At 40.1% G+C, this 72,089-nt stretch overlaps 2 protein-coding genes across 2 annotated transcripts; one reads left to right on the forward strand and one right to left on the reverse strand.

Annotated features, from left to right (window-relative positions):
• The first annotated feature begins 18,850 nt into the window (after positions 1 to 18,850).
• Positions 18,851 to 37,527, forward strand: CCDC39 (coiled-coil domain containing 39). Its single transcript, XM_036388409.2, has 20 exons — positions 18,851 to 19,034; positions 19,464 to 19,583; positions 20,629 to 20,775; positions 21,785 to 21,943; positions 22,897 to 22,989; positions 23,076 to 23,204; positions 23,711 to 23,902; positions 25,529 to 25,632; positions 25,945 to 26,077; positions 29,004 to 29,198; positions 29,861 to 30,025; positions 30,593 to 30,730; positions 31,582 to 31,790; positions 32,978 to 33,101; positions 33,846 to 34,005; positions 34,302 to 34,408; positions 35,697 to 35,837; positions 35,987 to 36,166; positions 36,382 to 36,464; positions 37,089 to 37,527. Exons 1-20 carry the CDS (start codon positions 18,933 to 18,935, stop codon positions 37,240 to 37,242), a joined length of 2,835 nt encoding a protein of 944 aa, XP_036244302.1. The 5' UTR covers positions 18,851 to 18,932; the 3' UTR covers positions 37,243 to 37,527.
• A 154-nt stretch (positions 37,528 to 37,681) lies between these two features.
• On the reverse strand, positions 37,682 to 46,688 carry TTC14 (tetratricopeptide repeat domain 14). Its single transcript, XM_054515866.1, has 12 exons — positions 46,531 to 46,688; positions 46,331 to 46,452; positions 45,914 to 46,113; positions 45,442 to 45,526; positions 45,223 to 45,352; positions 44,473 to 44,625; positions 43,747 to 43,818; positions 42,598 to 42,717; positions 42,396 to 42,518; positions 41,588 to 41,705; positions 39,558 to 39,667; positions 37,682 to 39,111 (listed from the first exon to the last, which is right to left on the reverse strand). Exons 1-12 carry the CDS (start codon positions 46,686 to 46,688, stop codon positions 38,157 to 38,159), a joined length of 2,346 nt encoding a protein of 781 aa, XP_054371841.1. The 3' UTR covers positions 37,682 to 38,156.
• Positions 46,689 to 72,089: the final 25,401 nt, after the last annotated feature.

Genomic DNA, 72,089 nt, shown 5'->3' on the forward strand with positions numbered 1-72,089 from the left:
TGATATGTGGAGAGATTCCAAACACATTTCTGCTGTGAAATAGCATAGTGAAATAGAACAGTGAAAACACAGCAAGTACAGAAATATGTGGTTTGCTTCTCTCTCCTTATTTAGATTATAATAACACTGCAATACATTTATTTAGTTTTAGTATTGTTTTCTTGACAAAAATCTAGTCCCTCTCAAGGTGATACAGGTGATAAGGCAGACACATACAATAGATTTGGTATCAGGGTTTGAAATAATATGAGCAGTAATTCAGGCAGAAGCTTTTTTCTCAGTCATAGGGAAGGATGAGGGAAACCTAAAACTAAAACATATTCTCATCAGGAGAAAAAAAAATAATTTAAAAGCTTGTCATAAATGAAAACAATTTACTTGTGCCAGTGTCCTTAAGTGCCACAAACTCTTCTGCTTCTGCTGCTACATTCTCTAATGATATTACTGCATATAGCACATCTCATCTAATCTGTTAGTAAAATCCTAAAGTCACTTATGTCAGTCTCTAATGCAAGCCAAATGAGTCTTCCCAGTAATAAGAAGCTTCGCAGAATTAGTTTTCGTTTTGCAGAAAATTGCCATTGGGGCTGGCACTTTTATCTAAAAATTTCACTCGTGCATAAGCAAAAAACTCATATATTATTTGGTTACATTCCATCAGTATGAGAAATAACATTGTGAGAATTCTATGCATGCTAATGATATATAGAAATCCACCTGCTTTCAGATAAAATGAGTTTAATTTTCTGTTGCCCACTGCCTGGTTGGCCTTTCATAAATTACTTATGCACAGCTATTATTAAAATAGAGGGAAAGCAAATTAGAAAGTCCTCATATCTCTCCACTGGATTTAACCAAGGCAGGGCTGTGACAGCTAGAGTCAGCGTTTTTGAAAAAATTCTGCTCTCTTGAAAAATTTTGCATCTCTATACAATTCTATGCCACTGTTGTAAACGTTCTGACCTGCCTTCTTACCAAATTAACCTAAATCCTTTCTATTTTTCGACATTAATGGAATCCTCTAGAGTCCTGCTGATATATATTAAAATATATTTATTGGTTAATTTGAATTCCAGCATTTTGTACCTCATTTCCCAGTACTTCTGTTATATCTGAACAGCTTGGAGCTTTAGCATTAAAAACTTACAAATTAAGATAAATACATCCGACAATTATCAGATCAAAACAACTTAACTTTCATTGGAATATATGATTGCAAATTTCCCTTCCTGATGAAAGAGAAAATGAGGACTGTCTGCTTGAAACAGTTAATTGGATTTGAAAGTACTGTACGTTTCAGCAATCGGTGCAGCTTTTGGTTGGTCAATGACTACTTGACCTCCTGGTTTTCCAACAGACAATTGGTTTTCATTTCTTGAGGGTCTTTTAAGTCCATAGTTCATGGTGACTTTAAGTTTAATTTTCTGTTAATGATATTATTTTGCTCTTTTAAGATAAAACTTTCTTGTGATGTGCTGAGCAACAGTGGCAATCCCATTACTGTGTGAGGAAGGACACCTTCTCAAATTGCATTCTTTTAACATTGTCTGTTCTGTTATGCTATTTCTAAATGTCATTTTAATACTTTGGGTTTGTATTTTGTGTGAATTTAAATGGATGGCTGCTCTGCTCCTTGAAAAAAATACAAATATAAAAAAAAAAAAGAAAAAAATGAAAAATCCATTGTGATCATCTGCCCAGCCAAAACTCCTTTTTAAGTAACAGGTCCTGATTCTAATCAGCCTCTGGTTTAATACCTTCCACTTCTCTGACTAGACTGACTCTGCTTAGAAGTGGTGTGGGTTAGTTTGGGCCAAGGACATGCCCCACAGGTTTCAGGCTCAATTTCTCTATTTTCAAGCCCATTAAATTTGCATCCACACCGTATAATAGTGCATTAAGCCCATCCACACAGCAGGCAATTTCCCAATGCTAACAACAACTCAGCCCAGAGCTGACATCCCCAGTGCTTGGCTAAACCCAGCCAGGCAATGCTGGTCCTGCTAAGATGAAGCCTCTGTAGTCCTTACATTAAGCAGCTTTCCTAATGACTCAAAGCAAATATTTTGGAGGAGTTTTCCCCTAAATTTACATTTATTTGTTTTCTGCCATTGGCATTATTTTATTTCACACTGCATTCTCAGAGGGGACTAGAGACACACAGTGCTGGCCAGCTCTCAGGCTGTTGTTTCACACTACAGCACTGAAAACCCAGCAGCTCCCTGCCACCATGGGGAGCCCTCCTGCTCTTCCTCTACCTCCATATTTCAGTTCACAAAAACAAACCAGGAGAAAACCATCCTTTTTTTTGGTAAGGTTAGTTTTCTGAGAATTGAGGCTTATCTTACTGAGAAGATGGCTGAATAAATGCCAGAGTGGGATAATAAAAACAGAGATATCATGTGGCTTTCAGTTAAGAACAAATGGTTTCACAATGAGGTATTTTAAATGTCCATTCATTTAAAAAAAAAGGCTATGGATAGACTATGGATAGCAGAATGAAAAACCATCAGTGGGGGTAAAAATAGTCATAGATTGCAAACAAACTGCAGAGCTCTGAAACTCTGCTGGGTTCATTACAGAGCTGAGGAAATAAGAAAAGAAATCAAATTAATAGTTTGTTTAGTTTGTTTTAAATTTGAATTCTGGTTCTAAATTTGACATGAACACAGCGCAGCAGGAGGAGGTGCTCAGCACTGGGTTCTCCCTCAGGCAGGTGGCACAGGGATCACACTGAGATCCCTCTTGGGTTTCTGGACCTGGCAATTCCAGTCTGATGATGGGAGCCCCTGGGCCAGCACTCAAGAATTTCAGCTGAGTTTTAAGCCACTTCTGTGCACAGCCAGCAGAAGTCCTGCCTGTGGAGAAGAGAACAGTCCTGCCTTCATGTGTCTATTTAAGCTTCATTCACATCAGTAACATTTGCCTCATTCAGGCCCCTTTGCTTGGGACTGGGGTCTCAGGGAACAACTTCTGATCACAGCCACTCATGTGCTTATCACCCCTATGGTAATCCAGAAGTTTTTAATTCTTAGGACTGTTTCCTCTCAGCAGTGGTTTCCAATGCAGACTAAAGCAGTGGTTCTATTCAGTGACTCACATTCTTCTTATGTAGGTCTGTAAAAGAGAACTAAGTTGAACAGACCTCGTGCATTTGGATAGAACATGCAATGCAAATACACACAGTTTTCACTAGATTTCCAGCAAAAAGTACTTTTTTAGCTGCCTAAAATGCTTCTAGAAATGGTTCATGCAAAAGCAAACATATGAATCCAAACATTATTGTATACTATACAAATTTAGAAATCTCAGAATTAGTCAAGAAAAGTTGAAATCATTTCTATTATGGAACTTCCTCAAACTCCTCTCCCTATTAATTTTTGAACATACACATTTTTTTACTTGTTTCTTTTGGTTTCATTATCTAATCAAGAGAACAGGTGGCTAACTGATTAAAGACCAGTTTTATCAATATCAAAAATATTTGAAAACTCATTACTCAGCTTCTCCATAATCATTCATTGTTTTATCTATAATTATTGCAAATAGCTACAAATACCTCAATTCTGTCTCTGATACTGAGATTTTTAGAGTGTATCTCCTTCATTTTTAGACTGTACCTCTTCCAGGGTTAGAGATTTACATTTATTTCTCTCCAGTTTTCAATGACATTTTCAATTATCATGGATCCCTGTGAACCCAGGAACATTCTTTGTCAGAAAGTACACATTGCAAAATTCGCGGTAAAATTGTAAAAATTAGCTAGCAGGGTATAATACTGTTTTTCACACACAGAAATGCTCATTGTAGGGTTGTATGCCTGGACAAATTGAAATGTGGTGTAGGAAGCATTACAGAACACTGCTGCTCACAGTATGTGACAGTTTCCTCTCCCTCCTGGCAATTCCATACCTGTGAATGACTTTGATAGAACTCACCCTGCACAGCCAAGGCCTGAGCTGCCCATGGAGAGGCCTCAATGGGGCACACAATGCAAAGATTTGAGACACACTGGTACAAAGCATGTGGGATGAATGACTGGAGTTTATGGCTTATATTAGGGGTACACATAGGAATCCTGGTCAGGACCCCACTATGGTAGATGGCACAGACAGAGAAAGAAAAGGTTGTTCTTCCTGTCAGAAATCTGCAACCCAAATAATTTAAGTTGTAGATGTATTCATGAGCATAATGCACTCTGCTACACAAATAGCTGGTGAGAAACCTATTCTCCTAAAACAATGACAGATGGCTTTGAACAATAATGACCAATAGCATTAAAAACATTTTAAAATTCTGCTTCCAAACTGCTCTTGAACACAATAAAGTACTCACTCTGTGTAACTTAGCCAGATGCAGCAGACAGCAATGAGTAAAAGCTCATCAAGAATTAAAAAATGTTTTGAACATAAAGTACACCAAAAACTATGACTTCTTTTTATACCCTCTCAAGTACAGAATGTCCTGTGAGCTAGTAGAGGACATCCTATACTATAAGTCTGTTGAAATGCTATAATTAAAGGTCTGTCAGAGTTTCCATTAAATCCCTGATTTTCAGGGTTTAATTAATAATAACAGTGAAAATTAATGTGAGTAGAATTAAAGCCACTGTCATAGCTCTGCTGCATATTAATTCCTGATTTTAAGTCTCTACAACATGTGGGACTGATCCGGCTTCCTCTCCTCAGTCAAAACTCCTATCACAATGTAAAATTCCTCACTGGAGACAGTGGGTATTTGTCTGAGCATAGAAAGTGTGCTCAGGCTCTGAAATACCTATGGCATTTATACAGTAAATTAAATGAACATTTCAGAAAGTCAAGAATTTCAAAATTGCATAAAGTTTTGGAATAAATGCCTTAAGTTCAGTTTAAGCTCATATACCTGAAAACCAATAAATATTCAAAATTTCTCAGAGAATTCCTTCCCAGCAATTGACTCAATGTAAGTTTATGCATCTATCTTTAGAATATTAATAACCATAATTACTTTTATTTTTTTCTAAGTAAGAATTAAGGCGTTAACTCCTTAATGGAAGATGGAGTAAATATTGGGGAATGGAACTGGAAATGGAACTTCCCTGGAACTGCAAGAGCAGATCAGATGTTCTACTACTGAAACAAAGGCTCCTGGCATTTTGGATTTGGGTGCAAATAATTTAGAACACAGAACATTCCATGAGATAATTCCCTGAAAATAAGCACTGGTATCTCACCATACAACGCAAGGAAATTTAATCTTTCACATAAAAGGATCAAATAAAACTACCTCAGTGTGGAAGTCTAGAGAGGGACCTGGCAGAATACTAGAGGATATTCAGTTCTCTTCAAAGTAAATACTATTACAGCTAAAAAATGTGAAAGCATGAAATTTTCTCAACACTGCTGTGAGAAACAGACCCAGAAATCCCAGACGTATGTAAAACACTGTAGTGAAGGGTGGAGACAGTACATTCAGAAATTGCTAAAAAGTTAAGAACACTTTGTTTCACATAAAAGAACCTATTATAAAATACATTTTTTTCCCAGATTCCAAAATAATAGGTGGCATTATTCTTACATTAAAACCTATGTTGTAAGTCAATATCACATATTTCAGAGGTTAAAAATAAAGAGGATCAATGTTATTCACTGTTAGGACTGCCAAGTAGGTCAAGGAAGTTCACAAGTAAGAAACTTTCATGTAATAAAGAAAAGTGGGAATTTATATAGTTAATGAAATCCATGCTGTTGCACAAATGAAAAATAAAGCTGACTTAATTAAAAATTCACATTATATCGTATATAATGGTAAATATTAGGCTGGAAGCAAATGACAGAGAATGTAATCTGTTTTCAGTGAAGCTGATATATTTGAAGCACAACACAAAAAGGGGAGGTAGAAGGTCAACAATCAAAAAGGCTCTGTGATGGTTTTGTACCTGCAATGTCTTGATATCTAAATGTGGGGATCCACTGTGGTTGTCACAGTGCAAGTCACTAAAAGACAGTCTTTGATCTGCAGAACTTAAAATCTAAAAAGAGAATTTGGTTAAAATGTTGGAAAAGGAAGAATTATCTTTCAAAATGTTAGGAAAGAAAGAATTATTATACCTTTTCAATCTAGAATTGAGGCTGTAGTTCCAGAGCAAGCTAAACCAGAAGTGTAACTGCCAGGCCCTGCCTCTCAGCAAGGCTCAGCCTGGCTCCTCAGGCCATTGCTGAGCTGTCCTGGTTCACTATTCCAGCATAACAACATCCCTTCAAAACCAGGCACAGTAAGGTACTGTGATCAGTAAAGGAATTGGCAAATACCTGAGGCAGCAAGAGAAAAAAATGTGTGGCCAGGTGGGAGAGGATGAAGGGGAAAAAATTCCTGCTTTGGGATAAGTAAGTCATACATAGAAATTCAGTCATTTATCCAAATTCACTTAGAAAAAATTCTGTGGCATGCATCATGTAATTTTTCAATTATGAGAATAAGTGGCTATAAACAGACCCTGGATACGTTTAAAATGGATATTTCAAGACACTTTTTAATCTCTGAAGCACCCAAAATTTGCATCAGCCATACTCTGAGGTCAATAAGAGCAAAAATTGTAAAAAATATTTTAGATGGAGCTTTGCACTGTATGAGATCGTTGGCAAAGGTCATAAAGGGTTACAACTTGAAAACTCTTACTTGTTCTTTCAATTCTGTGCATTTTTAAATGCCTCAACTAACTCTTAACTAAGACAAGCTGAAAAATGTCCCTCAAGTACATTGTATTGGAGGCAGTTAAATCAAGTGACTGTTAGTGCCAAAACTAGGAAAAAGATCCAAATCTAAATGGGAAACCCTTAGAGGTGAAGAATAATGCCCTTTATGATTTGCTAACATGACTAACCAGTCTTCATAGAGACAAATTACCAACCAAACCAGAGTAAACTGTACCATTAATCTGGAGTGTATCTTGCTCTGCTTCCACAGTCTTTCAGAACTTAAAGAATTGAAAAACCAAAGCAGAGCTTGGCATGAGAACATAGTTTGCTGTAATCAATATTAAAAGCAGGGAATTTCTCAAAAGATGGAAAAGGCCAATAACTGTTTGTGTATACCTATTGCTGAGCTATGAGCCCTTGTGCTGGATTTAAGCTGAGTACCACAGCATCACATTCTCCTCTCTCGTGTTCCCAAAGTCACATGGCAAACATCTGGTGATCAAAGTGAAATCACGAACTGGATAATTTCTATTTGGATGTTACTTTTTGGCTCCTCTTATCCCTGCAGCTGGAGCATTTCCTTCCAGCAGCTCTATGCTGTTTTGTGAGCAACGCTGGAAAAATGCCACAAATTTATGAAAAACTTTGAAGGGGCTTAGCGTTAACGACTTCTGCTTTCCAATCAGGACAGCTTGAATCAATGGCACTGCTGCTCAATGTAAACAGGCATAATGGGAATTTTACAAAGCAAGACTATTTGTATGTAACATCAAAAACCAGCACAAAGTCCTTCATAAGAGTGCAAATCGCATTTAGAGTAAGACCAGAGAGAAAAGCAAGATTACTTTGTGATGATTTGCTGCAAAGTTCAGTACACTCTTTGCTTGATAATGAAGTTCACTCATATTGTCATGTATTTCAGGTTTTATCAACAGAGTGCTCGACTGCCAAAATCCATGATTTTAGCATATCAGAACAAAGGTGAAAAAATGAAAAAGACTACACATTATTATTTGATTTTCTGCAAGTAATCATAAAAATATTATTATTTTACTGCAAGTACTGCCTAACCACAAATTCCAAAAAAAAGAAAAGGAAGGGAGAAAAGATGGAGGATGCTGGTGGGAGGATGAACATGGATTCAGGTATGTGAAATATTGTATTATTATTTGGTAAGATTTTGCTTCCATCAGAAATAATGAATGGGAAGTGATTGCTAAATGCATTTCCACTGCAAAGGGAAAAAAGCAGTTTCTAGTATGTTGCACTAACAACAATCTCAATTCAATCTCAATTTTTTTTGAGATTGCCATTATTTACAGTATCTGATGCACTTTAGGGATAAATACAAGACAAGCAGCATCTTTTGTTGCCTCTCAAGTCAAACTTCCTGGCTGCTCTATGTGTGCTTTCTAAGAGCTGTACACACTGACAGCAGCTGGTGAGTGGGTCCAAGCAGCCTTCTCCTGCTCTTGGACATGAATAAAAGCATGGCCCAGTTGTAAATAATTGAAGGATTTACTGGTCAGGCCAGGCTCCAGAAGCTGTAGCACACACCAGGGAACAGCCAGGCTTGGTGCCTCAAGTTCCCATGTGATACAACAATTACAGAGGTACACAGACCTTGGTCCATTTCCCCCTGCTTACATTTAGCCTCTGGCTGCTTCTGCTCTTACAGCTGCTCCTCTCAAGCCCATGGATATGCTTTTGAGTTAGCAGGAGTCACTGGACAGGGAGGCAAATAGCAGTTGCTTTTGTCAGAGCTTTTGTAAAGAACTTGCTGGGAGTCCTTCAAGAAATCAGTTCTCTGAATTGAAACTTTTCACTGGAGTTTATCCATTTCAGCAAAACTTTCAGAGAGGAAAGTATCTGAAGTCAGTATTTGTGACAAAGCAAAGAGATGCATGGCCAGCATACCGGGATAGAGGTACCAGCCTGGAATGTGAAAGACAAAGCATTCAAGTGAACCTGAGGCAGCATTTGTACGATTGTAAATCCAACACTGTGCTCACAGAACACCTGCATTTTCTATATTGTTGTCAGTACAGAAGTTGTTTGGGTGCATGAGACTCCTGGCTGCTGACTCAGGTTATGTCCTGTACACCACTGAGCAATCCATCAGGAGCCATCTTTCCTGAGATGTGCGGTGCTGGGTGAGTGCCCAGCCTGCCCAGAACCCTCAGCCCCAGGGAAGATGTAAATAGGAGCCTGTAGTGTGTGTGTATTGAGGAGCAATGACTGGAAAGCTGCCTAAGGACTGTGAAAGTGCTCTCCCAACATCCATTTGATAATGAAGTTACTCCAATGGCTTTAGTGAAATTATCCTTACTTTACATAGGAGTCAGAGGAAAATGAAGCTGCCTCAAACTGTAAAACCTACCTTGTACATCTAATCATGCAAATTAAATTAAAACCCCCCATGGAAATAGTCCAAAGAACTTTCTCTGCATGTGGCTGTAAGTCACTTAAGCCATTCAGTGAGACAGGATAATGGCCATCACTTTTCACTTGGCCAGTTCATATTGTGGCATTGGGAGGAAGAGAGTCTGTCAAGTTTTTGTCTGCAGTGTCTGATTTTTCACCACACTGCTCCTGCCCTCCCTCCACTGTGTCAGGAGTGCATTAGTTGTTGGAAGGGCAACAAGAGGCTCAACCAGTGGGTGGGGAGGATGGAGAAGGGGAATTGAATTGTAGGCAGCCTGCAGAGTCTGTTGGAAAGGCTGTGCTGGCTCCCTTTGTGGCTGATATGTATCTGTGTCCCTGTGCCACATTACATGGAAGGGCTTAGAAATAGGATTTCTGATATTTCAGCTGACATGACAGGAGTGATAATTTCATGCAACTATGTTGCAAGCTAAATTCAAATATTCCACCTTTTAAAGGGATTGTATATATTTTCATCTGTGCTCTTAGGCTCAGAACCTTTTCCTGAAATGACTGATACAGCAATAAAATGCACTTCAAAGAGGCTAATACATAGATAATGTCCTGTCTCTCTAAGTGTACCTTACTCACACCCTAATGACTTAAATGACTACATGAAATGGCAATAAGTGTTAAAATAACCTCCAAAATCTCTGTGGATCACAGTTTGTAGAAGTTTGGGAGATCTTTTGAAAATCAAAAATCTAACAAAAATCTAAATGTTTTTGTTTAATTTTTGGGAGTGCTTTTCTTTTTTAACGAAGGCCAAGAAAATAAAGAAACAAAGTCATAAAAATATCTCAACTCTAAGTAGAAGGTATCAAGGTCACTGTCTATAAATATAAATAATGCTGCTTCATAAATCTTAAACAGCTTACTGCAACTACTAATATAACTTTAAAGTATTTACAAGATTAATCTTTTTAAAGTAAATTACAGGATCATAATATCAAACAAGATTATGCTATGTCCTATATAGCATTTTACTATGCACATAGCAGTAACATGACAGCAAATATGCACTTCAGAGGTATCAAGTAGCTACTGCATGAAGGGGGTGACACTGCATGCCAAATACCAAGCACAGCAACAAGTCTTGGGGCCATCTGATCTCCCCATACAAAATACTCTGTGAAACCCTTGATAGCTTCATTGAATGTTTAATGGGCAATGCATAATTTTTCATGTCTCCAAAGAAATATGCATTGAGTATCCCAACATAATGTACAGGTGTAAGATTTTCTAACTGCTGGCTGAAGTAATTGAAGTAATACCAGGAATACTACAATGCAGACAGTATCTCTGGATCCTGTCCTTGGGACAGAATGAAGGAACTTTATTCTGAACTCTAGAAATGCATAGAACATAGCTAGATTCTATGCATTTCTAGAGCTCTTGCAATGGCATTTTCTGTGTTGGAATCATGCAGCTCACAGTGTGCACCAGGTAAATTTTAGCACAGGTCTGTTGGTTCAGGTGAGCCCTGTGCCTTATTCTAGCTAAGGATCTTGTTCACTGTAAGGTTTGGCCAGCATGAGAAGCAAATCTCCCAACAGAGGCAAGCAAGATCACCACAGGAATCCAGTTAGTAATTAGACCTATAGAAACCCTTCTAGAGCACTGAATAGTGATAAAATTTTTAAATAGAAAGTTTTGTTTGCTAAAAATTTTCGGTAGTAAAGAGAACCAAGCTCCCTTTCCCATCCAAAAGCCTAAACCCACTTGATTTATGCCACTATTTCAGTAGGGCCTTGCCCAGCAGAACAAACACACTGAAGAGAAGCCCAGAGTGTGCCTGTAATTCCAGACCAGAGTGCACATGAGGATGCTGCTCTCAGAAGCTCCACCTCATTATGTTACTGTGAGTAACTTCTACTTTCCCCAAGCCACCCATAGATGGTGTTTGCAGTAAAGGACCACACGTGTTTCTGTGCCCTGCAACAAAAGCCCAAAGGATGCTCCTGTCTCTTTCTCTTCTGCAGCTCCCCAAGCAGAAGCTGTTGCCTTGACAACTCTGGGGTGTTCTCTGGCTCCACGGATGCTGGCAGGAGGAAGGCCAATTTCCTTCCATAAAATACAGACCTGCTAAGGAATAACCAACTAAAAGTGTTCTGATTCCTTCAGTAGTGACAAAACCAGAAAGCAAATGAAGAAACTTGTTACAGACACAGGATTTTATAAGCCAGAAGCAGCAGGATTCAAGCACTGAGAATTCACAAACACAAGTAGGGAACAGAAGAAATTGCAGTTTCTTGAGATTTCAGCAAAGAGCTGGGAATGGCTGTGGCTAAGGTCAGGCTAAGGCTCTTCTCTTTGATCACCCTTCTCTAACTGGAAGACCTCTGGCCTTCCATGGCACCACCCTTGCTGTACCATTACACTCTTTGTAAAGAAGGTGATAAAAACAAGAATGAAAACAAAATTAAAACAACACTAAAAGAAATTTTAAAAGGTTTGCAGTTTTCACTGTTTTTGTGTATACCCTTTCATAATATTAAGTAGAACTAACTTCCTTTATTTCTAATTTTGAGCAGCATTTTTATTTTTTTACTTCAACTCTGCTTCAAATAAACATTTTTGAAGCAAAAAAGAAGACACAAGAAAACTGATGGTCAGGAAAGAGATCACAGTAGCTGCACTCCACTAGAAAGGACAGCAGACAGAGTTGATGTATGTAACACAAAGGAAACATGGTGCCTTGAAGCTCTGGTTTTGTGTGTCCTGTGACTGAGCTGAGGGCTACTCAGCTGTGTGGCCATTCTGTCACATCTCACTGCATCCATGAGGAACATCACATCCACTGAAGGACAGATATGCCGTTGTAATCTTTAAATTCCTCATTACCTTAAGCACATATAAGCACAAAAGCTTTTGGTTTTTCTCATTTATCAAACCTTCCCCTCCTTCAAGGGTTAGCCAAAGCACGAGCTGTGCTATGTCTACTGCCAGCAGATATCTAATGATAACAGATTATGTGCATCCTTTACCAGAAATAAATTATTTTTAAAAGTATCCATTAGTAATTAGAGCTGGATTTTCAGAGCCAATAAAAGCTAAAAGTACAGGAAAAGCTACTCACAACTTCATGATGCCAATAAAATCTGTAATAAAAAGCAATGCACTCTGTATTCCAAAAGGCTGCAGCATATCAATAGACACATCTGACAAAAGTATCTAACACCACTGAAGCTCCAGCATGTATTATTGTATTTTATTCAAGGAAAGCATAGACAAAAGCTGCTGGAGGAACATTTCTGCTAGCAGTTAAATTTAACATGTAACCAGGTAAGACCAGGCTTGATACACCAACCTGCTAGTCAAACTAATAGCACTTCTATTTTAAGCTAAATGAAAGAGGATTAGGGTAAGAAAACTCCCTCTATTGACCACTGACATTGTTTATTACATAAAAGGTAATTGCTTGGAGAAGATTCCATCTCTTTTTGCTGCAGAAAATGTCTTGGTTTGCTGTTAACCCTTCTCCCATTACAGTGCAGCCACACTCATGCCACTGCTCACAGAGGCATAGAGAGCCTTCTGCATGATTGAGGGCAAGAACTTTGTAATGCACTACCTTTATCTGTCATATTTTGGTCTACAGCAGTAAATTTTGTATGCTTCTACTGACTACTCCCTGGAAATATGGTAAAGATGTGGCCTTTTATACAAAGATAAGGTACACAGAAATGATATCCAGAGAAAATATGGTAATAGAAAAGAACAGGCTCAAACAACAATGAACAGCTCACAGTCAAATCCAAAAGCATTAGAAGATTTCAGGCTGTGTTGGTAGAGTACAAATCCATCTTGGATCAAATTATTCACCCATTTACTGTGGTCCCTCGCTTGGCCTGGCAATTAGTTCAACTGTGGAATGCTACTTAGGAGTACATTCACAATCCCTACATATTCTCTGCAGCACAAATGCACTTTGGGAAGGAAGAACTGGATCCAGGGCTGCCCATTGTAAACAAAACAGCCATTACTTCCCCAGAGGTGCTAAAGCTGTGCCTGGAAATAAAATAAATAAAAAATTAAAAATAATTACAAATAAAACATTTCTAATTTCCTACTTGGTATGCTGGGCAATATGAGTGAATGTACTTAACCTCGTCATGCCTCTGTTCTGTCATCTCTAAAACAAGGATCACACTACTGCCTTCACAGGACTCACTGCTACTTTTTGGCTCTGACAGGGCTGTGAATTTTTCTGATCTATGTAACATACATGTGGAGCTTGGAAACTCCGTGCATTTCTGTAAGACAATTCTCTCTTGTTAGGCCATAGACAAAGCTCATCTGTCAAGCAAAAAGTTTTGTTAGCAAAATTCATTCAGCAAAACAACATCAACAAATAAGGATCTTTAACACATTCTTGAGGAACTCACCTGCACAGACAGAAGGTAGAAATTAATGTCAGTGGATGGGCCTGATTTACAGAAAGAGATTTTTCCATTTTGTTTAAGAAACAAAGTGAAGGAAAAGGCTATTTTTAGAATTACAATTTGAAATGCCTGTTGGAAAAATTATGGAAAGCAAAAGTATATTTTGCCCTCTTTTTTCCTACCACTTCTGATTCATCATTGCATGACACAATTTTTGCAACAACTTACAGTAAAATATTGAAATTGCTTTAATCCCTTAGGGATGTAAGCTACTTTATACATGCGTAAATAAACTGCTTTATGCTAAGCACTGAGTCTCAGTCTCTTCCCCAAAACTGTTTAAAGTAATTTTGGATATAATTAGCAACCCCTGAGAACGCAATTAGTCTATGACTGGCAATTCTGCAGTAATGATTCCCCTCTTGTCAAACGGGTTTTAAATTGAAAGGTCATTTTGGATAATAATTTCTATGATTTTACCTCTCTTTCCGCTCAAAGTTAAAACTTGAGTTAACTCATGGTGTCTTAAGGGAAATGAACATGTTTTCTTGGAGTGTTTTCAAAAGGTATTATAACCTTGATCAACACAGAAATCTTTCAGAGCTGCAGTTTTGTTTCTCAGAGTAAGTCCTTAGCTTTACTCCAAAATTCCTCAGAAAGCTGCTACTCATAGCATCAAACAAAAGGGTGGTTTTTAACAAGTTTTGTGCTTGAGTCTGTAGAATTTGCTCCCCTAATGCGCAATGCTGCGTTTTCATTTGCATTTGTCTGCTTTCACTGAGTGTAAGCAGGCCCTCAGTTACCCTTCAGCTGACTGGTGTCAATGGTAATAACAATACATTTTTATTTTTCGACCACTCAAATCTAAAGGCAAGTCAGCTCTGCACATGTATGCACCCACACACAAATGTAAGTAATATGTGAACATTTCCAAAGGACAACAAGTCCTTTTGGAATAGTAATGAATAGAGAAATCATCTTGTGCCCTGCATGAGATAGGTGCATTTCAAAATTTTCCTGTATAGCTTCCATGAAAATTGGCCCCTAAGCAAGGGTGTGAGTCATTGATGAATACAGCTCTGAGGCTTCACGCTGTGCAGCAAGAGCTGTAAAAGGCATTAGAGGAACAGAGGGGAGGAGGAGGAGAGAGAGAGAGGGTGAGGAGGTTATTAAATAAAACCTGGTAATGGTTTTACATGACCGTTTTCTGAGCAGTGTTTGGAGCAGGCACACCCCGCCCCGCCGGCAGAGCCTTTGCCGGGCGGGGCACGCAGGGGCTGCTCTGCCCTCCGCGAATCGCTCCCGCCTCGCCAAAGGCGCTGCTCCCACTGCCGCCCTCCCAGCGCTCGCTGAAACCCGGGACCTACGAGTAACACGAATTACCCTACGGCACATTGTCTTATAGTAACTTTTCAATTGAATATTGCAGCAAGACGGTGGGGGGTTTGTCCTCTTCACCCATCGCACAAAAGCCGCTGCACTGTACCAGCAATATTGCAGCCTTTGCCAGCAGAACTATGCAAAAAGTGTAGAACAGGATAAAGAGAATAAATTTAGGCTTCCTCAAACTTCAAAAGTATTTGGTTTTAGCTCATATTTGTCCTTTTTCCCCCCAATATCAATGTATTAAATTGCTGTTAATTTATATCATTCACTGGTTAGTGATAAGCATAACTGATAACACATCAGACCTGAATTATGAACAATTCTCCTTTTTCATGCAGTTGTGCTTCTCCTACCCAAGTCAGGAGGTCCAAGTTTCAATAAAGACATTGGGCTTTTGGTCAATACTTCAGTCATTATCATGCCACATCCTCCATCCTTCAGACTTCCTGCATGTCCTGATCTCACACTCACTTGTGGGGTCCCCTCAATCTCTCTTCCTATTTTCGCTTCTTCCATTTTGCAGCAGCCTTAGTGCACCCATCTGAAAGAGAAGATACAGTGTGGGCCATTACATCCCATCATCAAACACCCTGCCACTTGCAGGTTCACATGGGAAATTGATTATCAACAATGATTAACTGACACCAACTGGCTACACTGGGCTAGTTATAAATAATCCAGCAAAACCTTAAATGAGTCTTTTTTAGAAGATAGCTTAGATGTACAGTCAGGAAAAAATATTTCCCCATATTTTATATAGCAAAGATATCATGTATTAGGAAGAAATCCATAACTGAAATCTTTATTTTCACACAGATAACTGTTTAAGGAGATTTGGCATAAACAAAAATGATCATTTTAAACAGGTACAAGAGGAGCTTTAATTCTTTTGAAGGCCAGAAACAGTGGTATTAAATTTAAGTCTTTTGAACAAATGGGCACAGTGGTCTACATAAGCGAAAATTCAACCCAAAAGGAATATTAACAGAAAAACAGTTTCTCATGCTACAAGTACTCCTGTTCCTGTAATACCTTTAAGAGATATAATGTTAAAAATAAAACGAAACAAAACAACCTTCTGTGTATATGTATATATATATATATATATATATATATATATATATATATATATAAGAACAGGAATGTTATATTCCCTTTTAACTGAAGAGTCGATAACTGACTGCTGGTATTTTAAAAAGAGACACCAACAAAACCCCCCTGAATCCACAGACACGCAGCACCATCTGGTGGATTAGCAGGTCTGGCAAACAGTTCTGCACATCCTGCATTTACTGAACACATTTCCACAGGCAGGAGAAGAGAGAAACCATACAAACAAAAGCATCTCATGGAGATTTGTTTAGTCAGCATCAGGCAAGAGAAAGTGAGGAGGCTGGAATTTCCATGAAAATCGTGAAATAATACTCTTTACTCATATAACACTTTATACTTTTCAGACACTATGTATAAATCTGGACTCAAAAATATGTGAACAGTACACTTATGATGACAAAAATTCAAAAGTTTGGTATGAAATTTAACTAACTGCTTCAAGATTTATTTAATTTGATTTCCTTCATGCATGCATTAAGGCACATGTTTATAAAATACCATTTTTTTCACTGGAAGCCTTGCTTAGTGGACAGGACTGATTGCTCACCTAATAACAGTTTTCAAATAATTTGCTTTCTTCTTCTCAGGCACTATATGGTCTCATGTTCTTTCACACAAAAGCTCAGCTTGGAGAATACAAGATTATCAGGTGCTCATCACTGCAAAGCCACAATGAATTACAGGTGTCAGTTTAAAACCCCTGCAAGGCAAGTTGCATTTTTTCTTCTCATATAAGTGAGTAAAAGGAGCTTCTCACTTAGGGTAGGAAAGGAAGGGGCCCTTATATGTACACAGGGATGTGCCATTGTAGTCTGTGCTGTCTCTCTAGTAGCTTGTAGTGTCTTTAGAATTCCACCTTCCCATTGAGCCAGGTCACCTCCCTGCACTCTGCAATAGGTGGCTCTTGGCACACAGCCCTTGAGGGGGTCAAAAGGTTCAGTCCTCTGCAGGCACTCACCCAACACTGTCCAAGCAGCTGAGGCTCCCTCCTTGTCATCACACCCCTGCATCACCTCTGCACCGACCCCTCTGTGCTAATCCCCATTTCTGACACTGTGCTGCGAGCTGCTGGTCTTAAGATTTTGTTTTGAAAAGACACCTGGCTATACATGTCCAGCTTCTAGATGTCTGCTCCATGTATGCTAGAATCAGGAATATATATATATATCTCTTAAGTCTGAATTTTCTGCCTATAGAAGTTTCCCTTCTTCTTAATGGCCATATATCCCAGCTATCTTTCTGCACCATCTGCATCTTTGTCTTGCCCACATTGGTAATGAAGCTCTCATCATCCCATGTTCCTCAGGAAGACACTAACTGTACTCAGCACATCATTCTCACAATCAGACACATCATCACTGAGCTATGAAAGTGTACATACAGCAAGATCAAAACACAGGTCACTGGCCATCACAACTTCATGCATCCCAGAGGGCAAGCAGGAAGGTGGCAGGGGGCTGCTTGCTGCCAATTACTGTCTCAAGACACTGTGTTACCCTTGATGCTTCAAAAATATTAATCAGCACTTCTTACAAACATCCACAGCCAACTATGCCAGGTAAGACAAGAGGCAAAAAAGATCTTCCTCATGACATCTGTATTTTTTTCACAGGTAGCTTGAGGCACTGAACCCTCTACCATTTCTTTATTTTTAAGAAACTGTTGCCCCCATACATTGCTGTTCCTTTTTTTTTTTTTCAATACTTCAAGAATAATGCAGGACTGTTCTCAGGGGATGATCAGTGCAATAATCTGTACAATACTTCAAGTCATGCTTTTGGTGCATCCTCATCAGGCCTGACTTTTACCATCCTTCAGCAAACTTTTCTTCTCCAAAAATATCCCATAATACATATATATAAAATATATAGATATGTAGCAAGACCAATGTCTTCTATGGTCTTTGTTAGTACTGCCATAGGCCCACGTTTGTAAGAAATCTCACTGTAAATTCCTTGCTCCTCCAAACCACCTCCAAAACATTGTCAGTACTTATTGCTGTTTGGCTCAGTCACCTTTGAATCATGCTTTGAATGCTTCCTTTCATGTCTTTTCAGATGCTTTAGCCAGACAATTGTCACTGACAGAGGGTTTCTGCATCAAGGCTACCCTTCCTTTTTTTAGAGACTTTTTACAAGAGCATGTAAAACAGGACCAGGAGGAATGGACCCAAACTAAAAGAGCATAGGTTTTGATCAGATATTAGGATGAAGTTCTTTTCTGTGAGGGTGGTGAGGCCCTGGCACATGTTGTCCAGAGCTACTGTGGCTGCCCCATCCCTGGAATCATTCAAGGCCGGGTTGGACAGGGCTTGGAGGAACCTGGGCTAGTGGAAGGTGTCCCTGCCCACGGCCGGGGCCAGGAGTGTTGCGTCTGTGGTCTGTGAATGGTGGAACTCAGGGGCACAGTGTAATTTACACCCCAGAAGCACAGATGGCTTCACAAGGTGACAGGCAAGTTCACAAGGACGGACATTAGTGTTTATGGTCACCCGAGCGCAGTGTGGCTCGGGAAACCCACCTGCTAGTTGTGGAGACAATGCCAAAGGCCTGCTCACAAACAGGACACGCACAGGGAGCCCTCGCAGACGCCCGTCAGGCGGTGTCCCCAGGGCAGGTGCTGTCAGCCCCAGACCTCTTTGGTGTCCCCAGCCCCTCTGCCGGCCCAGGCGCGGTGCAGCTGGCTCTGGCAGAGGAGCGGGGGGCTCTGAGGGGCGGCCGGCGGCTCTGGGGCTGACACCCTCCTCCGCAGCACGGCCCGTGCCCGGCCCGCTGACCCCCAACGAGCCCCGTCCATCCCCGGCCCGGCCCGCGGGCGCAGCGGGGGCGGCGCCGCCCGAGGCCCCTCCCGGCCGGAGCCGCCGTTGCCGCCGTTGCCAAGCGCCCGGAGCCGCCTCAGCCCCGGCCCTGCCGCAGCCCCGGCCCTTGCGGGCCCCTCCGCGACCATGGAGAACCCCACCGCCGCCTTGGTGCTGGCCGATCTGCAGTGGGAGCCCGGCTATGCTGTGCCCGTGGCCAACGCCGAGAACAAGGCGCTGGAGGACGAAGTGAGCGCGGGAAGAGGAGCCCGGCCTTCCCTCGTGCCGGGGAGGGAGGGAGGGATGGATGGATGGATGGATGGATGGATGGATGGATGGATGGATGGATGGATGGATGGATGGATGGATGGATGGATGGATGGATGGATGGATGGATGGATGGATGGAAACCTCACGGGTTCCGGGGAGCTGCCGGGGGATCGGGAGGGCGATGCCCGCATCCCCTGAGCCCCGCAGGAGCAGCGGTGCAAGTTGTGCCTTCCCTCAGCAAACTCCAGGTTTTCTCCTGAAATCCCTCATTTCGCTGCTTTGGAGGGATGTAGCAGCTACTTCTTACGTTATTTTTTCATTAATACTTGCAGTGACTGTATTTAGGTAATTGCAGGTAATAAGCAGGTATCCACAAACAGTAACTTGACGATTCTGACTCTTAAACAGCTGCACAAGTTGCAAAAGGAAAAAGAGGACCTGCAGAATGAGCTGACCAACTGTGAGGAGCGCATAGAGGCAATGACGTCTCATTTGAAAAACGTGAGACAAGAGATAAACTTTTCTCAGGTAAATCACCCACCCCCTCCAGCAGATCCGTTTAGTCAGACAGAGCTGTAACCTGAGTATCTCTCTGTGCCTGGTGTCCCTATCTATTTTACCAGCTTTGTTAGAAATTTGTTAGGCCTTTATTCCAGGATTTCCACAGGAAACAAAAGTTAAACTACATACCTCAGTGATATTATTTGATGGTCATTAAGACCATCCAAATTCAAAGTACTGTACCTAGGAAAAAGCCAGAAAGGTGCATTTTAGAATTCTTCCTGAATGGGAACTTTTGTAGATATTAATAAATAAAAAAATTGGTCAAGGAAAACACCAGTGTAAGGAAAAAAATATTATAATCTTTATAATGGTGAAGAATTAGTTGTGAAATGCTGGTGAAGACTTAATTCACAGACATGAAAAATGAAGTGAGATGGTCAAGATCTAAGTCTTTACCTACACCCTGAATTAACTGACCAAAAGGGCTAGTTTAGATTTCTAAAGAGTCTTGAGACAAAGATTTACACCTTTCAAATAAAATATCCTGGTGAAAAAGTCTTAAGGAACTTCCCTGCAGCTGAAAAACTTCTTAATTTTTTTGGCCAGATTCAAGCATTAATTTGAATTAAAGGAAAGAAAAGTTAGGCAATATCCAGGTACTGCTGTAGGCCAGCAGGGGAGGTCTCTATCAGCACAGATACAGAACAATAAAATATTTTTTTGCTATGCCTCCTGGACCTGATCACCAGTAAAGTTACTGGTGATCAAAAGCATCAAGATTTTGATGTTGAAATGCTAAGTTTCTAAATCTTGGGTGAAAAATCTTAGAATTGAGTTTTTAGGGCTACAAAAGGTTGATTTGTGGATACTTGATACAATGTATACATATGTATATATAAGAATATGTGTATTTGAGATACTAAAATCAAACCAATAAATTTTTTCTGAAAATTCCTTCATTTACATGGTGAAACCACCTCTGACTTGGGATTCAATTATATATAAAAGAAAAGATTGCTGATGTATGCCATTTGTTTATTGTAAAATACTGAACTTTATTATTCTGCAGTCTCTTTACAAAGCCAAAGAGAATGAAATTGAAACTGAACATCACTTTAAAGCCCTTGCTGAGAGAGAATATGGACGTCTCAAAAACGACATTAAACGACTGAAAGATGAGATAGCTTCCTTGAGAGAAAAGAAAACCACTCAAGAAGTAAGGTTTGAAATTTTGGAAGGGAGCACCTATATTGCAGAATTTTATGGCTTGTCCTCAATTGCACATGGTAGTATAAGTAATGAATAGTTAATTATAATAAAGCTTATAAACTGTAGTAGATGATCTGGATGGGCTTTTCCCTGTGTAGGCAAGTAGAGTGACACTGAGAATGTTACTGCATAGACTGGTCAAGACTTAGCAAATATTAATTAGATATTGAAAGAATTCTGTTTGTAATGCCAGATACACAGCCACACATCCATCTCACTGTATTTCTAATTCTCACAGGTATTTTCCAAATGGATTAAAAATCAAATGGTTGTTGGCAAGTCTTCTCTACATAAAATAAACTTGGAACATAATTTCAAGATCAAAGATTTGGTTTAAGTTACAAAGTAGTGTAATGCTACTCAATTACAGGTGGTCTTCTGGGTTTGGAACTGTCTCTTTTTCTTTCTATTCATTATTTAATTATATTTTTTAAAATTTGCTCTTTTTCTTCTTTAAGTCTGTTTGTAATTTCCAGTCTCTCAGAATGGGTAGCAGGATGAGTATATTCACACTGTTCATCTGGATCTAGATTCTCTCATTTTTGTGTCAGGATGTCTCTTCACAGTCATGTGAAGAGGTCCCATTTGAAAATTGATATGTCGGATAAGGGTCTAACAACTGGGCCTCAATGAGTGAGGGAGAAACTTTACCTTTGGATGCCTCAGATCAGTTTATTATATGAAACAAATATGGGTATATTTTGCCAGAGGTTGACTTTTCTGTTTAAAATTATTTGCATTTTAAATTTGTGGCAACCTACTGGCTTGTTTCTTCTTTAAGACCAGGATGTCCAATAGCATTCCTCAAGTATAATTAATAAAAAGGAAAACTATCAATTCTGTGGACAAGATGTGGGCAGACTTGTTAGCAGTAGCTTGAACTGGTTTCTTCAATTACTATTCAATGGGTATTAGACATTTGATATTGAACCTTTCATTTTCTCTTCTTTTATTAGAATACTATAAAAAAGAACACTAAGAAGCTGGAAAACTTAAAACAGCAGATGGACTGGGATGAGGAACTTCTGGAGAGCTGGCTAAAGGAATTAAACCGCACAGATAATGATGCCAGTGCAATCCAGAAGTATGCACTGCAAGATGAAGGGAAACTAGGAGTAAGTAGAAATGACAGCAATTTTCAGAAACCAAAGGAAGAACTATTTTATCACTTAAAGACCTTGTTATGTTATCAAGTCAGATAAAATGAAGACAAGATTTTGTGCAACACTGCTTTGAACCTGGTTTCCATTTGGCACAACAGTGCAATTCCATATTAGGCTCATTTTGAAGTTGAGAGAGCAGTTTTTACAATAATGAGAGACATAATTGTAGACATTAATTTACTTATTCATCTGCATAAGATTTAAATTTTTTGAGAGGGTGCACAAATAGATAATAAAGTCTAGAAAACAGGGCTACTGAATTAAGAGGAGTTAGTTCAAAAATTCATACCAAGTATGAGTGAATAGTGTAGGATTTCCCTTTAGAACTGAATTTATTGATATTGCTGAGAACAAATTACAGCTGCTTCAGTAAAGCTTCCTGGAATAGTGGAAGACATAAACATATATGTCTGTATAAAGAGGAAACCAGTCAAAAGTTCAGAGTTTATAAGGGTGAGTTCCCAAGTATATTATTAATATAGAGATAAGTAACCCTGGTTATTACTCTTTTTAAATATTCTATATTCTTTATTAATATTATTATTCTTAAGTATTATTTAAATACAGTAAGGAAAAATTTGATTTTTAGTCATTAAATACTTAACCCAAAAACCTTGGTTTACACAAACACTCTCACTGCTGTATGCCAAGGACACCACACACACATTTACACACATCACTTGAGGGTTACTTAGGCATTCCTGAAATTTGGTTCTTATGGCCACTTGTATTGACTGAAAATTTGGGAGGCTACACTGTCAATTTTTTGTTTTCTAAAACACAATGGAATTGATGCCTCAATGATTTAAGCCCTGATTGTAGCAGGGCTTTAAGAATTTATAAAATGTGATCTATTTATTTTCAAATACTTAATTTTCAAATATTTTCATATCCTTTCATTTTAGGCATTAAACCTTCAGATAGAAAAGTTGACCATGGAAGCAAACCAGAAGCGCAGAGCTCTGGATAATGAGCTTACAGAAACCATCACAGCCCAGGTTTGTGCTTAAGGTTCTCAAGGATCCCTTGTTTATATGTGGCATTTTTAACTTCTGAAATCATGGAGGTGCTTTCTTTTAAACAGATGGAGCTTGACAGAGCAGCTGAGGATTTTCGCAGGGTTCATCAAGAAAGGCAAGAAGTCATCAGGCAGTGGGAGAATGCAATTCATCAGATGCAGAAAAGAGATCAGGAGATAGATCAATGTGCTTTGGTAAAACTGCTGTAACTGAACCATTTTTTTGTTTCTTATTTAACATCAAAACTACAGTATCATTTTCTGGGTAGCTAATGTTTTACTTAACCTTTCAAAATGCACAATTTTCACTGAGTAGCTATAAATCTGTCAGGTAAAGCAAGCATCATTAATGCTGGTAATTTTCCTGTTTAATTTCATCTGTTTCAAGTCTACCTGAAGTTCTGCTTAGCTTCTCTTTCCCCCAATTCAATCAATAAAGAATTATTTTATTTTCATAAGAGTTTACAGTGTCTTTTTGTTTTTAAATTATTGGAATATTTTGGAAGTTTCCTGTCCAAAACCACTGTAGTGTTTGGTGTGATGTATCCATGGAATAAAGTAATTTTAAGAATGATAACTGGGCTGTCTCAGGAAAATAGTTATCATAATAGGAATTGATCTTCTGGTTGTACCCTTTATTAATCTTTATTAATATTAAAACAACTAATGCAGGCAAATCTAAAAAGTTTTTATCCTGACAGCTAATTGCAGAGATAAAACAGGAGATCAGAAACAAAGAAATTTTGCTGAGAGAGAAGACTGCCTTTTTGGTGAATGAAACTGTTAATAACATGGAATATGAAAAGAAAATCCTCACTGCTGAGCGGGAAGCAAACAACCTCCGAAAGGAGTTCCAGGCTCAGGATACTCGAAGGACTCAGCTGCAGGATGAGGTAAGGGGTGACCAAACAGTTCAGGAAAACAGACTGAAACTAGAACTGAGCACCAGATGGAGGAAATACAGGAATAGCATCTCCTTTTCTCTGGTTTTATACTAGGCTCTTAATAATTCAGCAAAATGTTGCTTTTCTCAGCCAAGTCTTGTTTATTGGGATCTGAACCCTCGACTTAATCCTGTCATTGAGTGTGGTGAAAAGATTGGAATGTATCCTCTGTTGTGTGGGTGTAAAATGGATGAGTTCTCTCTTAAATGGTCTAACACTGTTAGAAGCCTCAGGAGGCTTCTTTCCTTTAGCAGACATAGACTGCAGTATTGTATAAAGATGAGAGAAATCTCTTCCAGATTCCAAACAATTCCTGTCCTGTGCTCTCAGGGGTGTGAGTTGATGGCCTGGTAGTGAGGTTACAGTTCCTGGGGAAAACACCCACTGCTTTCACGTGGCTTTCTAATCAAGAGGCAGTGGGACAGGGCTGCCCCGTGAACAAGCCATGCTTGATGGTGTCCATACCGAATTTGCACTTAAACTTGGGAATGAGCTGCACTGCTTAATTACTTAAATGCCTGTAGAAGTATTTCTAAGAAGTAATCCAAGTTTCATGGCTCTGCTGAGAAGGTACACACTTGTATTACCTGAGTAAGTTTTTTCTTAACAAGAAAATGCTAACACTGGGGTACTCAGCAAGCTTAGTGATTTTTAAAAACGCTGCATCTGCTGTTGCCTTAACTTTGGGATAGCTTTTCTGTAGCAGGTGGTTTATAGACTGATTTCCTAATTAAACTGTAGGTAGCTCAAACAAGGTGTAGGCTATTAGATTACCCTATAATTCATGCAAGCTTGAGGGTTTGTAGAATTGCTCGGTTTTCATCTCAAGCTGTGAGATTCTTGCTTGAAGTTTTTCACAATTAATGCTCCATGATGGGATAATAGAACAGTCTCCCCTGATTAGAATATCCGTGGGATGCATGTGAGAAACAAGGAGGGAAGGAGACAGTTCAGCCAACAACTTGTGACCTCTAAGAAACCTGCTATACATGCTCCTGATCAGTTTTCTTCATCTGTGAAAGTGAAAACAATTAAACTTATGCTGCTAAGTGATACTGTGAAGATGAAAGAGCTACTGATTGTATTCCTATCCTATTTAATAAGTGAATGCTGTCATGTATTTTTTACCAAATTAAATGTCTGTGTATTTTTGTCACAGTGATATATGAATCAAAATAATTTTATGTATCCAGCAAAGTTTGACATAGAAATGTTTATTAGATATATAAGGTTATCCATGTTCACAAAGAACCTCAGCCAAGTCAACTGTGCAATATAAAACCATGGTTCCACTTATAGAGATGCTGTTGGACAAGAATTGCATCCATAGCACCTCCATAATTCATGTTCTTAATTATTATATTTTTTCCTAGTACTCATACTGTGTAATTAGTCTATTGAATTTACTAGCTGGGCCAATTTAAAGTAGCTCAGAATTTGCAGCACTCCTCATTTGGAGAGCACTGGTTAAAAGCAATGGAATACTTTCCAATAAATAGGAAAATAAAATTTTAAGTATCTTACCATGTACCAAAGAAAGTAAGAGCTTTCTTGCTCAATTTTGTCATTTATTAGCTGCAGAATTTGAAATCTATTGTGAATAGAACTGCTTCTGATCTAGAGTCTTTGAGAACACAAATTACCAATCTGAAGAAAGAAATTCAGGGAAAACAAGCCAGGTAAGAAACAGACCTTTAAAGATAACATTTGTAAGGATTAATAATACAACCAAATCCTTGAGATAGAAAAGAACCTTAAATAATGTTGATGACTGAAACTTCCAACTTTCTCGTTATTTATGCATAGATTTGGCACTGGGTAATTTAGGCAAAATACTCTTGGTAATCCTTGTTTTTAAAGGGTGGGGGAAAAATAATCAGGGCCTTGCTTATCATAGATTGAAGTTTAGACTGAGGCTCAGTCAGATTTGCTGCTTCCTTTTGGCAGCATTGTCTAGGGAACCTACATTTAACCTCTGTTATTTTGTTTAGCTTAAAACTTCTTAATGAAAAAAATGCAAGTCTTTCTGATAAACTAAAGCTTGCAATTGAGGAGACACTCACAGCAGAAGAGAAAGCTTTGAGGTTGGAAGAAATATTGAAAGAAGAAGAAAAAAGTGTTGAGGTAAAATGTTTTTCGTGCTTTCTAGAAATGAAGATTTGTTTGTATTTGCAAGCTTTATATTTTAAAATTATCTCTTTAATTTAAAAATTTTCTATTAAAATGAAATTAAAGTATTGATAGGATGTGTAGCTATTTCATCAAATATTGAAGTGTGCATGTAGATATGTCTGTGCTGAGAAAACTCTTAAAGAAAATAAATGCTCCTAGTAATTCCAACTATATTAGTTCAGGATACTGATACCCATCAATAAGTTTTTTAAAGAGTGAGAATCTTGTCAGGATGACTTTTCAGTATCACTGCCACCAAAAACTTCTTGGCTCTAGTAAAACACCACCAAAATTTATAAACCTGCGAAGAGCTGCGATTTTGGCAAACAGTTAAAAAATATTTAGAAATCTTTTAATCAGATTTGGCTGGCCTGGTCTGCTCTTCATTATTTTAATTCTACAACATGATACTCTGATACATCCAACTTGTGGACTGTTAAATAATTACTGGCTCACTTTAAATTCATTTTTGTGATTAAAGATTTTGATCTGGGAAGTGGCATATACAAGCTATAATAAGGTGACTATTTTTTTAACATGCCTAATAATACTTTTAAAAAATTGAAAACCCAGTTCTTAGGTTGCAAATTAAGTAAAATTAAGTATAGGGAAAAAAAATTCATTATCATCTGCTTAGCTGTAAGGAGCTTTTGAATAAATGCAGTGATGTAATGCAATGTTCTCAACTTTCCTGCATTTCAGGAAATCCTTTTACTGTTTTGTCATTTTGCTACTAATTCTCTTAAAGTATTTTCACTACTTAGCTTCTGACTGAACATGACAGAAATATTCTTTTGCATTTTGCTGGACAACTGAGCATTGGATAAGCTGAAGCTTTCATTGCTCCAGAATGACCAGGTTAAATTAATGTGACAGCAGGTGTCCCACACGACTGACAACAAAGCTGTACCTCTGCATGCTCTCTCATACCACTGTATGCTCTCTTTTTCTTCTCCATTTTGTGTTTCCTAGAGCATGCATGTGAAATGATGCCTTGCAGTAGAGTGAATATCATTTTTCAAACTTTTTAACTCCACAGGCATTAATCACACATTTTAAATACACTTTCAGAAACTAGAGATGGGATGTCTTTCCTTTATAGAGAGTTTCTTAAATTACACGCCTTGCTGTTTTGGCTTTTCAGATAATTTGAAAACAAGTAATGATGTAGCATTTCATCAAAATGAAAACCTTCTTTTCTTCCCCTTTAGACAGTTTCCAGGGTGGCAAAATCCTTAGCAGGGTTTCTTTACCCATGTCTGTGGCAGATAACCTAAGATGACATTGAGCTTGGCAGCTCCACAGCTGCAGGGGAATATTTTAGCTAGGATGAACTGTTCTTGAACAATGTCTGTAATGTATTAGTCAGAAGCCTCCCTTCCATCACCATTAGACACACATGGCTATTTGCTGCATCTGTTAATTTGCTGTGAAGAGATATTTACAGGAACAATGTGGATGAAATGTCACTGTTTTGTTCTCTAGTTCTGTGGTACTTCTCCCTGTTCAGTTTGTGGCAAAACACTGTTGAACAGTGAGGCTTATTGAATGTCTTATCTCTTTTAACAACCTCACTTCAAGGGAGAGCAACAATTTCTGTTCAAGAAATTAATTCAGATATGGAGTAAGGACCATGAAGTGAAGGTCAAATCATGATCCAGTGTCAGTGGATGAATTTATAATTGTTATTAGCATCAGAAATACAGCTCAGTATTTGGCACATGCTTAAAAATCAGTTTGCTTCCAGAAGAAAGTTCCTTTGTTCAAGCATGATGCAAAGCCTACTGACATGTCCTACAGTCCATAATAATTTCTTATTAAACTTACACTTGCCTTCCACATCTGGAGTTTTGAATTTGGAATTGCACTTACAGCAAGTTCAGCTACAAAAAAAATCTGTTGGGTAGAATGGGCAATGTGATTATTAACCCCTTAGAGAAGGCATTAAATTATCTTTCACCATTATTTAAGCCAGCAAGATGGTTAAGTACATATTAAATCCAGAATAAACACATTGTTACTCAGTGTAGAAAAGTGATTTCTCAGGTGTTTTGCCTATTAATTTAAATGTACACCTTCAAATTCTGTACCAGACTTGAGCTGAATGTAAGTGAGTCATTTGGAACAGGAAGGGGAAACCACATCCCTTGTTTTGGGATGGAAACTGGCATGCTCAATGGCCTGAGCTTTGGAAGGTCTTTGGCTACTTGTGTGGGAGAGGTGGAAGTAGGGAGGGAAAGAATAAAATTGTTTTTCTTATTAGGGTTATAAAAAGAAAATAATCTCAATTTTCATTGTTTTCAGTCCATTTCAGGTTACCTGAAATATTCAGCATTGTTTTTTATCCTGCTAAAAGCTCATTTCCTGAACTGATTTAGGTGTTAATGGCAACTTACCTCTGAGAAAGAGGGAGTGATTTTAGAAAGTGTTATTTTTCAGAATTATTCCATCTTAGATAAACACACACGTACATATGTGTGCACACACAGAGTTACAACATTTAATAAACCATTGAAAAGCTTTGTATTATATTCCTCAAAGATTCACAGATGCTGGAGGCAGTAAGGAGATTTTTTTTGAAAAGAATGACAGGAATTTAGTTTTCTGAAAGGCTGAAAAGAAGAACACTCCTATAACTGGGAAAAAAGTCATGTAATTGTAGGGTAGGATTAGATTTTTAAAAAATGAATAAAAAATATTACTTCAAGTCAAATAGTTTTTTTGCCAACCATTTTGAAGACTTACAAAATTCCATGTTCATATTAATGGATATTTTAATAATATTTTTCTATCTATGATTAATAAAAACAATTTCTCAGAAATGAATTGATGTGATGAATTACTTATTTCTTCTACTTAATGATCAATTTGTCACCAGGAAAAAGAAAATGAAATGAGACAGTTAAAGGACCTACTTTTCAAGAAGACCCAGGAGTTAAAAGCACAGAGTGATAAGGAGAAGATTATTCTGGCAGAAATTGAGGGAGGTCAAAAAACACTTAAAAGTCTCAAGAGTCGACTGTGCAAACTTGACACAGATCTGTTAAAACAACAAGAATTAATATATAACCAGGTAAAATAATAATGTCTTTTCATGCTATGATTGTTTCTTGAGTCTACTGATAGCACATTGCTTGAATTCTGTAATCTTGAGCAGTTTTCCATTTTGGAAATGTTATGCAGTGTCATTTGAAGTCTGCATTTATTTCTGTTTCTAGATGTACAGATAAAATTGAAATTACTGAAACTTGACAAAGTGTATCACCTACATTTTGCACTTGTATGTTTCATTATTTTTTGGATCTGCTGCTTTTACAACTAATTCCTAAAATCCATTCTTTACTTTGATCCCTCTGAACCACAGACACCTCAGGGTATATTTTTAAAGCAATACAAGAGGTACATGCCAAAATCCTGTTATTTACTAATTGGATTATGTGCATATTTCCTATGCACTTTGAAAATTTGCTTTTATATCAGCATCCACTGGTAGCAACAAGATGGCAACTCCATTGTAAGCCTCCCTACAGCAGCCTGTGCTGAGTGTGCTTTGTTACTCTTCTAGAAGATTACCCCAAACCATCACTGCTCATCAGTCATCTGAGATATTTTGCTAATGAGGTCTAAAAGCCAGAGAACAATAGCTTAATTGGGTGACTGTCTTAAAGCCAACATTTAGATCCAAGTTTATTGCTTATCTCAGACTATTAATTCTCTTCAAATTTATTTTAACAGGATTTTTATATTCAGCAAATACAGAGACGGCTGTCACGGTTAGAAGGGGAGATTAATTCAGATGAAAAAGAAGTTTTGGAAGGAAAAGTTGCTGAACTGAAGAAAACTTTAGAAGAAAAGAAAAAGGCATATGATGTTCTACAGTCACTGTACAGGAAACTTCAGGTAACTTCCTTAGAACATATTTTGACTGTGTTTCATTTAGAACCCTCAGCAAATTAAGTAGATTGGGTCTTAGTAATTAAGAAGTTGGTAGTAGACTAAAGGGTATCAGAACTTTGTGTAACCCATGTGGAAAACTTCATAAATTCCCTGTAACTTCCAAAAAAATAGATTATTACTGTCCAGGTGAGACACCTTACCATGGAGACAAGCATTGAATGTTGGAAAGACAAACTGAGCTTTCATCAACATGTGACTGACTGCTTGCAAATGTCTGAGTTTATCATTAGGCCTCTGCAGAAATAGGAGAATTCTGTTTTGTAAAGCTATTACTTTTATAGTTTTCATAAATTTGTAAGTACAGTTGCATTTAAGGTTGTCCAAAGTCCCCGTGCAGCACTCGGCATGAGGTCATGCCATGCAGTTGGCAGAGCAATATATTGGGCACATCATGGTGATGGTTCCTGGTTCCAGGACTTAAATACTTCTCATCTCATTTAAAATTAACTGTAGCTTTTGCTGCAATTTACATTGACTGAAATAAACTCAATATAACTTATTTTGAAACAGAATGATGTCCAAATCACCAAGAGAACAATTGATAAGACAAGAGACGAAACAAGTGGTTTGATAGAGAAGATAGAAGAACTAACTCTTTTCAATGAGAGATCACTTCAGGAGTTAAAAAAAGCAAAACACATTAAGCAGGTACAGTATTATTTTGCAACTTTACTAACACAGGACACTCTTAGTTTGGGGTGTCATCTGCCTTCCACAGTGCTACATCATTACAAACATTAATACACCTTCTGGAGTTTTCTAATTTACACTTCTTTCCCAGACTTTGAAGTCATCTTCATCACTATCATCTTACTAGGCAAACTGTTGCTTCTCCTCCCTCCACAGCAAGAAGTTTGATGAAATATCAGTTTAATCCCACATTAGTTATACTACAATATCCACTCCCTGGTGGATATTGTAGTATAACTAATGTGGGATTAAACTGATATTTAGTTGTTTTTTCCCGTGAGAACCAATAGCTTTAAAATAGAAAATATATTTACTGCTCAAGGATGTCTTTACATAACACTGAGTTTTTACTCTCAAGCTGTGATGTCTATTAATAAGTTTAGCACAGTATTGTTATTAAACTGTAAGCAGGTTTTTTCTAACAGATGATTTGAATCAGTTTGTATTCCAATTTAAGGAATTAGAAACAATGTGTAAATCCTTTCCTCACATTTTGATAAGCAGAAGAATACAGTTCTCACTCCTCCACTTACTGCACAATTTGTTTTTCTGCAGTAGCCTTCCTAAAGGAAGCACTGACATAGTAGCAAAAAGCAGAGTAAGTAGCAGGTGAAAGAGTTTTGCCTTTTACTTCACTGGTGCACTTCCTCATCAATGAAAGCTCTTTCCCTAAACATGGAACTTTTTTGAGTTTTACAGTTGGGTATATATTAAAGGTAAAATAATGAATAAATATTAACTTACTGAATTATAAATAATCTTAATTAAAACAATGATTTCTTATTTTGATACCATTTGGCACTGATTAGGAGATGATGGTGGAAGATAATCTCTTAAAACTAGAACTGAAGCGCCTTCGAAATACTCTGTGTAATAAAGCAGAGAAAGTCCTAACACTGGAAAAACAACAATTGGAGTTAAAGAAAGTCATAGCAGAAAGAACTGAGGAAATCAGGATCCATAAGGCAATGCTGGATTCCCAGATAAGGCTGCTGGATCAGGAACGGCATCACCTGAGGTAACTGTTCTTACAGAAATTCAACCTGTAACTTTGATCAAGTGCATTTTTTATGGGCACTTACTAAAAAGAGAAGCATTTTACCCAGCTTCACCATTAGAGAAATTGAAGATTAAATAAATCTTGCTCAAAGTTATCTACCACGACAGCTGAGGCCAGCAAGAGGTCCCATCTGTTGTGACCCCCCAGGCTGCAGCTTTGACCCTTTAGTGAACAGGAGGTCAGTGGCCTTGCTGTGTGTGAGTGAGGAGCAGAAGTGAGAGGAAGCCTCAGTCACAGACATCTTTTTACAGTAAACACTGTGTGTGTGACTCTGCCTTTTTCAAAATAATCTGGACATGTGAAACCATGTGTCTGGAGATATGCCAAAGTATTTGAAACAGAAAAGTTGCTGTTAAAGAGGGCTTACTCCCAGCTGCTTGATAAAACTGTAATTTCTTTGATTCAAACAGTAAGACTGGTTTGGTTTGTGGTGTATTTCATTTGGTTGGGCTTTTTCTTCTTTTTAACTAATAAAGTTTCCATTATGTGTCCTATATAACAAATAAAATCTTATTAATTTCATATGCACCCTCTTATAAAGCAATGACATAGAAATAATGTTTCCCTCCTGTAATAATCAGTCCAAAGTATGTGGGATGGTTTTAGTCCTGAAATCCCAGTATCTAGATTGAGCCAAAAATGAACACTCAGCAGCTGAGCTTCCCTGCTGCCCACACCCCTCACAATGGGAATTAGAGTGATTTAGTGTGACTGAGAGCACAGCCTGTGGTCCTCTTCCTTTGGTGTCACCCAGCTCTTGGATACTCCCACAGAGTCTGATCAGGGGCTGTTCCTGGCTGCTCTCACACTCATCCTGCAGTGGGAATATTGCACTCTGGGAGTGCATTGCCAAACCTGTAAATCTGGGCAAGGACTGTGGCACAGCCTCCTGGGATGCAGTGGTCTGGGATGTGAAAACAGATTTGACTCAGTTTAGAACTAAAAAAGGGACATAGGTAACCAGAACAAGGGATGTTTGGGGCTGGAAGAGCACAGAAAACCACCAAGGCCTGTAGCAGGACAATTCCTGGTACAGGCTGCTGGAATAACATCAGGAATTTAAACTGCTGCAGCAAGAACTGCCTACAAAACACTACCAGACAAACATTTTCTCAACCCATTTACTTTCTCCCCAAACAAATCAGTGCTGAATTTCAAGATCGCCTATGGAAAATTGATAAACTGAAACGCAAATATGAAATTTTTACTCTTTCCATGATGCCACCTGAAGGAGAGGAGATGAAAAGTCAGGCCTACTATGTAATTAAGGTATTTTATCAACATCATTCATTATAATTCAATTATTTAAGCTATAGATTTCCCCGGACTCTTAGACAACCTCTTTGCCTATTGCCTACTTTGAGTCTAATTGTTTTCTTATCTGACACCATTGGTTATTTAAATGATACAGTAATTAAACAAGAATTTATGTGGAGCTTTAATTCTGAGCACTTTGAAAACTTCACTTCAGTGCTCACTTCTGCATTCTGCACTTCTGTATTAATTTACAAATACAGAAGAATTAGTGGTCAAGTTATAATCCACTAAGAACTAGAAAGAACTTTATTGGAATCTCACAGGACCTTAAGTTCTTTCTACCTTTCATTTTACCATATGGGATTTATAGCTTGAAAAATGTCTCCTTTCCTCTTTCACTTACCAATCACCTATGTATACTTCAGCTTTTCCCTGGAAAAAAGAGAAAATCAGTCTTTATCCATAATGCAATACCCTGATTCTTGAATAAGAATCTATTTGTTTTGATCTCCACAAAATGTAGCTGCTGCTGGCAGGACTAAGTGAGCTCAGGCAGAGAGGGAGGTATCCATAATGAAACACCTCAAAGAACTTCAATACTGTAAATAACTCCTCCTTCCAGTTCCCTAGGCACCCAAATCTCAGTTCAAGTGGTTTTAACCCCTATATATTGCTGTATAATAAATATTTTCTGTATAATTATCTTAATATTTTCGGTATGTCTGCAGTCACCTAAAATAGTGGGTTTACTTTCAGGCTGCACAGGAAAAGGAAGCACTTCAGCAAGAAGGTGATGATTTGGATGCAAAGATCTGCAAAGCTGAAAAAGAAATCATGGCTATGGAAAACAGTTTGTGTGTACTTAAAAACTGGAACAGACACTACAAAAACTCTTTAAAGGCAGTCCCTGAGACAAGTATGTGAAATAGAAATTAGATAGAAAAGACAATTCTAAATAATACTTATTATTTAACTTTTGTGCCCTCTGCTGGCTCTGGAACCAGTAGCTCTAAAATCATTCTCCCTCATAAAGTCAGTTACTTTTTCACAGTGAGTTGGAATTAGTAGGAGAGTACTTAAAAACCCCTCAAACCTTGAGGCACTGAAATACTGCCAACACCAATATAGTAATATTCTGAGATGCAGTTATTTTCAAGTGAAAATTGAGTTGTATGCACAGCAATAATGCTGCTTCGTTGTTTGGGATCACAGGTGAGGATCTTGAGGAAAAATTGAAACTAGAAAAGGACAAAAAGGATGCTGAGGAAAAATACAAATACAAAAAAAGAAAGATCAAGGAACTTCAAGAAAATATCCAGGTAAAATACAAGTAAGGTTCAGTCAGACAAGACTGCAGCATGTACCTAAATCCATGCAAGTCATCCTAGAGGAAGAATAGGAAATTGTGGAACAATTTTTTTTTCTGCTCTTTTATTAAGATACGATTTTTAAAAAGGTTCTACATCCCATTTGAAAAAGTGATTATTTGAATTTTCTTGAATCACACCAGAACTTCAGGGGTTTAGTCACATTCAGCTAGAAGTTTCACAATCCCACACTGACAGCACTGACAGCTGCTGTTCTGGCAGCCACTAAAGCAGCCACGTGTGCAGCACACAGCACCATGGCACCATCCTGCCCAGCACCACAGAGAAAAATCTACAATTTGGGACTCTGGCATCTACACCCCAGGATTTTTTTGGAACAGATTCAATTTTATTAGCACTGAGGGTGCCTCAGTTAAACAGGATTAAATTAGCTGACTTGCAATTTAGCAGGCTGAGCACTGAATGCAGGCTAACAAGAGCATGTGGTCTCAGGCTCCATAGCAAGGAATCACTCATGGTTCCCCTGGTTATCAAAAAGTCACTTGGACCTTAGGAAAGAGCAACACTTAATTCTGGTGTGTGACATTTCAGTTATACTTTTATTAGGCAGAAAAAGCAAAGGCACATGGTCATACTCCACATGATTGTTCTAAGCCCTGAGTCACTGCCTACAGTCAATAATCATTCCCTTTGCTTATTCTACCACCACAGGACACAGCTCTTATTTCAGAGATGTTATTTCTTAAGGTAAAGAAAAGGGACACAGATCTTCATCAGGGACTAAGTCCTAGTATATAATGAGGTGTTACAGCAAACCCATTCCTGCCTTTTAATTTTTTAAAGTTGCTTTTATTTATTTATTAAAAAAACCCAGTTGCCCTTTTGGAACTGATTTTATTCATTCCAGTCAAAGGTATCCCTCTTCTCCTACAGGAAACAATGTTGGGGTTTTTTTTCAGGATAGCTTGCACTGGTAAATTGATAGGGTGCCAAGTAAATAGTTTTTGGCCACTATGAGATATATCTGAAAAGACATACCTGTAACTTCATTACCAGTGAATTTAAAAGGGATGTCAATTACCTGGGAGTTTCTTTGTCCAGGTCTCTATCCACCAAACAGTTGGACTGGTAGAAAGTTTCAAATTAACATTAGCACTAATTGCTTGAACTAAATTTAGAAACAAGTAGTAATGACAACAGACTCTTCCACAAATACAAAAAGTGAAAAGATACCAAACCTACTTTATAAAGTAATATTACTGTTCAAATGAATTTGCAGAGCATGCAACAACACTTTGATGTAATACAGACACAGCAAGCCCTCCTCAAAGAGCAAAAGAAGGAAAAACAAGCTCTTATTTTCCAGTTGAAGAAAGACATTGAAGAACAGAAGCCAAAACTAAACAGGGTTCTAAAACAGGTTTGTGTGTTTATTGATAAGAACTTTTAACTTTATAGACAGTAGTGTGGGTTAAGTTCTGTGGGTTACACTGTGATTTTAACTTAGCAGGTTTCTGAAAAAGTGTTGTATTTTCATAAGAATAATGCTTTAAAAATATTTGTGTTAAGTGTTCCAAACTATCCAGAGAAATTGAGTCTCAGAGGGAAGGTGGAACAGAAACACTGGAAGAGAGAGACATTCATCTTCGGGAACTGAAAGCCTTCAACAAAACTGTCAACCAAGTGATAGCTGATGTTCTAGAAGCAAATCCTGATTTACTTGCAGCCTTTCAAATGTACTTTGACAAGGTGAGCTTTCCACTTAACTGCCACCAAAATCCTGCGTGAGAGCTCCAGCCTAGAACTGAGTGTCTTTCAAGGACAACTCACAATATGGGAAAGCAGGGAAGTGTTCACCTGCTCCCAGCATCTCGGCAAATGCCAAGCACTAGAAATGCTCCTGATATCCCAATCCTTTTATACAACCAACAGGTCAACTTGTTTTTTCTTTCCAAATTTTCTAGTACAATTTAGAGCTTCCTGTGGCCCTTTCTCCCAGTGGTAGTCAGACTTCTCAGTCCCCACAGAGCTCACTACCTTCTACCAGGTAAGTTCTAACACTCTTGGGTTGCTTTCAAGGTTTTTGTAAGATCAAGTTTAAACCAGCAAAATGAGTCCATAACTGAAAGAATTCTTTACTCTTGAAGGTCATCTCAATTTTCTTTTTGCTGAAGACTCTGTAAAAACTTTCTCCTTACCCTGTCCTTCAAATTTACTACATTCTTCTAGCACATGAGGAAGTTTACTTCAGCATCCATCACAGTTTAGAAAACCCAATAATTACAGAATAATTACATTTACTTTTATTTACTGTGCTCTAACTAAAAAAAAAGTGGTTTGATGTTAAAAGAGGACAATTTTGTGCCACATTTTACACTTGGTAGTGTGAACATTCCTTCCTAATTAACTAGAGAAGATATTGATGCTTTTACTGGTACCTTTTTCCCCTGTTCAATGTATGCTCAAATAGAACCTGTGTCATGCTGACCTAGTTATGATCCAAAATTGTCAGGGGCTCCTGAAGCCATTTAGTGGTGGTGGCTACTGAGATCTTTTAGGGGGTCTCTGGAATGAAGATGGCACTGGGTGGCTTCATTGTGAGCCACCCTTGGCAGCACTGCTTTAGATGCAGGGATTTCTGTACCCTAATTAGTAAATTTTTGTCTTTCAGAGCTCCTAGTAGAAGAACTTCAGCCTCTAGTGAGGTTTCTCCACCCAAAGTGGTGGAGCTGACCCTGCCCATCCCCACCCCTGAGGAAGCAGCAGCAGCACAGCCAGCCAGCAGGGGCAGCACCTCTGGCATTTCTGAACGCAGGAAGAGTTAAGTCATTTTTTACAGGCCGCTGTAGTTGAGATTTCTTACTTTCTGCAACAAACTAATATCCATGGAGTTACCTGGAAGACTTGCAGCTGAAGTACAATTGTCGTTGTGTGGTTCTGCTACTCACCTTTGCAGATCTCCCTGGAAACCATGTAACCTTCTCTTCAGCAACACAACTGCTGCCTCCAAGCACTTGTAAGCAAATCCCCCCCACAGCTCAAACCAAGGGTTCACACTTGAGCTTACCAAGACAATAAATGGTGTTGCAAAACTTGCTCTTCTGCTTCAAGTTGGGGTTTTGGGTTTTTTTCACATTACTCTCAGAGAACATACAATACACTTGCCTTCAGACACAGCACCATTCCATGGAGTAGACAGCAAATGTAACAGTGCACGAGGATGAAACATCCCAGCAACATTCACAAAAACCCAGACACAAAAAATTAAGAAAAATTAAGAAAATTTAATGATCAAATGGGCTATATACATTGATGGCACATGACTTCATTCTGTTATCCCTTTTCTATAGCTGGAAGTTAAGTTTGATAGAAGAATATCAACAGTCAATAGTACCCCAGGGACAAGGAAAACCAAGCCCAGCTGTTGTTAAAGTGCATATTTGATGTGAGCACAGCTAACTACACCCAGGGGTATCAAGGGATTTCAGCCCATCAGACAGAATATTGTACAGGAACACCTCAAATTAAGAGCGCAGGAAACTTGTATTTTAAATAACTGATATTTTAGGTAAGATATTCTTCCATCTCTTTCCACCATATGATCTTTTAGAATTCTTTGACATTCTGAAATGCAGAAAAAAATCTGCCTTTCATCTCACTTTGTGTGTGTTTCCTCACACGATACTAAGTTAAAAGTTGACACAACTACACTCATCCAAGTAGTGTACTCTCAGGTACTTCACTGTTTCTTCTGCTTACTTCCTTTTTCCCTCTCAAACTCAGCTATCTGATTAAAAATGTTAACTAAGTTCTGAGGCAGGTTTCTTTTAGTACCACTTTCTGCTTCTTCTGTACCATTTAATGACACTTCTTCATCTGGTTCCTTTGTTTTATCAGTCTCTTCATAATTTATTTTTCTATTCTTAGACTCACTTTCACTTCTATGCTGCCTGTCACTATCATAACCTTTGTCACCTTCATGTGAGCAGCTGCTAGAATATGACCTGTACTTCCCCCCTGACCTGCCATAATAGTCAGACCCTGGGGATGTGTAATACCTGTCTTGACCTGAGCCATGTCTCTTAAACTGCTCCCTTCTCCACTCTCCATCCCTTTCAAATCTCCTGTGATAATGCATCCTGGGTTTATAATCCGATTTATGATACGAACCTGAAGGACCCCTCCAACTGGAGAAAAATCTCTCTGGTTTACTGTATTTTTCAGTTTTGCTATGACTTGGCTGACTTCTGGAGCTACTGTAAGAATCTCTTGAATCTTCAGACCTACCTCCAAAAGTGTCTTCATCATCACCTGAAGTCCTCGAAAAAGAACAGTGTCTGTCTTTCTCTTTTCCCTCCATTTTTGGGCACGCTATGCTGTCCTGCCTTTCCAGCAGCTTTTCCACTTCAAAACTTTGGTTAAGAAAGGAAGCAGAGGTATCAGCTGGAGGGGAATACCACTCCTCTTTCCTATTCTGATCTTTGTAATGGGAAGAAGCTCTAGATGAGCTTTTTTTGGAGCTGCGAGCAGACTCAGATCTATGCCGACGCTTTTTCCTACATTTCTTGTGAACAGAGGAAGAGGAGGAGGAAGAAGCTGATACATCTGATGATGAATCGCTTGATGATGATGAGGAGGAGGAGGAGGATGAAGAAGAGGAGGAGGAAGTTGATACTTTCCTTTTTTTCTTCAACCTAAAAAAAATAATTAACCTGTGAGATAACCTTCAGTGTCAGGCAAAAACTACACAGAGAAAGCAAGTCTGCATACCCCAGATTGGACTGTAAGGTGGGAACAGAAACTGAGCCTGACTGACATGACAATTTTAAATGTCATTTCTTCATCAACAAATTAAATCCACTGAACATTGTGTTATAAAAGACCTCTTTCCCAATTTCACGTGGCATTACGCTTTGCAAATATGTCACGTTGCAAAGTATTCCTTAAACAACTTCTCCTTCACACACATCTCCATTAAAGGTTCTATGCACTAAAAGACACTATCCACAAAAACATTCTGAGGGGAAAGCAGCTTACCCAGGGAGAAGTTCTCCCCAGCTTGCTGTTTGTTGAGATGGGTTGCTCACAGTCCCATCTGCACTTATTGCCACATAACCAGTACACTGAATGTAACAGTTACCTCTTTTCTTCTTTTAAGAGCTTACGCAATTTTTCTGCACTTGTTTCTATTTTCTTTGCTTTCTGTCTCTCTTCTTTGGCAGCTTGTTTCTCCCTCATTTCCAAAGATTTCTTTTTTGAACCCAAGCATCATAAAAAAGATTACATTAGTAGTGTTAATAAGGGTAATAACCCCCATTCAACCCCATCCAAATGTATACACCAGGAATTTTTTACCAGGATTCCCAGACCAAAAATGAATATTGTTCAGGAATTTGGTATTGGCCATTGTGACAGGTTTATATTTAAGGACCATATCGCAGTTTTTATTCCATTAAAAAAAATAAATTTGACCAGTCATTGCAGTGGTACCCATGATCCAGCACACCAGGAAGCATAGAACCCAAAAGTTATAGATAGAATATGCAAAAAATCCCCAATATTACCAACATGTAGAAAAATAAGGACAAAACCCCCAAACAACCAAAACAGAGAGAAGAGTTTGAGGGACAGTGTCATCATTATTGCAGTTTACAAGAGGAACACGGCAGAACCCAGTTGGAGATGAATTCAAGTTGGCCATGTTTGAATACAAACCGTTTGGTAACAATTTCACAGAGCAGTTTGATGCATAGTTTACGTAAGAAATCAAGTTCCAGGGGTTGGGTGGTGATGAGCAGCACCAGACGCAGGCACAGCAACAACAGTTCCGTTCAGAGGGAAATGCATTGGAGAAAAACACATAATCAGAATTACAGGAAAACACACTGCAGTTATTTCAGCCATTCTACACAGCAAGGACAGTATCAGACTTATGTACTAAGTTACAGGTAAATGCAGGAGGGCATCTAAGTAGATAAAAATCTTTAAACTACTCAAGTCCATAAGAGATCAGCCTTCTGCCACTTACAGCCCTACAGAGTCACTCTGTTCAGACTGAGCAGGAAGTCTGATTTATAGTTTTCAAAGCTCAGCAACTGTCTTAACAGCTATAATAAAGGAAACCCTTCACTGCAGCCAAGGCCATGCATAGCAACAAATAAGAGCTGTCATATTCTTTATCTGCTGCATCAGTGACCACAGGAGAATGTCTAAGGAGTAACATTTATCTTCTACTTGCTGAGAATATTCTTCATCATTTTACTGACACCTCTTTCTAAAGCAGCCAAATGCAGGTACTGCTCAAATTACACCTCTTTATCTCTGGTGTAGCTCAGTTTTATCAGATTGTCCTATCTCCTCTTCCCCCTTGTTTCCACACATCCTGTCAGCATTATGGCTCCACCAACTGAAGAACTGCTGACTAAGGCCATCTACCCCAGCCTGTGTACATCCTCACATGCAGAAGCACAGAACAACACAAGCCTGTTCCTCAGTGCTCTATTTTACTCTTTGACCCACTCTGGAAGACAACACAAGCAAAGGACGTAAATAAAAAGGAAAAGATGACAACTCAGATTAGCACAGAGACCCAGCAGGCTCACCTGGGAAACATGCTGCGTGCAAGGGAAGAGAGAAAAAACCCACCAGACAACAGAGGAGAAAGCTGAGATATTCAAACTGTCTGCCCGCCCACCCTCCACCTCCTGCTGTTTTCCTTTAAATTACCTGTAATTTCCCTGTCATGTGAGCTCCCTGTGCCTCAGCTTTGCCTGGTGTTACTCTCTCTAATTACCCCATGGACCAAGGGTCTGGCCAGACTATAGTAACAATGTTTATTTGGCTTGTGGAAGTGTTTTACACTTTGAGCATTTGTATTCAGAGAACGTTTTAAATCAACATCATTCATCACCCTGTGTGAAGGGATATTCTTTCCCTGTCTCCACTGTCTGGCATTTCTTTACTATCCCAACACAGTGGGGTCACCAGGAGGTACCTTTCTTCTGGTAGGTACAGCCATAATGCTCACTAGAAAACATCTACTGTGGAGTAGGGAAGCAGAGAATAAGACAAACCATCAATTTCACCCCTCCCTGTTCAAACGATTTAATATGATTTTTGATGTTCATTTATTGTCACTGAGCACCATATGAAAAGAAAGTAAAGAATCACCTGCATGTGCTTACGGAGTTTTGTTAAAGCCTCTTCTGCTTCCTGAAAAGTCTCATCCAAGCTCAAGGCTTTTTTATAATAACTTTCAGCATTTAGCAGTTTCTCTTCCTCTTCCAACCTAAAATTCAAGTTAAAATTTTTATACAGTTAGGACACAGATTTTGACAGCTATTTCTTATTTGGGGGCTTTCTCATCTGCAAGTATTTTTTATCATTATGACACTACTACTGCATCCCTCTGAGACCCCCTCTGTCACCTCAGCTCACCTCACTAACAACACAAAATGGTATTTCTGACCTTATCACTCCTAATTCTGACCTGTAACACTATTCTTTGAAGTACAAATTCCAGTTTTAAAAATACTCTGTCTTCTTATCACAGGGCTTAAAAGAAACCTATTCCCTGAATATTCAAAACTAAAATTTTGCATTCGAGTGGGTCACCAATATTTCAGCAGAGTAACAGAATGTAATTTTGTTACAAAACTTTTTTAAAAAAATAACCAAACAATCCTCAACCTTTTGGAATATATTCAAACAATTCACAGGACTTTATGCAAGCTTGGTATCAAGGATTAAAAAGGATATCGAGGATTAAACCTCAAATATTTTGCCAGGATTTTAACTGGGACAGAGAACAAAGTGTAAACCAATTACACAAGGACAGATATTTCCAAGGACTTTTATTTTTCTTTAAACACATAGCCAGGAAGGAAAGATGCCATTTTGTGTCCTCATTAGAATGGCATTAAAAAAAATATGAGAAAACTTGCTAACAACCAACCAAACTCATAACCCCAACACTTACTGCCCGCCTCTTTCCACAAGGGTCTGACACAGATATTTCCTTGCATTTCTATGGGTAGGACAATTTTCTAAAGCAACTTCAAAATCCCCTATGGCTTTGTTCAGACTTCCTTTGGTTGCATACCTAGAACAACAAAGTTGCATATGAAACAGAGATGCTTCTCTTTCACAAAAGTGGAAAAAAGTGAAACAAGCAGACTTACAGAGCTCCACGTGCCACCAAAGCTTCAACATTTTGGGGATCAATTTCCAGAGCCTTGTTGTACTCATTCATGGCTTCCACGTGGCGCCCAACCTTAAAATAATCCACCCCAGCCTTTACACTGGAGAAAAAATAGTTAGAAAATAGTATGTACAATTAGTCTATGCAGATTGTTCTGTTATTCACAAATTATGATTCCAAACAAAAGACAGGTTAAAACCTGACCTTGCAATTGTGTACTTTGCACTGGCATTTCAGTTAGGTGATACTGACCTAATTTCACAATAATGTATTGTCTTTAATCCCATATCTTAAGGCATTCGATATCATTTCTGCAGACAGGGCTGCTACAGTACATTGGTTTTTATTTACGGAATTACTGTTTAAGCAATTTTCTGCACAAAACTATGTGTGACCTACCATCATTAACCTTGAACAGGCTTAATTATATCCAAAGCTAAAAATCCCCATTAGTGCAATGGCACAAGGTGGCATGGGCAGATGGTACATGCTCAAACCAGCTCACCTCACACAAATATCCTCAGGCTTTACATTTCATATTCCCCGAACATTTCTTGCACATTTTCCAAGAGATTAACTTATTAGAAGAGAATTTATATAAGTTGATTTTTAAAACAATTCATTACAGACTTTTCTTAAAAATTAAAATTTAATTTAACATTATATGCAACCTTTTCTGCAATTAACATTGCAAATGCAGTGGACAGTGTAAAAGCAAAAGTAAATATCCAAGGCTGCTGCTCCATTTAACTTTCCAAAGACAGCAAGTGCACTTGTTACATCTGCAGTCTGAGGCTTAAATGACTAGGCAAGTATGAGGTCATTCAACACTCAATTATAAAACAAAATTATGTGCTTGGTGTTATCACAAATCTTGCTCTTAACTCTAGAATGGGTCAGGATATTAAAAGTATTCTAAGAACAACTCCCTTAAACCTGACACACATTTTGGAATTGAATCTCAGGACTTTATCTGTCACACTCCCACTTGGCAGATAGGTTTATTTTCAATAAGATCCTGGTTACACTGCTATACATGCAGTGGAAAAATTGTTTCAATGTGTGTTTTCTTTGCAGAAATATAATCTGCAACCCAATCTAACAAGCTTTGACAGGAAGTATCACATACCATTTCAAGGCCCAAGATGCAGACTGCTTTTTCCTCAAGGCAGGGGCAAAATCTTCTTCACTGAAATTTTTACTTTAAGGAACAAACAAATAAAAACATCAAGTTGGCTGTCTGAGTCTACAAAGTTAAGCTTACAATATGCAGTGGAGTGCAAATAAGCTGAAATATTATTTGTCCATGTCTTGCTGCTCTCCCTCAGTCAGGTCTGTTCTTTCATATTTCTGAAACCAGTTTTTCCAAAACCATTCTAGAAGTGCTAAACTGAACCAGTACAACTGCAGTAAAAACAAAGTCCACACCTGCTTTGAGCCTAATATATATAGGGGTCACAGCATCAATCATTGCATATATCTGACTCCTATTTTAAAAAAGGGGTCAAATCTATTAGTAAAATAAACATCTGTCACAAGACATTAAAACCTAAACATCCTGCATATCAATCCACAGATGCTGACAGCAGCTACACAATAAATTCTGTAAGTACCTGATATCAAACATTGTGTGTGGTAAGTTGTCTTGCTTATTCAGAGCAATAGGATTTCAAATGCAAATTTCTTACTCTAGAGGAGTTTGCTTTTAAATATTTAAGGACGTGTACGCTGCAGTCATGCAAGTCAAAATGTAAAAGGTTTAAGTGGTCTAGGACTCCCACTCACGAGTCTGTTTCAATGGATTAAAATAATCTCCACAGAGCTACAGAAGAGGAACAATGTAAAAATCACTTACATTTGAAGACTTCTCAGCAAAGACGGTGGATTTGACTCACTTAGTCCCAGTTTTTCTGCTAAATATTCAACTAATGATGGATTAGCAAATCCTGGGGAACGATGCAAAACCTCTTCAAATGTCTCTCCTGTGTTGGCAACTTCCAGGCTTCGCCTTCAAAACAGCACCAATGTACACAAATGAGACCTCAGGCTCTGTGCCCTATTTCATCACACTTATGTTTAGAATAAAAATGCCCATATGGTACCTGTATTACTGCTCAAAAACTGCTCTCTTCTCCAGGCACGTGTTTTCCTGCTATTTACTGACCCTTGTGTCCTTTACCCCAAGTGAGCTTCTGAAACCTATTTGGGCACCCACCCCCTGTTGCCAGGACATACAAAAACATGACAAATATCACAGACAGCTGTGTCCCCATCTTCTAATGGGAATTTTAAAATGCTAAGAATTAACATTCCAGTCTCCCAAGACTTTGGGGTTTCTGTATTCATTTGTTAACACAGTCCAAAAGCAACAGATATCTCACCCTGCCTTTTGCTTTCCTTATATTTTTGGAAAGAAGCTAAAAAGCCAACCACACCTACATATCCAGACACAAGTATGCTAAAGAGAGGAACAACAAGGAGGATGTGATCAGCCAATTAAATCAGAAAGCCCACTGAGGAGTTCAAGGGACAGCCAGCCTGTCAGAGATGCTCTTCAGACACCCTGAGTGCACCCAGCCAGTGCAGCCAAACGGCACATCCTTACTTATAATGCAGTGGAAAGTCATCAGAGGTGATCACACCCAGCTTTGTACTGGAGAGCTTGGGTGGAAGAGCTGAGCTGTAAAGCGACACCGCCAGCTTCTCGTGGTAACGGTCAACGTCCTTGAGCACAGCTGCAGAAACAATACAGGGAGGGATAAATTCACAGAAATGGCTCAAACCTCAGGCAAACCCATTCCTGACAACTTCTGCAGCTACTCACCTCGGATAAGGTCTCCAGTTTGATAATATGACAGAGGATCTCCATGGTTGCTTTGAGGAGGCACATCCCTCACAGGACACAGGGCCTGCAACAGAACAGAGCAGGAATGCCATAAATGAAGAGATTTATGTTGGGCATAGAGGTGGGTTTTTTTGTTTTTTTTCCTCCCCAAGAACAAGCCAAAAAAGATTACTTTAAGCTTAATGCACATCAGAACTACAATTCTTAAAATATGGCTTGGCTCAAGTAAAAATTCGTGCATCCACAAATGACCTTTTCAACCCAATAATGTGGGTCACTGCTGTGAAAGCTGTGTTCACTAGCTGAGCAAAGTATCACAAGCTGCCCACAAAGTCAGGCACTACCCATCATCCCAAAGCTGTTTCACTTTTCCACATTCCACTCCATTAAGAGGTGCAAGAGGCAACAAATAAATGTCAAAAATGAACTATTGACCAAAGCTGTATCTTACAGTGATTTCCAAATCTGCAATTTCCCGTATGACACCACTTCCCAGACAAATCAACACCATGAAAAAGCCAAATTCACGGATAGATGTAATCCTCCCAATGACGATATCGCCCCGCTCGATGTCGCGGAAGAACAGCTCCCTCCTCTCCTCCCTGGGCACCTCCAGGAACCTCTCCAGGGGTGGCATGACAGCGTAACACTCTGCAACAAGGCACAGCCAGTTACAAACGGCCGAGCTGCACCCCCACATCACAAAACATTTGACGACAGCAAAACACGTGAAAATATTATTTCCTGTGCTAACAGGAAGCTTACACATAGCCTATAAAAATCAACAGGAAAAATTTCCAGCCTCTTTTTAAAGGTACCGCAAATTCAAGTGCTGTCCTTACAGAGTGACCGCTCCCAACTCACACACCCTCATTCTCCTCGATGCTGTCCTCGATCGGCCCGTTGGGTTTCCACGAGTGCGCGAACAGCAGATCCGCCTTCTTGGCGATGAAGCGCTTTATCTCGGTGTCGATGCTCGCCCTCTCTTTCCTGGGGGAAGGAGAACGCGGTGAGTCGCGCCCCACGGCCCCTCACGGCCCGCCCGGCCGCTGCCCCGGCGCCCCTCACCAGGCGGCCGGCGGGGCCCCGCGAGGCGGCTCCGGGGCGGCCCCGGGCGGCGGCAGCAGCCCGCGGAAGTCGGGGTTGTCGTGCTGCTCGGCGCGGAGCAGCGACAGCAGCGCCGGGCCGTGGTGGTTCAGCGCCTGCCGGAGCAGCTCCCGATCCATCCCGGCGCCAACGCCGCCGCCGCCTCGCCCGGAACGGGAACCGCAGCTCGGGCAGCGGCGACGGGGCGGGACCGGGCGGCCGCAGCGCCCCCGGCGGGCCGGAGGATCGCGCTGAGCGGCGCCGGCGCTGCCCGCCCTGTTGGTGGGCCTGTCTCTAGTTTATAAACAGACAGTAATGAAAGAGGGAACAGTTAAAACACATGGCGCAAATTACACAGAGTTTCCTCACGGGAATCCTGCCCGCTTCGACAGCAGCGGCCCGTGCGGGAAGCGCCCGCGGCGGCGCTGCCGGGAGGGGGCGCTGCGCCCCTGCCGGCCCCGGCCCGGAGTGCCCAGAGCGGGTGACACCGGCGGTGTCAGGGGCCCGAACCGGCGGTGTCACATACCCGAACCGGCGGTGTCACATACCCGAACCGGCGGTGTCACGGCCCGAACCGGGGGTGTCGCGGCGCCGCTCGAGGAGGCGCAGTCGCGGCACCGCCGCGTTCTCCGGGCGCTGCCTGGAGCGTGTTCGCTTCCGAGGGAGCGGCCCTGGAGCAGCACGGGCGGCTCTCGGTCAGGGCTCGGCCGGCGCTGCCGTGTCGGCCCCGAGTAACGGCTGTGGAGTCCAGGGAAAGCCAACGGAGCTGGGGAAGGGGCTGGGGCACAGTGCAGTGAGGAGCTGCTGAGGCAGCTGCAGGAGCTCAGCTGAGGAAAGGAGGCTCAGGGGGGACATTGTCACTCTCTGCAGCTCTCTGACAGGAGGGTGCGGCCGGCGCGGTCAGGCTCTGCTCCCTGGGAACCAGCCACAGGACAAGGGGAAACGGCCTCAAACTGCTCCAGGGGAGGTGTAGGTTGGACACTGGACAGAATTTTTTCATTCAAATGATGATGAGACATCGAAACGAACTGTCCAGGGAGGTACTGGAGTCGCTGTTCCTGGTGGTGTTTGCAGAAAGTTTGGATGTGGCACTTGGTTCCGTGATCTAATTGACAAGCTGGTGTTGGGCCACAGGTTGGGCTCGATAATCCCAGAAATCTTTTCCAGCCCAGTTGGTTCCGTGATTCTGTGACTAAAGGAGAGAGCGTGAGCCAGCCCAGCAGCGCAGGGCTGGGGCTCAGCTCCGCAGTGCTCCTAATCCCCGTTCCTTGCCCTGTCCCTGCCCAGGGTCCCCTGGCACAGCCCACAGGTGACACATCCTGGCTCTCCTGGAACAGGGAATACGGGCGATTCCCTCGGCAGAAGGCAGTGGGCTGAGGGCACAGCCAAGCTGCTGCCATGGGCCTGGCGCCAGGGCAGCCGCCCTGCTCCCCAGAGCTAACTTTGGATGCTAAAAAGACACTTCACTCAGGAGGCTCTTCATGCTAATCACCTCTCCAGCTAATGGAGAAAGGTGCTTAAAACCAGCTGGAAATAATCCAAGCCTATTAGAAGGATCGCAGTTTTTCAGTTCCCAAGAATAATTTGTCCCTGGCATCGCATTTAATAATTAATTTTAAAAGGGGAGGTGGGTGTGGGAGAAAACCCACTGCAAACAGCATAATGTCACTTCTCCCCTCAGTACAGAGCTGAAGAAAAAATAGCAATCTGGCTGTCAGCAGATCAGGGACACGGACTCCTCTAGGAAGCAGCATGACTGAGAGGGCAAGGATCATATCAAAGACTCTGGTCTCAGAAGCCCAGTTCAAAGCCAGCAGGGATATCACTGGTGTAGCAGACTTGGGGAAGACACTGGAAGGGCAAATTTATATTTTAGTTTCATTTCACGTCCCCCTGTTTTACTATAAAAGAAGATAAAGAAGGTACAACACTTACTATGTACCAAACAGCTGCCAAGATTTTGATTTAGAGTCTTCCTGATCTGTATGAGACCAGGTGTGCTCTTAGGTTGCTGGCTACCATGGTGGGGAAACACCATTAACACCAGATGGAAATTTCTAGACATTAAGAGTGATTAGACACAGGTTGACATGGAATATGCACCTGCATGGATGCAGTGCAAACAGGAGCCTTTCCTGGAAGAGTTTTGTGGCAAGAGCAGTGTCCTGAGCAGTGTGGCACAACTGCAAATAGCGGCAGTTTTATTTGAGGGAATGGTATTTTGAGTAAGAGTTAATTGGTGTTGCTTAGCAAATACAAGAGCTAAAAAAAAGTTGTTTGAAGCATGAACTCTGCTTGTGTAAGCATTTCCCCAGCCTCATATGCAGATACACACACACACACACAGTGTACAAGAAATTAGGCATTATGAGTAGACTTCCATTGTGTTATAACTTCTGGACTTAAAACAGCAGCCAAAAATCACTGTGAAAGCACAACCACCTACAACAGCGGATTCTTCTTACAGACATTTTCTTATTTGAATAAAATCAATTGCATTTTCAGTGGTGGAAGTTTTCTGCTTTTCTTTTCATTCTTTGCTTGCTTTGCTTCAGTTGCCCAATAGGAAATGCTTTTGATAAAAGAGAATAGCAGCCACCATAGTTCAGACGGGAATAATGATAAATGGAAGAGTTTGGAATAAAGCCAGGTATACACACTGCTCAGGAGATGCCAGGCCTGAGGATGGGGCATGCTCCATATGCTGTTAATCCTCTGTTCCATTGATTTAGGAACTGCCTGGATGAGTAGTGCCTGATCCCATCTGCTGAGTAAACACAGGGTGGGCAGGAGTGTCCTGATCCTGCAGGAGAAAGCGATACAAGGCAACATCTCACCCTGCTGGAGGAGGAACACTCTGGATACTCTGAAACCAGACGTGTCTGAGCACGCTCGGTGTACATCTTCTGACAGCTCAGGTCCCTGCATGCTAAAAGGCAGCTCACAAAATCCATCCTGCAGCCTTTAGCTCCCACAGTAAAAAGATGATGAATTTACACCACCCCAGCTTTGGACCCAGGGTCAAACTCGCAGTGATATTGCCCCTGAACAACCCCAAACAGGCATGACAGAACTTCAAAGGGGGTATATGAAACACTAAGCAGATTTCCATCCAAATCCAGTGAGCACAGCTTGAATGCAACAAGGTCAAGCTGCTTCTCAAATGTTTCCAAGTGTGCAATATCACTGGTGAAGCTTACAAGAAAATCTCATTGCAAGAAAGAATTTTGTGCCCAGAGCCCCGAGCCACATTTTATCACTGACAAAAAGATTAGAGTCTCCAAGATCATACATGTCAAAGTATTATTCTCTGTAAATTTTGGGCATCTTTGAAGATAAATTTTAGCCTGTTGCAAAGAGGAGTGAAATATTCAACTAAATATGTCCTTTAGGCTAAGAAGAGGAAGCTAATAGTAGTAATGAGAATGAACATGAAGAGTTGTACTTCCAGCCTGTGTGATACTTATGGAAAATTCTGCCAAAAGCAGTCCTGCTGCCTAGACTTGCTAATTTATGAAGCAGCAAAGAGACTGTCCAATATCCAAGATATTATTTTAGCTCAAGACTGATGAAGGGACCTTCAGCACAGAATAACTGCTAGCCAGTTAATAGCCCTACTGTGAGGAAAGCTGCAGATATAATCATAAATATGATGGAGAAAATGTGGAGACAACCCCAGACTCTGAGTGATGGAGCAACCCAAGCCATGGCCATTCAAGCATTTCCCTTTGTAATGAGTTCATTGTTCAGCCCAGCTTTGGCATGGTCTGTAAGAGAGTACACTTTCAGTGGTGTAGACTTACCTGGAGTGTGCTCAGCACCTGGTTTTGGTGTCAAGGACCTTTGCACTTCTCAGATTTCTAGAAACATGTAGACAAAGAATAGCATGTTATAAATATACAAAGACAGACTTTGGAAACTGCCTGGGCTCTGAATCGAACGGTTAGAGCCTGCTGGAGTCCAACAGGAATAATGGTTCAGAAATGTCAGTGGAGACCCCCCTGTGGATTTCTGTCAGGCTCAGGCAGTGGCACTGCTGAGCCTTTGTACGCTGGGAGTTCAGCTTGTGCACCCAGCCCAGCGTTCTGTGCCTGCACAGTAGTGACAAGAGCTTAGAGGTTCCAGGTGAAACTGAAAAGGTTACTGGAGGAAACATTGCCCTTGACATTTTTTTACCCTAAATATGAAAACCAGACTGTGTTGAATGAAATTTGCTTATTTGGCAGGAGCCCCATTCAGGCAACTTAGCAGCAATCATGACACAGACAATATGTACACACCCACCTGTACAGCTTGCAATACAACTAGAAATCCTGCCTGCAGAGCAAATTCCTGTGGTACATGGGGGCTCAGCAGCAGCTATGCTGAGCAGACAGGTTTTTGTGAGGTTTTCATGGATTTTACAGCTTCTATCACTCCACAGACTGGCAGTATCTCCTGCTTTATAGCAAAGGAGAATCATCCTGGTTTTCCAGTTTTAGAGTGATTGCACCTTAAAGCAGCATCAAAACTTTCCTGTCAGCAGAGTAGATCACTACTTAGAGCTCAAAATTACATTTCCAGGGTGTAGCAAAATGCAGTGTGGATGTTTGACCTCAAGGATGCAAGCACTAAAAGGAGATCTTTAAGCATGCAACTTCTCTCAGTTATTGAGCCTCTCATTTGTAGTAGAGCAATATTCACGTTTTCAGTATAAAATTATTTTTCAGAAATTTGCATCTTTATAACTGTCATATAACATGCATGCACTTTCAAAAGTTGTTCAAAGGAGTCTCTAAAAATATTTTTAAGATCTAAACCAGTTGGAGTTCTTCTATTTCTGATAAAACAACCTACTTATATTTATATATATCATGGTCAGTTCCTCTAAGATTCTATTTATGCAACATGTGCAATAAATACTGCCTAAATAGCAACGTACAAAAATCAGAAGTTGTTTTCTCAATGGCTTGCAATGAACCAGGCATGTAACCATGGTCACAAACTAATTAGCATCCTCCTAATTTTTTTAAAATTTGCCACTATTTAAACTACACTAAAACTAGAATGTTGAAACTGCTTTAATTAACTTATGAAGAGCTAAACAGTTGGCAATACAAATTCACAATACAGATTAATTATCTTCATGTTTGCTCCAATTTAATGCATGAGCATACCTTGAAAAAAATAAAATGTATCAAAATTATTTTTGTCTTTAGCAGGTGTATTTCTCATTAAAAATGATAAGCTGAATGGGTGTGATATGATTTCCAATTAATTTTTATCTCAAGAATTTTTTTGAGATACAGTGATTAAGGAATACTTTTAGAAACAGAAAGAGAAGTTAATTACAGAATTATCAGTTTGATATAATTCCAGTAAGTAACAGCCATAAGTAGATATTCATTAGTCTCTCAACAAATCAGGTTTGTTTTTCCTATCAACCAAAAGCAGAGGCCAGATGGAACAGTGGAATGCCAAACTGATGTATGGATATATTTGTTTAAACATTTGGTGAATTCCTCACAGTGTTAAATCCAGAAAGCTGAAATTATTTGCAAGTAAATTAACAAGACATGGAAAAAAAAATCTGCTCTGAATTTAATAATTATCTTTAGGTTTGTAATTTATTATTAGAAGCCTCCTGTTTCTATCATAAAACTTTTTAAAACTGTAAGTAAAACCTGTTGCCTGGCATTCCAGTCTGCCTTTTGGCTCAGTGAAGAAACTACAAAGGCTGAGACAAAACAACTGCCACTGGTATCATGGGCAGTTTTGTGCCTCTGAGGGATTTTGGAAGGAGACTTTGTGGACTCCCACTGACTTCAGCAGGTTTCAGGTCAAGCATGAAAGACAGAAATTGGTAACTAAACTTTCTATTCTTTCCCTGCTGTCTATAATTATGATTTAATCAGAGCAATCAAGTGTCAAAGTCCAGACATGGTTTGGCTGGAGCTTCTGGAATATAGGAAATACACACCTGTTGATTTCCTCTTGATTCTTGTCTTATTAAGGCAGTTGAACAAAATGCACAGGGAATAGAGGTTCTGAAACAGATGAAAATCTAAAGCAGAAATGGGAGGAGGTAGCTTGAAATGTGAAAAAAAGAAATACCACAGTGAAATAAAGATGTGTATGTGTGCAGGTAATGACCATGACTTAGAGCAGGAGAAAGGGACCGTCTGCCAAAGGTACAGCAAAGGCCAGAACTTCTCTTACAAAAAACCCCAAACCAAACCAAAAACCCCAACCTTCAATTCTGTGTCCCAAATCAAATGCAGAGACAACTGAAATACAAGTTATGCATTCCATGCATCTTCCTTTTGTAGTACATTTTACAATACTGGTACCAAATTGTGTTTTTAAAGATATTGGCAGCTAAAATCACAGAATGTACCTAAGAAGAAGTCAAAAAAACATAAGTTGGGCATCTAAATACCTTTGTGATTCTGGCCTAAGAATGAATGATAATTAGTATAGCACAAATTAAGTTTTTACATATGCAAATGGAATTGTTTGCTGTCGCAACTAATTACAGATGTAGCTCTGTGCTGATTTGATTGGGAGTGAGAAATAAACATACAAATCTAAACCACTGGTGTCTAAAACTCCCCTCTTGTAATTGTGATGATCTGATCCTCCTACAGCTGGTAAATATATACATGGGAGACTGTGTGTACGTGCGTGGGAGAGCAGTAAGTGGGAGAAAGAAATCCAGATTTTTCCATCTGTACAAAATGTCAACATACTCTCTATAAAAAGGCATCAACAAAACCCTTGTAAGCGCAATTCAGGCTACTCGAGTTCCAATCTGTATCTTCACTGACAGTGAGTGTTAATCAAAGCTCCAATACAATGTTTCCTTAGTTGAGAAGCTGCAAGGAAATGATGTAGCACTTTCAAAAATGCTGTAAAGCTTGGGTAGTGCCAGATAGCATATGTGCAATTTAAAGTTTAAACAGAAGGTTAATAGCCCAGGAAAAGGTTGGTCCTGAAAAGTAACACTTCAGGCTGATGTGGTTGAAGTGCCTGGCTGCCTACCCCCCCTCCCACCCCCCACCAGAATGTGCCTCTGAGAAATTCTAGTGGCAGGAAAACTGATAATTGTCAGGTCCTCAATGCAGCCTGCTATTTTTTTTTTCACCTCTCTAACCTGGTTTGTAATCTCATAATGCAAATTTAGCACTGCACTTCTTTAAAGATGGAAAAACCTGCCTTGTGTTAGGAGTGATCACAAAGTGCATCTGAAAAAGATGAAGAACAGTTTTTCTTCAAAACTGGTGAATTTAAATGAATTTCAGCATCCAAAGAGAGTTCTGGCTCCTGCAATCCAGAAGAGGTTTGGAAATTTCAAAAGGGGGAAGGGATTTTCCCCAGACTGCCAGAGTTATTTTGGCATTGAGTGCCAAGATAAAAGGAAAAGCCTTCCCTACCCAGAGCTAGAAGTGCCTTCTTGTAAGGATAATTTACAGGGTCAGGTGGTCAGAAACTGTAGAGAGTCTTTGACAAACCAGTCATGGCAAAGTGCTGCCAAAAAAAGCCCACTCTACCAGCAGCATGTCAAGGGAAGATACATGACAGGGAAAGGATGGGGGAAGGTAGAGGAGGATACACAATATTTTTTAATAAGACCAAATGAATGTATCAAAACATAACAAGAGCTGCTGTGGAACTTTGAGATGTAATGGCAGGCTCTGAGCAATAGTTCCTGCTGATACCTAAAATGGACCATAACCCTCTGTATTCAACTTCAGAAATTGCACTCACACAGCTGAGAGATGAAACAGTCATTTTGGTCTCTAATAGCTGTGTTAGAAGCCAGAAAGAGCAGGGGAAAGCAGCAGCCTGGCTAGTCTGATATACCAATCCTTTGGGTTTTTTTTCCCCACCAAAGTAAACATATTATTGCTTTGTACTTTAAAATAATGATCACTGGAAAAAAACCCTATATTTTAAAGTAAGATTAGAGTACAGGAGCTCTCTAGCTTCACTGATACCAGAATGGAAATACAGAAACTTTTTTCGTAATTGCAAATAATGCAGACACTGCTTTGTACCAGGAAAAAAAGAAAGCCATTATTAGCAAAAATCTGTAGATTCTTTAGGTGGAAAAATACACAGCATAAATTGTTTACATTTTCAGTGAGGAGCATCCCTCGGTGCATCAAGCTGTCACACAGCTTAGCAGCATGTCACATCTTAGTGATTAAATGCTGGCTTCCTGGCAAAACCCAAAAAACAAAACAAATGAAGTTTTCAGAGGAGAAAGCTACTGTTCTTTAGTACAGTGGCTCTCACAGCTGAAAAGAGGCAGCAGCAGGGTGGTAGAAATCAAAGTCACTCAGCAGGTGAGCTGTAGTTTGAATGTACCTCTTCACAGGGTATCTTTGTCTTCCTTTGGTCTCACTCTGTTGGGGTAAAATACACCATCACTCACAAGTTTCATTTCAGTTGTTGACCATGCAACGTGATGGACCTTGGAAAGCAATTATTACATCCCTTCACTTGTTTTATTTGGAGGCTCCAAACCAAGCAGAGTTAACCCAGTTACTCAGATGCATAAAGCCAGATCAGTGACAAAGCAAGAGCGGCAAAGGCCACCTGTGAGTGGAAGAGCAGGTGAGCAGGACAGGAGTGTCAGGATCAGGGCTGGGAACAGGGACCAGGGTCAGACACAGCCCAGAGGTTGCCCAGTGGGCCCTCAGTGATGACACAGCTCCAGCTGGACAAGCAGCCAGTGGGTTTGGGTCTAGGCTCAAGTCTGGAGGCCAGAGCTCAGTGCAGACACAACTGCAACAGGGCTGCAGAGTAACATGGGGAAAATGATATTAAACCCTCAACAGCAACTACCTAGGGAGAGCAGGGGCAGGCCCTCACTTCTAGTTTTCTTCATGGTACTTCTTGGCAGTGAAGAAGCTGATCTTGAGCTCAGCCCATAAACTCATCCAACTCAACTCCATTAGGACACGTACTCAAGGCCCTGGCATAAACTTGGGCTTAGCTCTTTGGCCAATGCAAAAGCACTTGTAGCAGATGGCACAGGTCCATTTCATCATGCAGGTGCTTGTATGTGACTCATCAGCCAGTCTGAAAAGCAGAATTATCTGTATTTCTTGCAAAGTTCACACTTCTTATGCCCCAGCTGTTCACTGGTACCAGTCCCACCCATACGTTGCCACATGAGGAGCCAGCTTAGGCTTACTTCAACTGGTATAAAAACAGTATTATTTTTTGGAGTGACATAGTATTGTTTACCCACTTTTGTTTTCTTTATGCTGTTTGCAGTTCCACAGGGGTCACATTCAGCAGCTGATCATGAAAAATACTCTCGTTAGATCAAAGAAAGCAATGAGCAGTCCAGCACTGTCACATGGGGCTGATGAAATGCACGAGCTGACACTTGACAGGACAGCGATTATCCCAGAGTTTAATAACATGTTAATCATCTTAAGAGTCATTATTTTCTCCCAGGCACACACTGTACTCCCACAGTGACAATAAAAAAATCCCCAACAAAACACACCAGAGAGTATTTCTACAGGGCAAAACATTGGAAAACTAAAAAGATGCTATCTATGAAAATGGTCTCTTCCACTGTCCTAGAACACAAAACCACCAGAAAGGTTGTGCTCTTTTTGTGCAGCTCTGTGCTACTCATCCCAAATGATTTTGAATATAATTGCATAGACTTTCATTTACTAAATTTAATAATAATGTGAATGTGAACATGCAATGTAGTCTTGGCATATGAACACAAACATCAAAAACCTCCCCCCACATGCATTATATTTCTTCCTAGGTTGCAAAGGTTCCTGTGGAAAATCTGTATTTGATTCATCTTTAGGTGACACACATAACTGTGACTTCCAACAGAGTTGTCAGTGCCAGGTGCAGCTTTTAGTATTTTTTATCTGCATTATCTGTGATTCGAGGTCACAGCTGCTTTCACATATGATACCAGCCTGGAGTCTTTTAATTTTATCTGAACCTGCCTGAACTAGAGGTGGGATATGAATACTATGGGAGGTTGCAATGAACAGTAAATGTTTGATTTGGGCATCTTCAGTCTGAGAATATTCCTTAAAAGAGTGTCCAAGTTCAATAGACCCATCTAGCCCACAGGGAGACTGCTCCTTCCCGAGGAAGCAACTGAGCCTGTTTGGTGAAGATGGTCCCACTGGCACACATGGCAAAAGAGGAGTGAGAAAATGACAGTCAGGAGCTTTGTCTGAAGCCCAGGAAAAGACAGTGAGACACTTGGTGTTCCCATGAGGAAAATCCCTAAGGACCAGAACAGAAAGTCATTGAGTTATCAAAAAGTCAATCCAGAAGGAAAGCCAAAATCTGCAAACTCCCAAACAGGAAAGACAGACATTATTTTTTAAATCTCATTTCACTTTGGAGTTATTATAGATAAGAAGTTAATTACTGTAGATCCTATTCTAATACAAATGACTTACGAGTTTCAAGGTCTTTGGGGGATACTCACTTAGCGTAGATCTATATGGACTCATCTGGGAGGTGGGACTGGTCCCAGGCCCTGCCATGGGTTTGAGCTGCACTTGTTTGGAGTTTATTGTCCCCCAGCCAAGCATTAACAGCTAACCCAGTCCCTGCTGCTGCCTCATAAGGCACTTACACAATGTAGATTAATAGGAGTTGGTGAGAAGGTCATGTCCTGATACTAATGGAAATAAATTATTCCCAGAAATATTTTTAGTCTAGACTGTGTCCAAGTCTTCAAGCAGTGAGGTTCAAATACTTCCTTATGAGATTTTCACAAGTTCATTTCTGTATCAGAGTTTTTATCTTGGTGTTCAGCTTAAATTTTAATTTCTTCATCCTTTCTGCCTTAGAACAGTCTAAAGAACTCCTCTTATTTCTTGCTGCTTATCCCATTTGTAGACTGTTGGCAAGTTCTTTGTTCTCAGCCACTTAACCTTCTTTTCACCAGCCTATAAATATTGATCCATTCCAATCTTCCCTTTTTGTCTATACAAAAGTCCTTCTGTGCTTATTTCTGCCCTATACTAAATAACCTTCAATTTGTTTGTTGTAATGAGCTACCTAAAAACACATGTACTCTTCTGCCAGTGTTAAATGGAGATGAACAATGCCTCCTTATTCATGCTGCATGGGCACAGGACAAATTCCATCCAATTTCTGTCCTTCATGTTACTCCTTCCCAGCTGTGCCCATCACAGTATGTACAACAGGAACGTCTTTCCTTGAGATGAATTGACATTTTTCCAGGTTGAATTCAATTTTCTTGCATTTCATCAAGATTCTAAGACCTCCAAGAAAGAGACTATTTGCTTCCCAGTTTCTTTCTATACTTTTCCCCTAACTCATCCAGAGTGCATCCAAAGCACATGTGGGAGGTTTCATTAACATGGGATTTACTCCTTTGTCTTTGCTCTTAGTGACTTTATTTTCCCAGGAGCTACAAGTGATCTCTGCTGTACAATTAATCACCTTATTCTAACCCAGGATTCACCATTTACCAAACTGCATCTTGATCTTGACTCACCATTAGCTTCAGGAAACAAACAACTCTTTGGCAACACTAAAAGGTATCACAGTAGTTGAATCTTATTTCAGGAATGGAAACATCTGCAATTCTGGTGTCTATATGAACAGATGTATTTATGAAAACTAGTATGATTCACTGCACAGATGACAATTTTATGTTTCATAGTCATCATTTCATAGTTCATATTTCAATCAGTTTTTAGTAATGGAGTAGATACGGCAGCAACTGCTGCTTGCAGCAATAGGTCTGGCAAACTTGGAGCTGTAGTCAATGATATAATGCACTGTGAAGCCATAACATAAACTGCCCTGGATGGTGACCTGAAATCAAGAAGTTAAAATTCAAAATGAGAATTAAAAATAGAGGAAAGTAATTCAGAGGGAATTTTTTCCCAGTTGAATTCAACTTAAAATGCAAATTCCTATTTAAAAAATCTGTCTTAGTAGTCATAACCACTTCCGCTTAATATCGACATACAAAATAAGCCTGAAAATCTGTTTAAGGGAGTTGTTTTTGGATGAGTTGTCTGTTGAGAAGAAATTTTCCTTCCATATTCCCAGCAGAGCAAATGAGATGCCACTGAGCTTTGGAAGCAGTGCCCATGGCCACCTGCACCCATCTGGCCTTAGTCTATGTCCTTTCTTGGATTTAGACAAATAATGCCCCATGTAGCAAAATCCCACTGTTTAGGGCTTACAGCACCTGCTAAAAACATCTGGTTACTGCTACTTATCTAGAGCTCAGAATCTCCTCTCTTCATTCTTGTGTTTTTCCTCCAAATTGTCCTCACAAAAGGTCACAGAATAGAAGAAAGTCCTCCGTTTTTTGTGAACCTGGTATAATCCTATTGATTTACCTTGTGTTCAACCCAGTTAATTTCAATTTACCCTTTTGTGATTTGTTCCCCTCAAAGGTAATAAACCTTTGCTAACCATTTTATTTCCAGCTATTATTTGTTTTTGCCAAACACTGGGGAAGAAAAATGAATGGTGATTTCCTGTGCTGATGACTCTCTTCTATGTCAGATGTAACAACAGAACCTACAGAATTCATCACACACAAGACAAAAGACATCAGGAGAGATCAGGACATATGATAATGTAATTTGTAAGCCTCTGGATCAAGGATGTATTGAAATTATGTTGAACACTGATGTTTTGTTAAGGAATGGCCTCTGCATTCTCCTGTGATCTTTCTCTGAACGTGTTTTGCAGTGTACTGGTACCTCCTCAAAACATGCTGAAATCCCCATGGATTCCAAAAGCTACATCAATTTCCACAACTTTTCTGACAATACTGATATAGGAAGGTCAGAATCTGATGATAGCAAACACTACTGAAGTCACAGCAATTGGGATAGACAGCAGTGATTTCAGCCCAAATGCATTAGCTCACAATCATATTTTTTTCAAAACATTGACATGAAACTGAACCCATGACTAACGAGGTGTAATTTGGTGTTCCTTTCTGTATAAACTGAATGTTCTCTCTAAAATCCAGTTTCAGTGGATATCTGTATCAGTTATAAATTTTGCAGCCAGCAGCCATTTCAGCTCGTTGCTGAATTTGAGGCGTGTGGCTTAGAGCAAAAGAATCATTTGAGAAAAGCTAATCTCAGGAGTCTGGTATTAGGTGGCACAGTAGGGCTGAAATGTACCACACTGTGGCCTCCACATTACCCCTGTTTCATCTCAGGCAAACACTTTTCCAAGGAAAAAACATAACTTGATCCTGTACCAGTATTATTTTAATTAGATCTGTAAAAATAGCCCAATATTTGATTGCTGGCTGACTGAAAAATAGCTTCCAGTACAAGTAATAGGAAAGAGGTTAGAGCAGAGCATAGAGCCTGGAGATTTTACCAGGCAGCAGATCAAACAGCTGAACTCTTGGGCAGGCTCTGCTGCTTCCCTTTGCCTGCTGTTCCCTGGAGCAGCAAATTCAGGAGCCATTTGTCACTTACTGACCAGTTCATCCTCACAAACCATTAATGGCATACCTGAACTTCCAAATCTCACAATGGAAACAGAAAAAAAAATCCAACTCAGAAGATTCCTGTGTCTCAAAAAATTGTTTTCTTGTACTTTCTGGACATGCTTTTGTAATGTGTATTTCAGGTGGCTGACAGGCTTCTGTTTGACATAAGTTTGGGTGGGAAAATGAAAAAGAAAAGCTCTTAAAATGTTCTCTTACAGTTATTCTGCTGAATAAATATTTTTATTGTGGCCAAGCATCAAATGCAAAGTGCCATTTCCTGAGTTCTCGCTGAGGGCTTTCAAATTTTCTTTTCTTGGGAAAATTAGTGTGATTCCCACAGTTCCCCAGGGAACTAATGCATTTTACTCTGGCAAGAACCACAGGGACATAAAGCTCTATGGGCTCATATTTTTTAAACCATTTTACTCATTGATTTTATGCCCTAAGGAATCCAGAGTTCAGAATAGCCTTTTGTGTGCCACAACAACGAGGCCACCAGCCGGTGGCATTTGTAAATCTGCTATTAATTGCTCGTATGCCTGGGCTCCAACGCTTCAATGCTTTGAGTCACGTATCTAATGAGGTCAAAACTAAAACTGGCCAGCCCTGAGGCAGGGGGGAAATCATCAGAGAGGGCTGAAGAGCCGAACTCTCCTGGCTGCTGGTCCCCAGGCGCTCGCTGATTGATCAGCGCAGCCTCAGGCTGGGCAGGGTTACCTGGGACACCCCTGCTGCTGCTCCTGCTCCCTCTCGTGTCACCAGGGCACTGCTCACCTCCACAACATCTTGTTAGTGCCGGGCCCCAGCTGGGAAGAGCAAAGATGCCAGCAACAAGAACTCACCCTTCTTGCTGATGAGCAAACTCTTTACAGGAGTCCAGCTCCTCGGATCTAATTGCAGGCAAAAACTTCCTCCCTACTGACTGTGAAGAGAAACAGAGGAAATCTTGCCTGACTCAGGGCTACAATTGGACTGGGGTTATTGTCTGCTGGAGGCATAAAATGTATTTTTTTCTTTAGGTACTGTAATATCTGGCTTTTTGATAGTTTGCATCTTTAAAATATTAGAAATATCATCAACACTCTGAAAATATCAAAACAGGCTTCTGAGAATGCTATTAGATGTCCAAGGTCCAACCTGTTGCACAGAGAAATAAAAAGATATTACAGCCAGAGGGAGGTTAAAGCCCTGAACTTTTCAGGAAGATTTTCTATTTAGGAAATCCACAAAGAGAATTATAAATCCATACAAAAAATAATTACATAACAAAAACGTGGACCTCGTACATCCACAAACTGCCCTGTTCTGTTTGTCTCTTATCACTTTGAAATAAAACCAAGGTGGAGGTGTTGTAGAAAAATAAAAATATTACTGATGAAAATAATACTGTCTTTGTACAGCACTTGCAATCATTAGGTCTCAAAGTAATATACAGAAATATGATAATCCTTAATATCTAGATAAGGAAATTAAGGTACACAGAAATTAAGGTTGTACTAGCCTACAACCCTCCAGTGGGTCAGAAATATCAGTGAAAAGAGCAGATTTCAAAACCTTTGCATCACCTTGATATGTTAGAGAATTAAAAAAAAAGTTACCGATGTTCAGATCAATTCATAACCTGAAATGAAGTTCAGGCTCCCAAAAGGAGCATCTGGCATTGCCACAGAAGTTTATCCTCCTGAACTAGGTAGAACTTAATGTGCCAGGTATGTTATATAAAACTGGTAAATATCAATGTTTGTCTTGAAGAGATGAAGGTATAGTTCTTTTTGTTATCAAAAATTCTTTCTTACATATTCAGAGTTTCACAGTTTTGGCTCCCTTGCTATTAACTACACATCTATTTCTTCAAGTTTTCATGTAACAGCTGCCTCAGAGATCAAAACCAGTCAAAATATCAGGGGGTGCTGGGAAAGAGTTGTATTTTTCTTTGGTGGTTTCCTGTGGTTTTGATCTAAGTACACAGAGATTCCCACTAAGCAGAAACTGAATTTAGTGGGATTCAGCTCTATTCAGCTGAGAAATAGGAAAATAAGCTCCTCTAGTTCCTTGGATGTATAGTCTGTTTATCCTCTTTCTGTCTCTCATCTCCATTTTTCCTACAAGGTGCTCATTCTGGGTGAGCAGACTGAATGGGTTCAGGGGTGTCCATAAACCACAACTGCTCCCACTTTACTTCTCCTGCATGTTCTCAATTGCCAAACTCTGAGGCTGCAGGAGCACAAGGAGGAGCTGCATCAGAGGCCCACAGCAAAGGCTGGAGAGTGACTGCTAATGCAGATGCTTTGCTTTTGTGAGCAGAAGTGTTCCCTCTTTGTAAAAACACACATTTCAAGGGCAGAATACAATGCCTAGGCACACATCTTGTATTATTTAGGAAAAGGTCCAGAAGGCCACTGTTGTATGTATTTGAAATTGAACAAACCATCCTTTACATGACTGCTCAGGTTCACCTTAACAGAAAATTGGCAGCCAAGCAGATAAAATAGATTTTTTACAGCTGTTTTATTTTCCATTGCCAAGTGTTCTCAAATGGATCATTAGAAGCAAGAGAATCTGTAAGTTTCTTTACAATTTTGGAGTACAAAGGATGATTATGTGAGAAAGCAGCATTGATATAAGATAAACAGATTCCCAACCAGTGTAATTACAGCAAAGCAAAAGATTTAATACCCTATTATTTACTGAGAAGAGTAGCTTGTTGTCAACTAGATTAAAATACTTCTAACAATTTCAAATAAAATTAAACAAAATAAACCACTCAAATTGAACTAAAAGAAAACCTGAGTTTTTCTGCAATGGTTTAACCATCTTAGATGAAACTCATTATTAAATTAGACCAGTGCAATTCTGTGATAAAAATAGGGCCATAAATGATACGTTCATTAAAGCCATGAGAAAATGAATGGAATACTAATGAAATTAAACATGAGGGCAAGGGCCAAGTATATGCATCAATCAGGCTTCATAAAACCCATAATCTGCTCCTGAAGCTAAATAAAACACACACGTGGTCAAGGCCCCTGAATTTCTGGAAAGACTAAAATTCTGAAGATTTGATTGTTAGAGAAACAGAGGCTCAATTTTGTGGTATTAGACCAAAGAAATAAATCTTGCAGAAAATAATAATTTATTCTTTTTAAATAAACAAAGAAACAAGCAAAGAACTAATTCTTAGTGGAATTAATTCTGTGGAAATATACATTTCGACATTTCCTGTGAAGGTAAACATTAATATTATTATTACTAAATTGGGAGAAAATTCTCTTAACTTCTCAATAACTGAGAAACAGCTTTTTGGCCCATCTCTATGAAACTCTCCAGGCCAGAAGCTCTGCAGAGTCAGGCCAATTCTGTTTGTTCTCAAGAACACAGAACTCCTTGGAGCACATGGCACAGGGTGGGAATCATGTGGCTGTGCCCACATGGCACAGGATAACGTGGTGATGGGCTGAGATAGGGGATGTGAGTACCCAAGCTGGTTTTTTAACAGTGGCCTGAAAAAGGGAGGTGTGAATAATTCTGTGTTCTGGCATGCAGAATGGATCTTTGTTCTATGCCTGAAATTCAGGGAAAAAAGCCACAGCTGGGCAAGGGGTGAGCTCTGGCCTGGGCAATGCAGGATGTGGCAGAACTCCCTGCCTTGTCTCATTTCTGGGGAGGGCAGTGCATAGAACACAGTCCAGCCAAAGGTTTTGATGTTGACATTATCAGCATTTTCCAAAGAAAAAAATTCTTCCTGAGAATTTTCAGTGAGCTCTTATTACGTGCTGATATTGAAATGTCAGCACAGCCAACATTTTTCTTATTTCATTTTATCTGTGCCCCTAAATTCTCTCTTTTCCATCTGGGATCTCCTCTTCTTCTCCTGAGCTCAGCTGTGACAGTCATTATACAACACTGCAGTGATCTTTTGCCCTCTTAAAGGCTTTTTTTTAAGTGCTAGATTATTACTCGTTTATAGTTAGATTGCTACTCAGGGCCTAATTCTGCTTTTGCAGTGCCCTGTAATTGTGAGACATGGCACAGAAAATATCTAAGTGGTGAACAAATAGGGAGAAAGAGAAGGTCAAGCCCAAACTGATGAGGTTCTCTAGAATAAAAAAGGAGTTATATAAATAGACAATTATATTTTCTCATTAACAAGAAAGTTTTTTCATTTTCTTTCTGGGTCTTTGAATGTACTGTAACAGTCAGTGGGAACTTTTGTTTTCACTGCCTAACTCTGGTTATTCTCAGAAACTTCTAATAGGGAGTTTAGCTTGCAATTTCCTTGTGCTATCAGATGGAGAGCTCTGTGATTATCTTAGTGGGCAGGAGACAAAAACATTCCTCAGGCTGAGAGCTGTCTGAAGATGAGCATTTCACCCTTAATGCTGAGTGGCCAAATTTTGCTTGCTGGTTCCTCAGCATAAATCAAAGGCAACATTATCACAATCATGGGAAGGAGAAAGCTAGAAGAATCCTTATAAACGAGAGGAAAAACAAAGCCTCAGGGGGTTTTAAGAATGTGGATTAGTTTAGGTAATTTTGAGCAACTATTCTCAAGAAAGCACCTGGGGACAGTTAAGTTTAATTAGGCTGCAGCTCATCCTCGCTGCAGGTGGTTTTGTTTCTGCCACAAAGCTCTTTCCTCCTCTCAGGTGGAGGGAGCACCAACAAACCCCTGGAATGCTCCTGCTTGGTAAGGAAGGAAGGGAGAGCTGACTGGGCCCACCTATTAAAAGAGGTATCAGCAATGCTGATTTTGGATTGCCAAGAGCTAAATCTCACTGCAGGAGGCTGGGCTGGGTGGGAAGGGGTCCTGGAGAGGTTGAGCTGGGCTAGGGACACACCTGGGCTGCTGCAGGAGGAGCTGGCCTGACACTGCTCCTTCCAGCCCATCGTCATTCCTGCCTGGACATCCCCCGAGTGTTTGGTGCTTTACCAGGAGCACAAAATCTCTCCCTATATTCTCCACCTTTTCCTACTCACAGCTTCACAAAAATGCCACATTTATCTATTGGAAAATTTACAGCTCTGATCTATTTGAAGTCAACACAACTACAGGAAGAAAACTTCAGCCAGTGCGCAAAGCTTAGGAAGAGGTTTCGGATTGCTGGACAATTTTTTCCCCAGTATTTTTAATTTATTTCAGTTAAATTTTAATCAAGCAAAAAAAAAAAAAAAAGTGAGTCTAAAAGCAGTTGGAATTGATTATACTTTGTGTTTTCTATATTCATCCACAATTTTTCTTACCATGGTGTCCTTGACATGTTGCGTTTGTGACAACAACGTGGTGAAATGGCTCCATTTGATACATAATTTATTGAAAAATTTTAAACTCTACAGTCCTTGAGTCATTTTCATGTATAATTGAGCTTAAATTGCATTTGGGTTATTTTGAATTAGGAAATCTCATACTGGATCAAGTCACATTAATATGTGCTTATCATCTAATAAGAAGCCATTTCTAGGTCCTTACTGATTTTTAAAATATCCTGGAGTCCCATTAAAATGAAATCAAAATGCTGTGAAATTAAAATCGAAACTTGGAGTTTGAATATATGAAAATAGGGATTTTTAAACTTCCTGAGCATTTTCTTACTTTCTGTTGAATTATGAAGTTGTCCCAAAAATATTTCTGACTGTACTGTCTGGTTTTATTGATCCTAGTTTTAGAGAAACATCAGAGAAACAATGAGATTCTGGCACAACAGACAAAATAAATTGCAGGCCAGACTATAACCCTAATGCTCTTAGACACCCTGAAGCTCTTGTGAGGAGCTGTTTAGACCCTACAACATGTCACACTCATGTCACGCTGGCTACACTCAGCTGTCACCCTCTTTGTACCCTCACAGGGGCAGCTGGTCTGGTGCAAAATGGGACAAAGAGCAGGAAAATGGGTGCATGGAGGCTGCTAATTTGGGAAGATGTGAATTTTCCCTTCCTTATCACACAAACTCTCACAGTAGTCGCTGAAGTGTCCAAAAATAGGAGCTTGCAGCCCTAACTATAGCCCTGTGAAACAAGGAGGAGCTCGTAGCATCTCTCCATCCCCCCTGCTAGGGAGGCTTGTGCTTTGGGAAGCAGATGGATGAAATGGTGCAGCACATTTCAGCCACTCTCCGTAAGTTGGCAGAATGTATCAAAGCACAGCACAGTTCAGCAATATCATTTTAATTATGACACAGCTCAGGTTTTAGCATCAAAATCGTTTTGGCCTGATTTTGATTCATATTGACATGCTAACAGGAAGAAGGGATGATGGGAAAAGAGAAGGAACTCTTAAAAGACATTAATATTCATGCCAGCAAAAAATTCGTCATGCATGACCTCAAAAAGTGTAAAAAAGAACATTATTAAGAAAGGCAGCACTTGGGAACATGGCTGGGTTTGTGCTGGTGTCAGCATTTCTGTAGGACATAATTAGCTTTCTTTTTTCATTGTAATTGGATCTTAAAACACTTCCTCGGTTCTGCAACTTGGAATTTCAGTGCCAGCTCAGCAGAAAGATCTCTTAGAAAAATATTTGGAAATTCAAATCTCTTCTGAATATTGAATAAAACACAGTTATTTCCACTCTTTAAGATAGGCTGGTTCTGATGAGCTCTCATGGCACCTCCTTGTTCAACACGGCTGCTGTCTGACATTGCTGCTCACTAAGATGCTGCAAGTAAACTTTTGCTCTCCCATTCCTCCTCTAACTGATGCTTCTAAGGAGATGAAAATGTGTTTATATTACTGCTTTGTATAACAGAAGAATCACTACATTTTCATTGCCTCCCTTTGAGGGTCTCCCTGAAGGCACAGGGGTGGCATAGGTCTAGAAATCTGAAGACTCCAACCTTCAGAAGTTTTGTTCTTGACAATAACATATGAAAATGTGCTTGATTTTTTCCCTGAAAATTCTGTCTTCATAAAAGATATTTTAAAATGTAAAGAGAGTGTATTTGATATAGAAAATTAGTAGACTAAGCAAACAAAGCACCAAAAAGATTTATTTAGAGCAGAATTTCACTTTAGAGGGTTTTTTTTCTGCATCACTGTAACAGTAAAAAAATCTTCATTTAATTGTAAATACTGGTATTAGAATGTTTATATTCTGGGATTGCAGATTTCTATGCAATATGGCTTGACTTCTTTCAGATTACAAAACAAAATTTGTGAAAAAGTAGTCATCAAATTATGACAGCAAATGGGTAGAATTTGCAAGAGCTCAGGATGCTGAGAAAAGAGCATTTTAAATTTCTGGCCTTTGATGTCACATGAGATGTGAGATTTTGAAAATCAGGCCTCAAATGTTTTTTTCAGCTTTCCAAAGCACTTGCTTGCCTAGAGATCAAGACAAATGGCCAGGGAGATTCATAAAGCACCTAAACATTGGCTTCAGTCAATGTAAATTAAGCCTGCAAGCCTGTCAGATGCTTCTGTAGATCATACTGGATGTCCAGCCACGTATTTAAAAATAGAAAACAATTATAAATCAATTCCTTTGAAGCTATAAGCTCTCATAAACCTTATCAGCTATTGGCACCTCAGTATCCAGGGATAGATTGCTCACAGCTGGGATCCTTATTTTAAAGATGCTCTTTACCTGTGAGAAGCAGCCACCAAACACAGATGGACAAATCACAGCTGAAGCATCAGGGTGTTTCTGCTGAGGGACAGTATCAGAGCTACAATAGCCCTGCACATGTCATGGAACCATGGGGAAGTATTTTGTGACATTTACTCCTCTGAGATTTTATGTTCATGCCAAGCCAGGTCAAAATGACAGTGACTTGTGATTAATTTTCCCATAATACCAAAAGGAATTTTTCCTGTTTCAGCTTACTCCTGTGTTGTCTAATATAGACTTGCTAGGAATATACAGGGAGATGGCACATGTTTTGCTTGGAACAGATGCAAACTTGGATCTAAAACGAGAGGTGTGTTTTGTAGGTTGGTACTGATGACATATGGGCAGGATAAATTCAGAGCAGATTGTCATTTAGCACTACCAAGAGCCTTACCCTTCAAATGAGGCTGGATATGATCCTAACAGGTTCCATCCTGCCTGCACTCATCTCTTTGTGTGCCAGAGGAATTGTTTCAGCTCCCCTGGCACTGTGGCAAATTCACAAGATCACATGCCACTTGAAAGGAGGGCTTTGCTGGCCTGTACTGCTGCAATGCCCCTGCTCTCGTGGTGCCCTGCATCTCTTTGTGCTCCTTTCAATGCACACATGCACAGCACGAGCTCCTCGGGCCTCCTGTAAGCTACTGAGGCTCACAGCAGGAGTTCCAGCATGGAACACCCTCATGGGACATCAGATTCCCCAGGATTTCAGCTGCAGGTCTCTGTGGTGCAAAGCAAGTGAGAGCCACTCTGCCTTGAGACTGCCAAGGGTGGAAGGAAGCCTCCCCCAGGCAAGGCTCACACTCACTGGCAGCCTGGAAATGCTGATTAGCAGAGAGGCATTAGGTATTAGCTGTAAATCTGAAACTTTTGGCTTGCTAGACAGTCACCTATGCGTGACTATGGATTAATGATGGGAGAGATGGCTGCTGTCCATGGAGCTGCCTTCTGGCTTGTGATCAGCTCCTCATTACCTCACCGGTCCAAGAAAATTTCCAGAGAACTGTGCTGGCCTTTTCTCCAGTGACATGAGAAAGAGTGATCAAAAGAAAGGGGGGAAGTAAAAAAGAGATCAGAAATAAGTCACTTAGTGTTCTGCTCCTGTGACAGGAGCTCAGAGTGGGGTGAGAAAAGAGCTGTGTGAGTTGTGCAGCTGCCAGAGGAGACTGAGGAATCCTGGGTGCCCAAATGAGCAGCTGGCTCCATGGGACTGCACGTTGTGCCTGCATGTGAGACTAGTCCTAAGTGATGTTCTCAATTTCCGTATTAATTCAAGGACTGCAGCCAAAGGTAGAAACCCAAAGTCTCCAGGGAAGAAAAACAAATTGGTTTGAGTTCTGAAGGAAATCAATATTAGACGGTGCATTGGTTAAAGTGTTGAAACCCATGGATCCGTTCCAGATCCTGTGTAAAGAGATCCCTCAGGAATTCTTAGAATAGATCTTCATTATATTCAGCTTAGAAGCACTTCAAGAAGGAGACAAAGTAAAGCTGGACAATTCTGCAAGTAGCTTGTCTTTTGTCTTGGAACCCAAAATATATTTCAGTGAAGTTTCAAACAGACTGAAAACCCTGTGAGCTCTGGCAGCAGAAGCACCACTCTGCCTCCACAATCTCCTACCTGGGACAGCAAAGAGCAAAAGAACAAACACCTCATGTTAGAAGGAAGAAAAATTTACGTTAAAGAGAGGCAGCACAACCACCTTCAAGTACATTAACTTACAAAGCTGCATGCTAGAAGACCACTCTGTTGCCTTAAGAAATAATGTGAAATTAGGAGTAAATGTACAGGTGAGTTACAGGAATATGAGTTTTAAGAAGAGAGGAGACACTGTATTGGTTGAACCACTCCTAGGCAGTAAAAGGACATGCTCTTCTGTTCCAGCTGTGCCAGTGCAATATCCTGCCACTCTCAGCCTAATCCTCATGGTAAATCCTCAGATTCCCTGTGGTAGAAATTATACTGCCTCAGATCTGCTGACGCTCAGGCTGCTGAGGTGACTTTTGCTTAACCTTTATCAGTCTAAAAAAAGACACATTAGTTGAAATGGTCCAACAGTACATGTTTTCACTAACCCATCTAATTTTTGACTAAAATGGGTTAGGGAGCACACACACAAGCAGTGCTGCTGGCATGTTTGAGGGGGCTGTTTGCTCCAGCACAGGAATGGTAAGTAGGTGCTGGGGACTGTAGAACTTTTGACAGCTTGAGAGAGCTGTTTGCAGAGTGAACCTCACACCTCACCCTCCTTCAGTCACCTCTTTCAGGTTCATTGCCACCTTAATGCTCTGGGCAATAAGGACAATTAAGCCAAATGGTGAAGAACCAAAACAAGAAACAAAAAATAATTCATGGCTGTTATAAAATATTGCTTTGCCCAGTCCCACAATCCCAGTCAAGGATTGTAGCTACTCTCATTTAATTAAAAATCAGAACCAAACCACCTCTTTGGCAAACACAGTGTTGGTTTCATAAATCAGTGAAACAACCCACATTTTCAAGAACTTCCTGAGTCTTTAAAAAGCCAGTAAAACCCATATCATCATGATGATACATAGTTTCATAACTAAACACTTATTAAAGACCAAAAGCACACATACACACTCTCAAAGTCAAAAAGCATACAGAGATCCATGCCACACTCCATTTACACAAAAGCCTGGTTAAAAAAGGAGCAAGTCACCATCTGCTGAACCATCTGTGCCATCCAAGTCCTGTTCTTCATTTATGGTCACTGGGATAGGAGCTTCCACAAGGAAAAAAATAATGCTCAGCATCATCAGAATTCCCAAATAAATATTTGGTACCTTCTCATGCCACCCTCAGCTTAGTCCAAATAGTGATTTCAGGACAAAATTTTGGCTGTGGATAGATTTTTCTGAGCTTGCTATATACTTAAGGATTGAGGACATGTTTTTAAACAGCAGTTCAAGTGCTGAGTGAGTTATCTGAGGGGTTCTGCTGTTTCTGCTTCACTGCTTGCCATGGCAGTAGCCCATCACCTTGGCAGAGAGCCACTGTGGGAAAAGGCTGCACTGTTTGAGCTTGTGGGACTGGGGCCATGTGCAGAAACATGGCTGCTCATCCTGGTGTGCTTTCAGTTCAGAAGGGAAAAGCAGTGAGACTCACAAGCCCTGTATTTCTTTCCATACAACCTGGCAATTACATCATTTTTGCTACATGATAACTGTTTCAATGTAAGCCTACCTTGATGTTTAGCCTACCAAAGCACTTGGGCATTCAGAAATTACTTTCCTCCTCCAAAACCAAGTGTTCTATGGAAGAAATGTGTCTCTGAATGTGATATGAGCAATGAAGGATGGAAGTTTCCTTATACATCAAAATATTTCCTCAATCAGTTCACTTCTCTGTGTCTCAGAACCCCAGGCTTTGTACTTTCCTGCACTGAAAGCACCTGTGTGTGTAGGGGACAGCTGCATGCCTGGGTTATTTACTGTGCAAACAGCAGGGGATGGAGCAGACAGCTCTTCCAGCCCCTTTGCCTGCAAACCCTTTGGTAAATATTTAATCCAAATCAGGCCTGTTTGGTGCTGACCAATTTGGTGCCTTCCCTGGGTCCCAGCTGCAGCTGTTACTGCAGAGGTCACAGCTCAGTGAGATGGGCACAGGTACCATGAAGGGCAGGTGACAGAGATGTGACAGAGATGTGACAGAGATGTGTTCTGGACAGTGTTCCTGAAGCAGTGATCACTCCTGCCTCTGAGCTTCTCCCACTACTGCTCCAGGCTGTAGAAAAGTCACCTTCAGATGGACTCCACTGCAGTGAAATAACAAAATGGGTCAGATGAGCACTGCTTATCTGCTCCAGTGCAAAACAGATGAGTTACTCTAAAAATCCCAGCCCAAGCCTTGCTGCTCTGCCATCTCATGTTCCCTGAGCTGTCACAGGGCACCTCTGCACAGCTTCCCACTGCTCATGGCCTGGATGTCCTGCACTGCCTTTCTTTTCCTGTCCAAACCTCTTCTTCACTTTACAATTCTTCAATTATTTTGCCTTCAATCACTGTAAACATGCATTAAAAAAACCCCTAAAAAATAAAAAAGTGTCCCTTTCCCCCTCAAACTCTTATTCTTCCTTTTGACCCTTCCTTTCCTGAATCCATTTCAGTGGATTCTCCCTGAAGGGATTAATTGCAGCAGCCCATCAGCACATTTCCCATTTCCCATGTACATGACTGTGTCCAAATTGCATTTTCAGTCCCATAACAAAGCCAATTCATGGCTGCTGTCACCAGGTTTCTGTAGCAGCTCTGTGCTCCAAACTGCCCTGAGCAGGCACAGCTTTGGGTAAGGTAAAGTGACCTTAAATCTTCTGCCCTCTCTCTTGTCTTCAGCTGGAGATTGGCTTGGTTTCATGGCACAGAGCCATCTAATAGAGGCTGCTCTGGTGCATCATGGGCTGGCACAGCCCCAGAGGGATATTC

The sequence above is a fragment of the Molothrus ater genome, chromosome 10, assembly GCF_012460135.2.
Source record: "Molothrus ater isolate BHLD 08-10-18 breed brown headed cowbird chromosome 10, BPBGC_Mater_1.1, whole genome shotgun sequence".
Classification (NCBI taxonomy): domain Eukaryota; kingdom Metazoa; phylum Chordata; class Aves; order Passeriformes; family Icteridae; genus Molothrus; species Molothrus ater.

Bases quoted from the DNA above. Each gene is read 5' to 3' on its own strand.
- CCDC39 (XM_036388409.2), top strand. From the start codon at position 18,933: ATGGAGAACCCCACCGCCGCCTTGGTGCTGGCCGATCTGCAGTGGGAG. The intron at 19,035-19,463 runs GTGAGCGCGGGA...ACTCTTAAACAG, and splicing joins ACAAGGCGCTGGAGGACGAA to CTGCACAAGTTGCAAAAGGA. The intron at 21,944-22,896 runs GTAAGTAGAAAT...CTTTCATTTTAG, and splicing joins AAGATGAAGGGAAACTAGGA to GCATTAAACCTTCAGATAGA.
- TTC14 (XM_054515866.1), bottom strand. From the start codon at position 46,688: ATGGATCGGGAGCTGCTCCGGCAGGCGCTGAACCACCACGGCCCGGCG. The intron at 46,453-46,530 runs GTGAGGGGCGCC...TCCTTCCCCCAG, and splicing joins GGGGCCCCGCCGGCCGCCTG to GAAAGAGAGGGCGAGCATCG. The intron at 43,819-44,472 runs GTAAGTGATTTT...TGTTCCTTAAAG, and splicing joins TTGCTGAGAAGTCTTCAAAT to TAAAAATTTCAGTGAAGAAG.